The sequence below is a fragment of the Talpa occidentalis genome, unplaced genomic scaffold, assembly GCF_014898055.3.
Source record: "Talpa occidentalis isolate TD23 unplaced genomic scaffold, MPIMG_talOcc4v2.1 talOcc4.15, whole genome shotgun sequence".
In the NCBI taxonomy this organism is placed as follows: domain Eukaryota; kingdom Metazoa; phylum Chordata; class Mammalia; order Eulipotyphla; family Talpidae; genus Talpa; species Talpa occidentalis.
The window spans coordinates 81,872,609-81,944,319 of NW_023601543.1; the positions used below are offsets into that span (position 1 = coordinate 81,872,609).

Sequence of the window (71,711 nt, forward strand, 5' to 3'; positions counted from 1 at the left end):
CACTAGTAGGAACCCTCCATCGATGCTGTTATTTCTGTCCCTGAAAGGAAGCTTGTGTGTAATGAGCCCCAGCAGGAAGGTCCATAAGGTTGGAAGACTTAAAGGCTGGGAAGCAAACTGCCCTAGTGAGTTTCCCACACAAGGATGGTCCTCTCACCAGGAGACCCTCCCTCTGAAGTCCAAGGCCTTCAGTTCCCACTGCTACATGAGAGATAGGGTGCTCCCTGCCCCTTCCAACTTTTCCATGAGTATATGGAACAACTGTGGAGCAGCATCTCTAAAACTATAAAACTCTTAGAAGAGTTTTATAAATCATGAGTTTTATAAATCATGACTGTGCACTGGGCAATGAGTTCTTAGACATGACACCAAGATCACAAGCAAGAAAGGAAAAACAGATGCATTGGACTCCAAACTGTAAAACTTTTGTGAATTAAAAGATACTTATCAATAAAGTTAAAAAAAAAAAAACACCTACAGAATGGGGGAAAATATTTTCAAATCATTTCCCTGCTAAGAGGTTAATGTCCAGAATATATAAAAAATTCCTATAACTCAATCAGAAAAAGACAAACAACCCAATTGAAAGTGTGCAAAGGGGGCCTCCCCAGGTGGCGCAGTGGTTGAGCGCTGGGCTGCAAAGCTGCCCGCAGCCTCTGCAGCACCGGTTTGATCCCCGGCTGCTGGCGAGGGTCCCACATGGCACGCAGACCTCTCCTGCCACGCCCGCTGCTCCCCTCAGCAGTGTATTTCGTCCCTCTGCCTGTTCTGTTCCCCGCTCTGGCTCTGGTGAATTGTCTCATCCTCCCGCGCTTCTGACTATACCCAGTGCTTGTATAAATAAATAAATAAATCTTTAAAAAAAAAAAAAGTGTGCAAAGGACTTGAACAGACCTTTCTCCAAAGATAGAGAAATGGCCAGCAAGCAGATGAGAAGATGCTCAGCATTAGTCATTAGGGGGATGCAAAAGTAAAACCATTACAAGGTACCATTTCAAACTCTTAGGAAGTCTATTAAAAAAAGAAGCAGGGCCTCCCAGGTGGCACAGCGGTTGAGCGCTGTGTTGTGAAGCTGCCCGCAGCCTCTGCAGCGCCGGTTCGATCCCTGGCCGCCGTCGAGGGTCCCACATGGTGCGCAGACCTCTCCTGCCGCCCGCTGCTCCCCTCAGCAGTGTACTTTGGTCCTTCTGCCTGTTCTGTTCCCCGCTCTGGCTCTGGTGAATTCTCTCACCCTCCCGCGCTTCTGAATGTACCCAGTGCTTGTATAAATAAATAAATAAATCTTTTTAATAAATAAATAAATAAGGAAGCAAACACAAAACCCAGAAAACAAGTGTTGGGAAAGCTATGGAGGCATTAGAACCCTCATGCATTGCTGGTGGGAATGTACAAATGGTGCAGCTGCTGTGGAAAGCAGTTTGGCATTTTCTTAGAAGGTTAAACATAGAATTACCATATGGCCCAGCAATTCCACTCTGAGGAACACACCCAAAAGAATGAAAAACAGGTGTTCAAACAAACACCTGTCCGCAAATGCTCATCGCAATGCTATTCACAACAGTCACAACAGTCAAAGGGGGGAAAAGGCCAGGTTACCATCAACCAATGAAGGGGTAAGTACAATGTAGTATCATCCATGGACTGGAATATTTTTCCGCTACAAAGGAAGGAAATTCTGATTCAGTGACTACACGGATGAACTTCGGCTTTGCTATGCTAAGTGAAAGTAGTCAGACCAAAAAAGGCCACATGGTGTATGATTCCATTCATATGAAACATCCAGAACAAGTGAGTTCATAGAAGCAGAAGGGAGATTAGTGACTGCCAGGGGCTGAGTGAGAGGTGAATGGGGAGTGACAGCTAAATGGGTACAGGGCATCCTTCGGGTGATGAAAAAGTCTGGAACTAGACAGTAATGATGGTTGCACCACAAAGTGAATGTACTTGATACCAACAAACTGTGCCCTTGAAAATGGTTAAAAGGTGTGTTATAAATATCTTATCACAAGAGACAAAAGAAATAACAACAAAAAAGGGCCTCCCCGGTGGCGCAGCGGTTGAGCGCTGGGTTGCGAAGCTGCCCGCAGCCTCTGCAGCGCCGGTTCGATCCCCGGCCGCCGTCGAGGGTCCCACATGGCGCGCAGACCTCTCCTGCCGTCTGCTGCTCCCCTCAGCAGTGTACTTCGTCTGTCTGCCTGTTCTGCTCTCTCCTCTGGCTCTGGTGAATTCTCTCACCCTCCTGCGCTTCTGACTGTACCCAGTGCTTGTATAAATAAATAAATAAAATCTTTGGAAAACAACAGCAACAAAAACAACCTTAGTTTAAAAAAAAAAAAAGAAATAACAACAAAAAAGAAGGAAGTCATTAAACAAGGTGACCACTCAGAGCCTATCTGTCCATCTCGTGCAGGAAGAGACCAAGACCCTGCCAAATACCTTGCAGAAATCCCCGTATCCCATTTGTCCTACATCGCTTTGATCGACCAGCCTCACGTCATTAGTGAAGGTACAAGTAAAAAGGCATTGAATGACTGATGTGATCTTTGTGATCCCATCCTCTGAGTTTCTACAGCTCACTAAGTTCCTGGGTGGGTGTTCGCCAATCACTCTTTGAACTTTGTGATCAATGATCTGGGGTAACGAGCATAAGAGACTGTTCTTTTTGGTCCTGCCTCCTTCAGAATGAGGACACCGTGTCCCCACGGCCTTCCATCCCACTGGCTCTTGGCCTACTTTTCAACCATGGGAATTTAGGGTCTTATCTGTAAGTTTCCTTAGCTGGTCTGGCATATCCACCCGCGCTCAAACGCCTGCACTTATAGCAAACGCACGCTGTATCTTTTGTCCCTGGTTTTTCTTCTCCTTCTCCTTTTTTGCTCTCACCTCTTACCACTGTCCTCTTTACTCACTTTTTCCAGCTGTGGTAGTCTTCCAGCTCCTTACATCAAAGATGCCATGCTTCCTTGCAACAAACTTCAGATCGGGCACTCTTTACTCTGCCCGGAAAGCTTATTCTGCAGATTCTACTGGTCCGTGCCTTCACTTTCTTCAGATCTGTGCTCAAATATCACTTTGCCAGGGAGGCCTTCCCCGGCCACTCTCTGAAAGAGCAAGCTCTGCGGCCCCTACTGGCATCTGTCTCGTGCTATTCATCGCCTCCTGACCCAGTTACTTATCTGCTTACTCTATGTCTCCCGCTGCCACTGCCTTTCCCTCACCTTTTGGCACTTCTCACTCACTGACATATTTATGCGGTTATTTTGGGGTTGTCTGGCTCCCCTGGGCTATCATGGGTGCTCAGTACCATTTATGTGATTAATCATAATTGGGCTTCAATCTCCCCTGACCCAGTGAATTAACCAAAGTTCCTGAGTGTTCTCGATAGGCCGGGCACTAGGTTAAGTCTCTGGGACACAGAAAATGAGGAAATGCGGCCCCTGCTTGTCAGGAGCCTCTGGGTTAGCAGGAGTGGACAGACAACAGCAGGTCACGGGAAAGGCCAGATCTGGGAGATGTCAAGAAGGCCTCCCTGAAGAGGTGAAAGGGCTGAGATTTTCTGAAGGCTGAAACAGGTTTCCACAAGTGTTCAATGTCACTGAGGAGAGGGGAACACAGCTCATTCAAGGAACTTGATGATTGGGCGCCGGAGCCTTGATGCAGCGGAAAGAAAGGCCACACTCATCCTCACTTCATTACTTGTTTGTGGCTTAACTGCCCCTCCACTCTTCCCTCACTTCTTACTGAGGCTTATGGCCACCAGGCAGAGTTTGACACCTGCAGACGACGGAGTGTGCAGTGAAGAAGACAGGAAGGGGGAAAGCGAGGCCGGGAGCCCAGCAGCTGTGCTGTTTATACAAAGCCCTTATTATTCCTGTTTGCAGATGACCGCAGGATTTAAGAAAGCTGCCAAGTCAGATTAAAATCAATCAAGAATGTAGAATATGGGTCTTAGGTTCAACACACAAAACTACCGGCCAGGGAGTCGTTACTACACAAAAGCTTCCCTGTTCAGCATAGGTTGGAACAGGGCAGTGTTCAGGGAAAGACTGGTTAACCAGCCCAGCACGTAATTGAGTCTGTTCTTTTCTCTGTTCTACTAATGATTCATTAAGCAGAGTGTACCGCTCACTGTGATACAGACTCATGGCTTCAAATCAAACAGAGGAGGCCAATTTCTGCAAAGTACGGGACGGAAACAATCAGTGCCCTGGGTTTGGTTAGGCTACACAGGCAGGAACGCTGCAATTGCTTTTCTCTGGGCAAAGCATTTTGGGAAAACTGCAGCTTCAGACCTAGGCAGGAAATTGATAGTAAAAAAAAAAGTCTAGGCTAATGATAAACTCACGCCTTAGAATTGGTTACAATCATACCACTTTTTTTCTTAAAGATTCATTTTTATTTATTTATGCATACAAGAACTGGGGTGCAGACCAGAGGTGCAGGGGTGTGAGAGGATTCACCAGAGACAGAGTGGGGAGCAGAACAGGTGGACTGACAGAAGTACACTGCTGAGGGGAGCAGTGGGCGAGACTGGAGAGGTCTGTTGCGCCATGTGGGTCAGCTCCCTGGCTGGGGATCAAACCCATGCTGCGGTGGCAGGCAATAGTTTGATAGTACTGAGACCTTAGCCCCTGCACCACCACCTTTTTTAAACAAAGCTATAAGTAATTATGACGTTAAGCCATTTTAGTTTAGGATCATGCAGTAGTGTAATGAATAGATTAGGGAACAAAACAACCAGTACTAAATATTTTAAATATAAAAATTACGGTGTTAAGAAACTAACTTTGATCTGTTCATTAAAGGAGAGCCGAGAATTGCTGGAAAGTTACTGTATGAGGAATTAATCATAATATTCACACTCCATTGTACACCTGCTATATACTAGGCATTAGGCATCTTGGCATTTTGCTTCATTTCATCTTTAAAATAACCTTCAGAAAGATAAACTATTCACCTCACTTAATAGGTAAGGAAACTGAGGTGCTGTGAGATTCAACAAGCTAAGCTAAGCAGCAGAGTTAAAGTGTAAAGCCTGGGTCTGCCTCACTGGGAGGCACGTTGTTATATATGGTGCCCTTAAAAGCTCTTTTCAGGTAAACACCAAGCACCTTCCAAAACAGACGATGAGAATGAGGTGATTTTCACTTAAATTTTCAATGATGGAGGGCCTCCCCGGTGGCGCAGCGGTTGAGCGCTGGGTTGTGAAGCTGCCAGCAGCTTCTGCAGCGCAAGTTCGGCTGCTCCCTGGCCACCAGAGGAGGGTCCCACATGGCGCGCAGACCTCTCCTGCCGCCCACTGCTCCCCTCAGCAGTGTACTTCGGTCCTTCTGCCTGGTCTGCTCCCTGCTCTGGCTCTGGTGAATTCTCTCACCCTCCCGCACTTCTGACTGTACCCAGTGCTTGTATAAATAAATAAATCTTTAAAAAAAAATTTTCAATGATGGAAGTCACAGTAAGGAAGCACAGTGGGTTAAGCAGTTGTAAAAACACATGCATCTCCATTCTTAAATTACCACAAATATCCACAAGAAAAAGAAAACAGTTAAAGGACAGGAATTTATTTAAAAGGAGAGAAATCTCAATTCAATAAATCATGAATATATATGAGGTATAAAAGAAGACAGCATCTTCACAAGAAACACAGAGAAACTTCCAGAAAGGTCTCTTTCTGAGTTCTTCTGCATTATGCATGATGGGGGAAATTCTAGACACTACCTTTCTATCCCATATTTGCCTAACTATTCTAGACATCTGACACAAAACTCATGAAACACTTTATTTCTGTTTAAGGTGAGGAGCAACAACTCCAGCCTCTTCCCTCCCCACATCACACACACACATACACACAAATCCCAAAACAACTTGAAGTGGCTTTTCAGGATCTCTGAATTGAAAGGAGGCTTGAGATCTGAGTGTGCAGCCTTCATGTAGCAGAGGGGACCCCTCCACCATGTCACTTGTTTGAACATTTCCAACAACTGGGAGCTCACCCACTTTAATTCCAGGTTCCTAACTACTAGCAGCACTTGTCCATATTTTATGTGAAATCTACTACTCTAACTTTTGTCCATTGATCTTTGGTGTCTTCTTGGAGCAAAACAGAATTTTTGCCTTACATGCCATCTCTTTAAATGCTGTACAAGACCCATCCTTTTGCCCTAAACATTTTATTCCCTGAGCTAACTGTCCTTACTCATTTCAACTGTTGCTCACACGTCATGATTTATAACACTGTGTGACACGACTCCTCTGAAGGAGTTGAAGTTGGTCTACGTCCCTTGTGAAATATGTTTCCCAGAACTGAACATAATAAATCAGAATATGGTAAGATTGATTATCAAAAGCACAGGATAGTCAGAATACACTATTTCCATCTAAACAGCTCAAGATTTCTTTGGGGCTTTTTCTTTGTTTTGTAGCTTTGTCATGCTCTTGGCTCTTACTGGCTTCAAGCCACTAAAATCCCCAAGTTTTTTCCCCCTATATGCTGAGGGAGGTTTGGAGTAGAAAGTTTAGGGTGGAGGAGTCACTAAACCAGAAACTGGAGGTGGGGATAGAAATGATAAACATAGTTGTTAAAACAGCTATAGAAATGAAAAAAATCCAGACTGCTGTAGAGAAAGCAGACTGGTGTAGAAAGTATCCAAGGAGAAGACCAGAGGTGGGGGTTTGGAGGCAGAAGGCCATGAGAGGGAATCACCGGTCCTTACAAATCAACCCAATCACACCCTAAAAATGATTAATTTAACAATAGATAACAATTCCACAAAGAAATGAACCCCTCCTCCAAAGAAGAACACTTACCAGTACAAATTCTGCCCTGGCAAAATACAGCTCTTTCTGCCTGCCTGTGTCTATGCAAGCATCTTCTCTCTTCCTTTAATAAATCTAACTTTTTTTAAAAGATTTATTTATTTTTATACAAGAACTGGGGTACAGGCCACAGGTGTGGGGGGTGAAAGGATTCACCAGAGACAGAGTGGGGAACAGAAAAGGCAGACTGACTGAAATACACTGCTGAGAGGAGCAGCGGGTGAGACAGGAGAGGTCTGCTGCGCCACGTGGGAATCAACCTGTCAGGCCGGGGATGGAACCTGTTGTGCAGAGGCTGCGGACAGCTTCACAGCGCTGCGCTCAACCCGCTGCACCACCGGAGAGGCCCCAAATCTAACTTTTTTGGATATAAGCAAACACTTCTGTCTCTTTGGCAAACTCGCCATGTGCCACTGAAAGGGGAGCTCTGCTGAAACTTTTCTCAGAGGTCACCCAAGGGCCCTCTCACTGGACCCAACATCTCACCAGAACAACATCAATGTTGCTACTTAACAAGTTTTCCCCATTCTTAACTTTGGTTCCAAGGACAGAACACCAAAACTTGTCCCATTTAAATTTCATTTAAATAGAGATGACCATTTATGTATTTATCTACACATTTGCCCTGGTCTATTCCAAAAGATGCTAAGTGACACATCATCCCCAGGCCAATATCAGTTGGGAAACTATTTTGTCATCTGATTTATTTACACCCACTTCCAGCTTCTTTTTCTCCATGTATTGATAGCCAAGCCCACTCAGTCAGCATCCAGGTTACTTAAAAAAGGACAATGAGTCAGCTCTCCTCCCCACCTGTGACTATGCAGGTACCTCTCTTTTTTTATCCTTTTCCTAATAAACCTGTCTCTTTTTTTTTCACTTTGAAAGCTTTAATATATTTCTTTTTTTCAAGAAATAGTGCCTGTATATTTTTATATTTTTAATTTTATTTTATATATTTTATATATTTTATATCATTTTTATACATTTTAATTTTTATTTTATATACATTTATATATATTTTACATCATTTTTCATTTTTGCACAATGTATGCATTTTCATCTTGGTTATAGTCCCCATACAATTCCCACCTCCCTTGTTTTCATCCTACTCCTTTCTCCACTCCCCCCCGTCCCCCCCCCACAGTGTGTCCCTGGTTTATAGTTGCTTGCTGATTTTGATTTTTACTTTATTATAATCAGTCTTTTTCCTGGTCCCTTATTTAGGTTTTCTAAATTCCTGCTATGAGTGAGACCATCCAGTATTTTTCTTTTTCTTTCTGGCTTATTTCGCTGAGTATGATCCCTTCCAGCTCCATCCATGTTGCTGCAAATTGCATGAGTTTATCTTTTGTGATTGCTGAGTAATATTTCATTGTATATATATGTACCACATCTTCTTTTTTTTTTTTTTTTTTTTTTTTAACAGTTTATTTTTTTTTTTTTAAAGATTTATTTATTTATTTATACAAGCACTGGGTACAGTCAGAAGCGTGGGAGGGTGAGAGAATTCACCAGAGCCAGAGCGGGGAGCAGAGCAGGCAGAAGGACCAAAGTACACTGCTGAGGGGAGCAGCAGGTGGCAGGAGAGGTCTGCGCGCCATGTGGGACCCTCCTCCGGTGGCCAGAGAGCAGCCGGGGATTGAACCGGCGCTGCAGAGGCTGCGGGCAGCTTCACAACCCAGCGCTCAACCGCTGCGCCACCAGGGAGGCCCTGTACCACATCTTCTTGATCCAGTCATCTATTTTGGGGCATTTGAGTTGTTTCCATAGCTTCCCTATTGTAAATAGTGGGCAGAAGAGCTAAAAAGAAACTTCTCCAAAGAGGAAATGCAAATGGCCAACAGGCATATGAAAAAATGCTCAACATCAGTTGCAATCAGGGAAGTGCAAATCAAAACTACAGTGAGATACCATCTTACACTAGCTACAACAAACTTGGCAAGGATGTGGAGAAAAAGGAACTCTCCTGCACGGCTGGTGGGAGTGCAAACTGGTCCAACCACTATGGATAGCAGTGTAGAGATTCCTTAATCTGCTAAAGATGGCGCTCTCACATGATCCAGCAATTCCACTCCTAGGTATTTACACAAAGGACACGGAAACATTAATTCAAAAGGGCACCTGCATCCCCTATGTTTAAACCTGTCTTTTTAAAATGTAAAAAAAAAAAAAACGAGGGGGGAGGGAACTATCCTGTTCAATACAGGCCCTGGACAAAATTTGCCAGATTTCACAAAGATAGATCTATTAATCAGCATTCATGGAATAGAATGATTATGCTGCTAAATTATCTTATTATCCTTTCCATAGGAATACCAAGAAGGTATACCAATACCATGGTATACCATAGGTATACCATGAAGGAATACCATGAAAAATGCCTGGCAGAGGCTTTTTTTTTTTTTTTTTTTACTTTGCATCCCTGCCTGCTGGCCCAGGGGCTAAGTCACTATCAAGCTATGGCCAGTCACTGCAGCATGAGTTCAACCCCCAGCCGGGGAGCTGACCCACATGGCGCAGCAGACCTCTCCTGTCTTGTCCACTGCTCCCCTCAGCAGTGTATTTCAGTAGATCTGCCTGTTCTGCTCCCTACTCTGTCTCTGGTGAATCCTCTCACTCCTATACCCCAGCTCTTGTATGCATAAATAAAATAAATCTTTAAAAAAAAGAAAAATGCCTGGCAGAAATACAGACACTATGTCCACAGGATTCCTTTGATCTACTCGTGTAATAAACATATCACATAAGAAACCATGGTCTGTCTGTCATACTGTCTTTTCTTAGTAAATTCAGCTGGTCTCTTTAAGGATCACCTCTTCTCTGAGTTCACATACCACCCACTTCAATTCCTAATGGGGAATTGATATTGCAATCCCCATTAATATTCCCAACACCTTCCTTCTCCCCATTTTTGAAAAGTAGGATATTTGCCTGTCTCCTGTTTTCTGGAAAGCACTTCTATTCCCCATAGACAGCAGATGATATTTTAAGGAAATCTCCTGAAACTTGCTTTCCTATTCTCAGACATGATTTATCCAAACCTGAAGACAGGCATTTTTTTTTTTAACTTTGCATCCTTGGAAAGAGAACAGTGGTGGTGGGAAGGGAAGAGTTCCCAGAAGAATGGAGTACTGGAAAAACAAAAGGGATTCTACTCCAGCAGGGCACCTTCAAATTCCGAAACCCTTCAGCAAGCCTCAGACACTCCAGATGGTCTTTCCTGCAGCAGTGTTATGGGTCTGTGCTGTTCTTGTGGTTTGAGCCTTTGGTTGCAATCTCTCTTCCTGGGTCTTCAGTGTGTCTTTTACAATCTGAGCTCCTCAGAGACGCTCAGCGCCTCTCACCAGCACCTTCCGTGTCTTGGATTTCCTCCTCCACTGTTGTTAACAAGAGGCACTAGTCCTTTCACACAAGCAACAGTCCCTTATGCTTATTTGTGATTTGCTGTTCCCTGGAGGGAGACCTAGTTGCTCAGTTTTACTGCTTTTAGTAGGCCCTGATCCCCATTTTCAGTTTCTGCTCCTGTAACATGGTTGAAAATTAGCCAAAGACCAGAGAAGATGAAGCCATCCCGGGCTTCTGAGGTCAATAGGCGAGGAAATAAATTATTCCATTTTCAGGATGAAAACTAAATCCTTGCATTAACCTTCCTAATTGCTTGCTTACCTTGTTTTTATACTTTCTAAATGAATAGGAACAAAGCTACTTGCTGCTGTTCTCATTAACACTAATGATCAATAAGTAGAAAAAATTTTTTGCTGATTCTTATATTTTGTTCAACATTATGTATGCTTAATTTAGAGCTTATTAGGGCATTGCCAGTTTTGCTCATTATCTCCTCTACAAGATGAATGTGTTTCTTAGGCAAGTAGTTAATGTGAAGCAACAATGACTGAGTCAGTTTTTATAATTAAGCAAGGCTTTCAGTTATAGTTCCTGCTGGGGGTAGGGAGGGAAGAAACAAGGATTCGTACGTAATATTGACTTATTTTAGATACTCCCAAGAAAGAGAGGTACTTACGACAATTTCAGCACTGAATGCTAATGATCATGCCTGACTTGGTGTCCAAGGGAAATGTCTGCCTTGTATCCACCCTGAAGCTCTTTTGAGGTTCTTCCCACCTATTAAAATCATGCTCTGAAATGAAATCCTGATAATTGCTGCAACATGAATGAATCTTGGAAACACTATGCGAAGTGGAGGAAGGCAGATACAAAGGAACACATATTGTGTGCTTCCGTTTATATGGAATAGCCAAAACAGGCAAATCCAAGATAAAAAACATATAAGTGGTTGCCAGGGATGGAGAGGCAGGGGTTGGGGGGCGGAGAGAGAGGAGAATGGGGAGACTGGGTGGTGATAGCTAAGGGATGTGGGGTTTCTTCTTTGGAGGAACAAAAATGTCCTGAAATAGATCGTGGTGATGACTGCACAACTCTGAATACACTGAAAGCATCCTATTGCACACTTGAAATGGATGACTTGTGTGGCATGTGCATTATACCTCAATAAAGATGTTCTATAAAAATATCACACACCACTCCTCACATACCATCATATAATGCTCTCCACATTTCTTTGGCATCTTTAGCAACTGGAGCGCTGTCACCTTTTCCCGCGGGTCCCTACCATCCCAAACAACTGTGACATCTATACAGATGGCCTGCTCTTCAATGCCAAGTGAACCCCTTCCTTGGTCTTCTCTTCACCAGTGACCTTCACCTCTTGGCCACCGATTCTGCCCTTATTTGGTGCACACCCCCCCCCCCACAACGCCCCCACAACCTCCCCCTCCTCCACCTCTGAAAGAATGTATTCACGGGGCTCTCATAGCACAGCTCCCAATACTTGGCCTGTCTCCTTCAGTTGCTCACTCAGTTGGAGTCTTCCTGGAGTCTTCCTATTCTTCGACCCCATCACATTCTCTCTTTGTCTTCTATCAGCATCTATAAACCTCTCTCCCTGCCCTGAAACTCCCCACTTCCATTGTCACTGCTTTCCTTGATGGGCTTGATACCACGCCTCGCCACTTCGGTCTCTCGTCCTGGTAGCTCAACTGTCTGACAAATTGCAAACCTCCCTCAGTGCAACTAGTTATAAAATGACCCAGTCATTTTATGAATTCTCCATCATACTCTCAGTGCCCTCAGTTATCCTTTCATATCATTCCAGAAGCTTCTCTGCAGTTCTCCAAGGTCTCTAGTAGAAACCTACTTCACACTTCTCAACCTATCTCCACCTCCACCTCCCTCTTCACTCCCAGCAGCTAATACAACCTCCTTCGCTAGGTCAGAGAGGAAGAAAGCATCTTTGCCACCACCAAACTTGCTTCTTCCTCTCCTACCATTCAGTTGCTCTGAGCAAAATGGAAGAAATGCCCCTTCTCTTTCCTGCTTCAGCATCAAAGGCCTGTAAAAATCTACCCATGGCTGCGAAATTCTCTTTTTGTCTGCAAAAACCAACAATGAACTTACCCGGCCCAGAATGGTTGCAAACATCTGTAGAAAGGAGTATTTACTCCCTTCTCCCCTATCTTAAGTGTCTCCTCTCTACCAACTCCTACCCATCAGTATGTCACTCCCTCCTCAAGAACAGCATCTAACTTGACACCACATCCCCCTCTCCAGCTACCTTTCTCCTCCACTGGAAGTACAAAGGTACTGAAGCTGTCTTCGCTATTCCCGTCCCACTTTCTCCCCCATGTGCTGCAATGAACATTTCTATACAACACTTCACTCACTCAAAGGCTTTTTTGAATCCAGTGGGCCCTTTCTGTTCCATCTTGAATTCTCAGCTACATTTGACTCACTTGGCAACTTTCTCCTTCTCATCTCTTCCTTGAGCTTCATGACTCTACATACTTCTGGATCCTCTCATGCTCTTGACCAGTTCTTCTCAGTCTTCTTTTGAGGCTTTCCCCCTGCCTGGCCCCTAAAAGTCAGTATTTTTGAGTTGTGTCCTGGGTATTCGTGTAAGTGATTAATGTGTAACAAATGAATGCAAACTTAAGCATTTAAAACAACATGCATTTATTATTCTTCAGCTGGTATGGCTCAAGAGTCCAGTCTTAGGTTAGCTGGGTTCTCTGCTAGGGTCTCGCCAGGTTTTGGCTGGGGCTGTGTTCTCATCTGGAGCACATGCTCTTCCAAGCTCATTCAACTTGTCAAAATCAGTTCCTTGTGGTTGCGGGACAGAGGTCCCTGGTTTTTGTTGGCTATCAGCTAAGTTCATTCTCACCTCTCAGAGGCTACCCACAGCCCTTCCACACAGCCCCCTCCAGCTCAGCAGTGAATATTCCCTTCTCATTGAATCCTTTTTTTATGCTTCAAGTCTGATTTTCTCTACAAGCTAGAGAAAACTCTCTTTTTTAGAGTGCCACGTAATTAAGTCCACTTGGATAATATATTTGAAGGTAAACTGATTAGTAACCTTAATTATATCTGGAAGTTGCCTTTGGCCAGGTAACCTAACATAAGCAGAGTAACACCAGGTGGCAAATATCACAGGAACCATGTTATCATTCTGTCTTCCCAAGTACATTTTTAAAAAATTACTATTGTATACATTCTTCTGGAGTGATCTCATCCTCCTACTCAGCTTTATTTACCAGCTCTATGCTGATGACTCACAAATCTCTAGCTTCAGCCCTATCCTCACTCCTGAGCTGCAGGCTTGTATCAACAACACCCGCTGCCCATTTGGAGGCCCCGCAGAGATCTGATTTTGGAGATTGAAAAAAATGAGTTAATTTCTCCACCAATCTACCTTCTTCCTGGGTTTCCTCTCTCAGAGAATCATGCCCCAATGTCATCCTTCACTTTATACCCACTCCCATGGCCCCCACTTCAAAGCAACATACATCAATCAGTCTTACCACCTAAACGCCTTCCAGTCTATCTTCTTTATGACCTGTTCAGGCTACCTTAACCTCTCAAGTGAATTATTCAACACCTTCCCAGTTTGTCTTCAGGCCACCAGTCTTCACCTCTGTCATGGGCATTCTGGACCTGCCTGCTCAACACCCAGTCCAACTTCTTTCATTGTACCTTCCAAAAAACCATATCCCTCAGTTAGGTTTCTAGTTGTGATGCAGGTTCCAATAATCAGTTGCACTCATGAATAATTTGGAAGGAGGAAGTGGCATATCATGAAGAAGGGGCCTTGCCTCTGTTATTTCTGTGGACACATGCGGTCTACATCCTGGCCACATAGTAAAAGGAGGCAGGGCCCACACATCCACTTTGCTGGTAGCAGCTTCCTGATTTCTTGATCGCCATAGATGAGGCACAGTCCTGAAACCAGCACTGATGAAGACAGCTCCTTAATATTCCACTTCACTGATCATGTCAGACACAGCAGCTTCCTGGCAATCAAGTTCTGCCATGCTACTCTGGAAGGTTTTTCTGGAAACTTAGCTTAGATTTTTGCTCTTCCAATCATTTTTTGATAACTTCTGTTTGTAGCAGAATGGTTTATTTTATTTACAACTAAACTCCAACTATAATCTATCCTGCAATTAACCATATTTCATTCAGAGTGATCTTTCTGAAATTCAAACTCAAATCCAGTAATGGCACGGCCCAGGCTTAAAATCCTTCAATATCCCTCAGTGTCGTTATATAAAGTTCAAATGTTTTTAATCTTGGTTGATTAATCTGGTTCTCCTATCTCTGCAGACTCATCTGCAGAGATGTACACTCTGCTAAGACTGTCACAGACTCCTCTCTTTGTCTTTATGCTGGCTATTCTCTGTGCATACAACAATTTCACCCTGTCTTCTCTTGGCTAACTGCCCCCTCTTTTTCCAATCTTGGCCTAAAGGTGTGTCCTCCAGGAAACCTTCTCTGACACACCAGCCATCACTACCACCAACGCTCTGGGTTAGGCACTTTCTTATGCGTCCCCACAGCACCCTGGCCTTTATCCTTTGAAACATTTACTCCACTGTAATGGGGGTAGTGATTGTCAACTATATGCTCCCCCACAGCCCCCATATAACACATAAACCTGGTGGAAGGTTTTCATGTCTACATTGTTGTGTTTTATCCACGGTACCCAGTGATTGCCTAGCCCTCACTTAGAGATACACGTTTAATAAAGTAGTAAAGAAATTGAGGCTTTTAAAGCAGGGGACCTAATCTCTATTGGATTTGTTTTAGAAAAAACACGCAGGTGGCCATGTGCAAAAGGCACTGTGATGGCACCAGCTGCCTGGAAGGGGCTGAGATAGAAAGTCCCGTTTCTTGGCCTGACCTAGTGCCCTATTTGTGGGGATGGAAAGCAGAGGCTACTTCACAGGTAGGGGGAAGGAGGCAAAAAAAAAAAAAACCCAAAACCTAACACTCAAGAAATAATGAGACAGGGGCCTACTGAATCTTGCATTCCAATTCCATTAGTATGTTTTTTGAGTGTCCACTCTATGCAAAACATTGTATTAAGGTTCTGTGATACAGAGATTAGCAAGGGTTTCAGTGGACTAGTGAAAACACAAATACTTTACTACCAGGTAGAGAGATAAGAGGAAGAACTGAAGAATTTATGTCTTGAGAGGCCGTGTATGGGTTGGGGGGTGTTTCAGTTTGTTTTTTTGCCTAAAGCTAACGGGCTAGTAAGTTATGGACATTAGACAGTGTACTGGGGTGCAAGAAACTGTCTGGAGACAGAACATGGGGGTTTTAGTTCTTCATCTGCCACTAACTAGGCCGTCTGATCTTGAACAATTTGTTTTACTTCCCTGGGGCTTAATTTCCTCATTTGTAAAATGAAGTTTTTAAGTGAAACGACCTTTAAAACTCTGTTGCCTTATATATTTGTTAATGTTTAAAATGTGTGCAGTAGTTCTAAAAAATTTTCGAATCATCCAATAGAAATGTATTTCAAATAATGCTTTTGGGTACATGTTTTAGTATTTAGAAGACAAGGGCATAACCTGGACAAATAAGCTATAAACTTTAGTTTCTTGATTCTAAGTGACTGAGGATAACATTATCTGCTTTCGACAACTAGGGGCAGTTCATTGGAATGTGCCTCCCTTCCCTCAACTCTTTCAGCCTTACGATTTTTAACATTTTGCCTATGAATGACCTGGTACAAATGTAAAGGAAAACCTCAAATAAATCCATCTTTTTTGCCCCTTTCGTAGAGGAGTCGTTTTAAATTCTGTGCGAAGAAAACTGTTTGAGAATTTTCTTTAAATGTCAATGAAAAGGAAACATATGAAGGAGCATAAAAAAAGGGTTTAGAAAAAGAGCTATCCACTTGCAAATTTACCTCCTTTCCCCATCACTACAGCTTGGTCTCTTTGTAACCAAGCCTGCTACAGCTTGCAAGAACGGCCTGCCGCTAGCAGTTGTAACAGGTGAACCTAGAAAAATCAGTGGCTTAATCCAAAGTGACTTCTCATTCAATGAAAGCACAATTGGTGGTAGGGATGGTGACGGCAGTAGTGGCCTGTGCCCACCTGTCCCACGTGCCCTTCAGGAGCCCAGGCTCCGAGACTCAGGCAGCTTCAAAGCCTGAGTTCCAAGCTCACCCTTGGTGTCACCATCCAGGGGGCAAAAGCCTTCAATTAGAGGAGGGAAGGATGGATGAGGCTTTCCTGAGGGGAGGCCTTTCTGAGCCTGACCTGGTATCACCTCCATCCACACTGCATCAGCTGGAGCTCAGCCCCCTGTGCACACTGACAGGTGGGGAATAGAAGTGGGGCAGGGTCTCTCTGCATGCCAAGAAGAGAAAGGCCAGATTCTGATTACCACATAGTGGTTTTTGCTTCTTCCAGGGATACTCATTCTGTCTGGCTGTTGCCTCCCAACTCTCTCCTTCCTACCTCACATCTGTAATTGCTGACAAACTATTTCAGAGGTGATTCCTACTTCCCATGAGTAGCTGGAAAGTATTTTTAGAGTAGTGCTATTCATAAAGTAAGCATCTGATTTTCATGGTGAGACCCTCAGGCTTCTCCAAGTGCTCTAATTTCTAACTTAGACTACGGCAGTACAGCAGTTTGCACGAGGCATATGATGATCATATGACACTCTGGGTTACGTGTTTAGACTTAATTTCAGGTTCATATAAGTAGGAATATTACCTCCTAATGTTATCAGACTCAATGAGGTCGCAATGAAGAAAAAAACCTCTCAGATCTCCAGTTTCCTTTGGATCATTTGTCTAGGAAAATGGCATCAGAATTGCTGGTTCTGGCAACTTTCCAGTTACATATCACAGCTTTTTTTGGGTATACAGCAGGGTTCTCAAAGTGTGGTCCAGGGACCAGCAGCATCAACTTTATTAGAAACAATTTGCAGGCCTCACCTCAGGCCAGCCCTATTGAATCAGAAACTCTAGGGATGGGGCTCAGCAATCTGTGTTTTCACAAGGCCTCTAGAGAACATCCTAGAAGCACTGGTCTAGTTGAGTTAAATTACTGCTGAAACATTTCAAGGACCAGGTCAAAAGGATATTCTCTGAAATCATTTTGTTGAAAACATATCGACTCTCTCTTATATTGCTGTGAGTTAAGAGTGCTATAGAAAACTCATAGAATGAAAAGATTGCTAAAAGCCCTTGGAGGTCATTAGGGCAAAGAGTTTCTAAAGGTGTCAGTCAACAGGGATCTAAGGTTCCGTGAAGCCCCCGTAGGGGGTTCCTAAAAGAAAATGTCTTCATATGTTTGATTGGTGACTGCTCCTCTGACAACCCAGGGATTGTTTCTAAAACACTCTGAATTCTGTGTCAGGAGTCTTAAGTCAAAGTCAAAGTCATCTTTTTTTTTTTGAAAAAAAAAAAAAAAAAAGACTTATTTATTTGTGCATAGAAGAACTGGGGTGTAGGCCAGAGCTGTGGGGCAGGGGGTGGGGGAGGGTGAGAGGATTCACCAGAGACAGAGTGGGGGGCAGAACAGCCAGATCTTCTGAAATACACTGCTGAGGGGAGCAGTGGGCGAGACAGGAGAGGTCCGCTGCGCCATGTGGGTAGCTCGCTGGCCGGGGATTGAGCTCAGGCCACTGAACTCTGGCCACAGTGGTGATAATGTGATAGCTCTGAGACTTAACCCCTACGCCACCAGGGAGGCCCCCAAAGTCAAAGTCATCTAAACCATTTGTGTCACCATTACTTTCCAGGGAGTAGATGCATAATAAACATGCGTGTTAAATGAATGAATGGGTAGAATAGTCATCTCATGGAGTCAGGTTCACATTGAAAAAAAGACTCATTTGGATCGTTTATCCTGGTTACCATTAAAGATGACTGATTGCTTTGTGTGCGGCCAGACTTTTCAGGAGTTAAGGATTTTACCTCCCAAATATTAAAAATAATACTTCTACCTTCTCTAAGGGAGGGTGAGGGGAAGCTTACGGAAGACAGTGTGTGTTCCGTTTCTTGAAATGTCTATAACAGATCTCAGTTACTGCATGTTAACCTTTTCCATGACAAAGTCAAGGCTTCTCACCTTCAGCGCTGACATTTAGTGCTAGATAATTCTTTGTGGTGGCAGCTGTCTTGTACTTTGCAGCAGCATCACCAATCTCCCCGCCCCCCAGTGACAACCAAAATGTCTCCAGGCACTGTCAAGTATCCCCTGAGGGGTAGAAAATTACCTAGGTGGAGAATCACAGTTCTAACCTAATATTAAAAGAAGAATAATTTTCCTTTTTATTCAAAGCTACAGAAACAGGCTTCAAGAAAGAGCATATGTTCCTCAATTCTCTTCAGTTCATTGTTGAGGACTTTGGCAGTGACAGCTCTATCTATTTGAAATGACTCGGTTCACAAATCCTCATTATTTTAGACCAGTTTTCTCCTTGGAATAACTTTATCCTTGGAGGTACAAATTCACATACTCTAAGCATCTTTTTTACACTTACCGTGCTCTCCTACATTGACTCAGCACTGAATTTCGTTACAAGGCATTTTTACTTACTAATTTTCGAAATAAGACCTATGCTTGTTAAAGGAACTCTGCACGAATATAGCGTTAGTACTAACAAAAGGATTTTAATCTACTTCATTAAGATATTTACCTAGGTAAAAGTTGCACTAAAATAAAATGTACTAGTAGCCCTTTTTACATCCCATCTCAAGTGTCTGCCCCTGAAAAGAAAGCCGTCATTGCTTCTAGAATTTACTTTCTGGTATCCAAAGAATAATATTTATTGATTTATATTAGCTGTTTTCTTACTGTTAACTCATTCAGCATTATTTTAACATTCCCTCCCTTCTGCTCTTCCATATTCTCAATATAAATATACATATATATGTTTATATATCATTTCTACTTCAGTCACCAGTATTTAGTGATGAGCAGACTTCCTTGTTGCCATCCTTTGCTAATGTCCCCTTCTTGTCCCGTGGGCGTGTGCTTTAAACATTCCTTTCTTTTTCATTTACCGATGTTTTGAGAGGGAAAGGAAATGAAAGGATATTGCCAGCACGCATTTAACAGAAAACTAAAACTATTTTTGAACACTGTTAAAGATTACATAAAAATATAAGATTACATAGAAATATCTCAGAACTTCATTACTAGAAGGTGAAACCCCTACATCACCCTCACATCTTGCATTTAGCATAAACGAAAGCTAGGAACTTTGTTCTAGTATTTAAGAAATATATACCTTCCTTTCAGTTGGAGCTGCCATCTTCCAGTAATTCATCAAAATGGCCAATACAACATCAGGGCACCTGCTATGTGCTCGCTAGGCCTTTTAGAAAACATGCAGGCGTTCCTTTGGGCACACATATGCGAATCTACAAGAAAGGGGATATTGTAGTCATCCAGGGGACCAGCACTGCTCGAAAGGGGATGCCCCACACATTACCATGACACAACAGCATGCTGTTGGCATTGTTGTAAACAGAGAGGAGCAAGATTCTTGCCAAGAGAATTCATGTTCGCATTGGGTGTATGAAGCACTTGAATTGCTGAGAGAACATCTTGAAACATGTGAAAGAAAATGATCGGACAACAGGGGCAGCCAAAAAGAAAGGCACTTGGGTTAGCCTGCTCCACCAGAGCAGCACGCTTTGTGAGAACCTAGGGAAAAGAGCCAGAGCTGCTGGAACCCGTTCCCTATGAATTCATGGCATGAGAGGTGCAGAGAGAAAAAAGGCCTCTGAGTGTTAAAAAAAAAAAAAAAGTATAAAATCTAAGTTTTAATTTTTCATAGAAAAATTCTTTGTGCCTGTATTACGAAGAAATCAGAACAGCCAGATAATAAAAGGAGAGGATTAAAAAAGAAAAAAAGATACCCTATTAATAAGACAGATGAAGAATAAAGAAGATACTAGGTGAGAAGAAACATGCATATAACATGTATATAACAAAGCCCATAATTTGGAAATCGTGGGAATCAAAGTCAAGCAGTTAATTACTAACAAAGACAGCTCCCTTTGTCTTTCACCATGAACTCACAATTAGCACTTAATACTGAGACTGGGGAATAAACCATCTATAATCTACTGGAAAAAGACCATCTGCTTCTATAAATTTTGTTCTTATACACTTGCCAAAAGAAGAGAACATATTAACAAAATAATGGGCCCTGCACTGTTAATTGCTAGGTTGTTTGCAGTTGTGCTGTTGCTATTCGAATTTAATAAGCCATTCCTTCTGCTAAATTAATAAGCGGCCAAGATTATGTAATAGCTGCTTTCAGCTGCTAATTATTTTTCCCATAATTCCTTTCCCTCCCTACCCCCCACCCCCACCTTTTTTGGCTAGGCGCACCCAGAGCCTGCCAATATGTCATCAGTCTTCCATCCTCATTTTCAGAACCACACACCAACATTAGGAGCACGACCGATGAGTTTAAACTTAGAGGTGATTACCTTAGGAACCTTGAAAATATGTTTTGTACGGAAAACGAGAAAAGCAGCATTTGGAAACAGAGGATGAGTTTTCATTGCATAGTATTAGATCTATCTTTCACTGGCTAATGTGTGTAGTAAGAAAGCAATGGGACATTAACATGTGCCTTTGGGGCATGATTGGTGAGGGAGCCCAGAGAAATTTGTGGGGGTGGAGGCTTGAGCTCTGCAGAAAGCCAGTTCTGTGCTGTGTCCACCACCTATTTAATATTCCAGTATACATTAATCATGCATATTAGCAGGAAACTCTCCGAGCACCATAGTGCTGAAAAGGGAAGGTATTACACATTTTTATTTTGCCAGGTTAAGGGGATTTTTAAAGATGTCCCCAAATCCCTATTATATACTAGTTTAGCTTTGTAGGTATTTTAACACAAAGAATACAATTCCTAATAAAGGATCGCTTTAGACTGATTAAATTTAGGTTTATGGAAAAACTTAGCATTTCTTTTTCACTTTGGGCCATTAAAATAATCTGGCGATTACGGGAACCTCTGCCACAGCTCAACAGAAGCAATGTACTAGTTTTTCTAAGAACGCAGGTGATGGGGTAATGAATAGCATTCGACATGAGAAACCCGTGGCTCTTCAAGCAAGGTCACTTAATCCCGTGGGGCTCCCCTTTTCTCATCTGTAAATGATAAGTCGGACAACATGACCCATTCATGCTGTCATTCCCCCCAAATATGAACGTGCCAGGGGCTAGGCTCAACTCTATGGCTTTTAACAAATCTATCGTTTCATAGTCCTTAGCGGTCAACTCACATTTATTAGATGTGTCATCCACCAGGCAGCGAACTAGGTGGGGATGCAAAATGAATACAGTTCAAGACGTGAACTGGGCTAGTGGGCACATGGGTGAAAGAAGGATCCGGTCTTACGGGGTTGGAGGGTGAGGCTTCAGCGGCGCTGTGGCATTTGAGAGCAAGAGCCCGGCAGGCAAAGCAAGTCGTCGGCACGACTAAACCGGACCCCGGGAGGCGGGGGGCAGGGGGCACTTCGTGTGAAGAAGTGGGCTTTCGAAGGTGAGGGGCTGTGAGGGCTTTTCGGCAGAGCGGACAGTCCACGAGCAGGTCCGCCGCACTGAGGATGGGCGACGCCAACCCGGGGAAGAGACACCGGCACGGGCCGGGGCAAAAAGAGTGTAGGCTGCCGCAGTGCGAAGGCAAGGAGGGGCAGGATTCCGGGCAGCTGAGGGGGTGGGGGGTGGGGGCGGGCCGAGCAATTGCCCAGGGGACCCTGAAGGCGAGCCCCTAGCTCCACGGAAGCGCTGGCTGGTTTGCTCCAGCGGGGCCACCAGTGCTCGCGCCCCTCACCGTCGCCGCCGGCCGTCACAACTCCCCGGCCCGTCCCCGGGGGCACGCAGAGCTCCCGGAGCCCGAACTGGCTCTGGGCGGTCCACGCCTTCCGGGCACGCCCCGCGGAAGCCTGCCCTCGCGCCCCCGAGGAGCCGGACAACCGCCCCGCGCGCCTCCGGGAGCCTGGCGCCGGACTGCGCCAGCGCGCCGGGCCGGGCCGCAGCCGCTTCCGGGTCACGTGGCCCGACTTCCGGTTCGCACCCCGCCCCCCCGCGGAGCGGCGGCCAATCGGCTTCCTGGGACTGCGCGGTCACCGGCGCGGCCTCCGGGTCCGTTGACGACGGCCGAGCGGCTTCCCGCGCGTCGCCCCGCCCGCCCTGCGCCCGCCGCAGCCCCGGCTCCGCCCTCGCCGGCCCCCGGGGCGGGGTCTGTCGCTTCGCCCTCCCCTCGCCGCCTCAGCTTCGGCTCAGCCAGCCGGCTCCCTCCCCGCGGCAACACGGCTGCTCTGCCCGAGCTCGGCGACAGGGGCTTCCCCGCCGCCGCCGCCGCCCCGGCCAAGCCCCGCCGCGCCCGCGGCCCGCGGCCGCCGTAAGTCCCGGGGGGGCCGCCGAGGCGCCGGGGACGCGGAGCCGGGAGCGGGTGGGACGCGCCCCCCGACGACCCCACCCCGCGCGCGGCCGGCCGGCCCCTGGGGCGCCGCGCCCCGCAACTCACTTCTCTCCGCGTCCGCGCCCCTCTCGCCACTCCGCGCGGCGCCCCGGGCGGCGGGGACCCCGCGGCACCTGTGGGGCGGGGATCGCCCTAAGTTTGGCGGGGCGGAGGGGGGCGAGGACCCGGGGCGCCCCCGGCGCGGCGGCAGCGCCCATTGTCTGCCGGCTCCCGGCCTGTCACCCCGGCCGGGTTCGAGCGGCGGGCGAGTGCGGCCCCGCGGGGCGGCGGGGCGGCGGGGACGGCGGGACCGAGGAACCGAGGAACGCTGGCCCCCAGCCCGCGCCGCGGCCGAGCCATTGTTTTTAATACCCATCTCGAGGAATCGAGGTGCCCGGGGATTTGCGGCAAAAGCGGAGCTTCGGTGTCTGACGAGAGGGCAGGGGGAATTGTCCGCCTCGCGAGCCGGTGTCGTCCCGCGTTTGCACAGAATTCGTTTTCAAGAGAGTCGATTCTTGCTTTCTTGGTTCGTCCTGTAAAGTGTGTGTGTTGGGGGGCGGGGGGCCCCCAGGACCCCGCTCCCGACCGCCTGGAGCGCAAACGCCTCTCGAGAGCCAGCCCTCACCCTCCCTGGTGTGTGAGATCCCGGAATGCGGGCTGTTCTTTGCCGACTTGGGGTCGCGGCTCCGCGTTCAACGGCGTCGGGTGCTGCCTTCGCGAGCTCTCCCCTCCGAACGCCGCTCCCTCGCCAGCACTGGTCTGCGAGGCTCTTGGACATCACCGAACAGTGTTCGTTTATCTTGTGCCAGTGAAGCGTTTTCAGTGAGGCGTAATAGGGCAATTAATTTTAACTTGAATGAAGTTACATGGCCGCATCCTAAATTTCCAACTCTTGTTGATGTCGTTTTCGATAATTGCAAGAAGCGACAATAATTCCTTAGCGAAATTTAGGGCCCGTTCTATTCTAAATTGGCTGTGTAAATTCCTCCACCCCTATTCAAATCCAAGATGGTGTGGTGAATATTAAGAATCAGTCAGGAATCTTGCTTGCAATAAGACTACTAAACAAACTTAAGATAGTTCACAGGAAAAAATTGCCTGAATTCTACCTTTAAATTATCCTTCTCAAAGCCATGCTTATCTGTTCGCAGTTGAGAAGACCAGTTGAATTGCATGCAAGCAGCTTTCCCTAAAAATTAAACACGTAGACTGGCCAACAGAGTTGCACGTTCCAAATAAATATATACTAAATAGTTTAAATATAAAATACACTAGAATTCAGCATCCACCCCATCTAGTTGCTGTGTTTTTATTGTTTTAAATGAAGTATTTTGCATAATGTCTCTGTGTGTAACTTATTTTGCCTTTTAAAAACTGTATATTCTCTTTTAAAATACCACATTTAACTCACCTTATTGTGTGTATGTTTATGTTGAAATTTTAAAAAGTGAGAAGAGATACTTAAAATTCCGACTTTTATTAAGAAAACTGCATTTTTGCTATTGGTATAGTATTTTTACCTCTTATGCTTTAAGTATGTAAGCAGAAACTGAAGAAAGCATCCCACATGGTACCAGTCTGTTATCAGGTAATTCAGCCTGGAACTAGAATAGTCTGGAGTTGAAAAATAGTAATCTGTGTCTTAACAACTCTTCGTGAACCACTGATGTCAACAATTCTCTTTTCGTCCATACACATTCGTGTAACACAAGTGGACTATATAGTTAAATTGCAAGAATTATCTTTTTTCTCCAAAATTTTCACTCCAAATTATTACTTGCTTTTCTTCCCTAGACCCCTACACTCTCTTCTCCAAACTTTAGTGAAATTAGGTTGGGTAAGGAGATTTGTATCTAGTGGGAAGACCTTTCTACCAGAATTTCCTGCTATTTTAACTGGCATATGGATATTGATGACTACTAATCCCTGTTCTGCACCTGCCCTCCAAAGTTTCTCTATGAACTGTGTCACCTCAGCTTAACTTTGTTGAATCAAAGTATGGCTTGTAATCTTGATCCTGTTGGTTCCATTTGTCTTAACAGATGCAGTTTATGTTGCTTTTTAGTCGTCAAGGAAAGCTTCGACTCCAGAAATGGTATGTCCCGCTGTCAGACAAAGAGAAGAAAAAGATCACAAGAGAACTCGTTCAAACCGTTTTGGCCCGGAAACCTAAAATGTGCAGCTTTCTTGAGTGGCGAGATTTGAAGATTGTTTACAAAAGGTATAATTTTTATTTATCAGAAAGATAAAATAGTAAAATCAAATCTTAGGTCATTTGTAATGTAAAAATTGCAGATTTTTGAGAGATGCATTTATAAATAATGATTAATAAAGATTTAGATGAATCAGGTTTAAACTAACGCTTTGCATTTTTAAAATAACTGCTATTTTGATCGATTACCCAGATTAAAGTGATAGAAGTCAAGGAAATATTTTAAAAATTAATTATACAATCAAAGACAATTATGCTTAATCATCTTTTAAGGAATATTTGATAAATTCATTTGTTTGCAGGGGAATGTAGGATCAGTATTTCAAATTGTGTAATTCTCTGAATTTAGACCAGCATTTCTCCAGCAAATCTGTAATGACTGATATTTGACATGCCTTTCATCTTACTATTAGAATCTTAGTCACTTATAAACACCTTGGATACATGGACCATTTCAGTCAGATGGATGTTTAAAACTGTATAGACAGGATTTGTTCCTTAGTACTGTGTTTATTAATTTGAAGTATACTTGTTGCTGTAGTAGAGGTGTGATTAGATCTGAGAATTTTGCCAAGAACAGATTTTTTTAATTTTGATGTTGCAAAATGGTTCAGGTTGGCTTTGAACACTAAACTCTTTTTTTAATGCTATCCATCTTTATTAATATCTAAAACTTTTAATATCTAAAAATAAATTTCTCAAGATTGTTCTAATCAGGTTAAACGAAAAATAGTTACATTTTCCTTGCCCATTTATGTTCCTTTACTAATCCGCTACTGAATTTAAGAGCATTTCTGCATATAAAAAGTCCTTTTCTGGTGGATATGCAGGGAACTAACTATGTGGGCTGCAAGATGGGTTAAAGAGAAATCCTTTATTCTGCTCCAACTATGGATGGAGCTTTTTGTGAAGGAGATAGAAGAGGAGTAATGGATATTACTTCAATACTATAGACTCCTTTCTACATTAAAACGATTTGGTCATCTTTGGGTGATTCTTGTATCCAGTGTTTGGTTTAGTACTTGTTGAGAAAAATCATACCATTTTAGGAGCTAGAAGGTATCTTAGAATAATCTAGTCAGGTGATTTAAAAAAACAAACAAACAAACTTGTTGCCCAAGGATCGAACCTTAAATGAAATGAGTGGAATAGGAGAAACTTTTGGGAAATCAGAAATGGAATCCTGTATCCCTGCTGGCTTGGCCCCTATGCCCTGCATTGGAGATGGCGCCTGAATTTGTAAACCACTGTTGATCAAACTTCAATTTTATGACAGATGGGAATTTGGGAGAAGTGACTTGTCTAAGGTCATCTGCAATAGCTAGAGACTGACACCCAGACTGGGGTTCAAACCCTTGATGTGAAGTCAGAGATTTCTTAAACTGATTGGGGGGAAAAAAAAAAAAGGAACAACAGATTTGCATTTCTTTAAAGTTGTCTTGGGAGAATGGGTGGGGGAAGAGGGCTGGGACTGACCCCTGAAGGATCTGTTAGGAGAGCCTGAGGTCCTGAACACTGCTGTGGCCTCAGCAAGTGGGAAGGCAGTCTTTACCTAAGTTCGTTTTAGAAGACTGGATGACTGCTGGCGGTGGGGAGAGCAGGGAAAGAATGGGGTGATTTCACATTTCTGTTCAGCTGACGGAGTAAACTGTAACCCAGTAGGAAGGTTGACTTTGAGATGCTTATGCCTCTTCCATTTGGGGATCCCTAGTTTTCTTGGGGTGGGCTTAGACATGGAAGTTGGGGGAAAGTAGGCATAAAGTGTTCCATTGTTAGATCACCAACATTGGAGCAGCAGGCAAGGGGGAATGGAGTAACTATAGTATAGACACAGGAATGTCGGGGAAGGGGTGTTTCGAGAATAAGATCACTGCTACCAAGTGTCACATAAAATTCAGTTAAATTGAAAAAAGAATCGATTACATTAAAATCTAATCTATTAAGACTATTATCAGATTTAATCTAGTAGATTAAAATCTGCAAACAGTGAGCACTTCTTAAAATGCCCTTTGTCTGAACATTTTTGGTGAGATAGTAAAGACAGAACTTGCAAAGAAATAGGATGAAGTGTGACAGGTGGAGACATTTAAACAGCAAGTGTAGACTATTTGGGGGAGCTTTGCTATGAAGGACCAAAGAGGAGGTAACCACCCGTAGACATAGGAAGTCAGGGGCTCAGTGAAAAAAAGGTGTGCGACTTAAGCTTATTTCTAGATAGGGAAAGGAGTCCCCCGTGTGGAGGAGGAAAATACCAGCAAGGGAATCAATCCTTCGAATCAAGATTCCTGCAGCTGAAGGAAAAGGCCTGTTAAACTGAAGGAAATAGCGCTGGTCAGTGTTCCTGCTCCCGCATTCAGGCATTCATCCAGCCCACTCGTGGTGGGCCGCCACTGTTCTTTTAAAGGCTGTAAGAGGGTAATCTGACTTGACTCTGATCCTCACATCAAGTTCCTGCAAATAAAAGGTGGACTTCAAAGAAAAAGCAAAAACCAACACTTTATTGAAATATAATTCAAACATACAGGTTAGAATTATTAAAGTTTTTCTACAGCCCACCCACCCCCCCCAATTTCAAATTGCAAACCTCATCTAGCATAGCACTCTAGGACATACTTTTTGCTGACGTAAACAGACTCGTTTTCCCTTGGCCAGCTGGAAGAGAAGACATTTTAGCTTCTGAGAAATTCGAAACTAACACTTTTGCTGTTCACGTCAGCAAGTGATCTTTATGTCTTCCTTCCCCAAGTTGTCTCATCCACATTCCTCATTGGAGCATTTTCCACAACAGTTCTCCTCTTGGGAAGGGCGAGTGGGACTGGGGACGGGCAGGATAGCTGGGAAAATAGACGGACAATCTGGAGACCTGACTTCTGTTCCTTTTGTGCCGCTAGCTGGTGTTATGACTTTGAAGAAGTCGTTTTGCTTTTGTTTCCTCATCTCCGAAATGAATGCTCTTTGCAGATCCCTTCAAGACAGAATAGTGTGTGTTGTTTTCATTCCTGTTTCATGCAGCATTTTAGGAAGAGCCACTGGATTACAGTCTTAAAATTAATTAAAAAATACATCTCCAAATTGGTAACTTGAGAATTTGTCAAAGACTACTATATTGATTTTCTTTACTAAGAATTTTTAATGACATACCAGTGGGTATGGAGAACAGTTTAGTTACAGTCACCCACGGTCAGCTGCTATTTAGCTGACTGCAAAGAAGTCATGTGTTTTGAATATAAGAATAGGCACTTTCAGATGTTCTCAGTAGCAGTAATTAGAGTAATCCTTAATCCACTCTGCTAAAAATAACCAAACATACCTTTCTTCTTACTAGTCTGTTATTAATTTTACTTCAGATTTAGACTACAAATATGCACTAAGAGAACAAAATGAGCTCATTATTGAATTTTTAAAAACCGTTTGGTTCTAAAAATAGGGAGTGCACTTCAGGTTCTCTTGGTGATCTTTTACTAAATCAGTATAACAATTTCTTTTTCTCTCTTCGGAGCTCTTAAAATATTGCTTTGACAATGTTTTAAGTTTTGCCAGGAGCAGGATACCTGATTCAATACAGTCCCTGGCTCTAGCCCTTAATATAACCCTTGGTCTCTGGAGTCCCATGGCTGGCCCTGGGCAGGTTCCCCAGTGAAGGCTGGGTCTCCGGGAAATGCAAGGAATGGCCACGTCTCCCCGAAAGGGTTGCTCTGAGGATCACAGGGGCAACAAGAGAAAGCCTCAGCTAGCATCGCGTGCCTCCTTCACGGTGAGGCCTGGGTGGATGTCTTACCTACTGTTCATTATGCTTGTGATTTTCTTTCCTAAGCTTTCTGGTCAGAGGTGCCTTCTAATCCTGATAAGTATATGTTCATCCGCAGCCAAGAGTTCATTAGCTGGGTGCTTCTTTGTCCCTGCTGAGTGAAAGCAAACACTAAGATACCGTTGCAGGTTTTGGTTTTGATTTTTAAATACTGGTTGGTGCTTAGACACTTGATACTTAAATTAATATTTCTGAATGCTTTGCACAATTTAGGACCTTTAGCTGTTATTTAAGTGCTGTACATTTGTGAGTAAAGAGGCAGTGTGAGAAGCAGTAACATTGAAGAAATCTTGAACATAAAGAGGAAAAGGAACTTTAGCCTAACCTGTTATTAAATTCTATGTAATGTTTTATTTAGCACTTGTCTTGTATCAGGTTTCTATCTACTACTTTTAATGTCTGTTCCTTTAGCCTTTAGTTTTTTTCCTTCAGGGAATCTTACGTGTCATTTGTATCACTCCCCCCATTCAAACTTCTCTACAGGGAGCATGGGTTAGGGATGGCGGAAAGTTGGCCTCTCCATTGCCTTTTAAACAGAACAGTGTTGTAATGAGAGATGACGCGACGACGGTGGCGGTGGCGTCTCTGTATCCTTCATGATGGTAAAGGAACGATTTGAACATGTCCTCTGTGAGACTGTAGGAGTCCCACCATGTTAAATGGTTTACTGAGCGTAGGAGTTGGGTGGAATGGATGTGGCAGGGGTGTGTGGGGGGGTGTCAGTGCAGTGGGTATGGGCGTGTGTGTGTCAGTGCAGTGGGTATGGGCGTGTGTGTGTCAGTGCGGTGGGTATGGGCGTGTGTGTCAGTGCAGTAGGTATGGGCGTGGGGGCAAGGTCAGATCAGAGTTTTCCAGTTTTCCTCCTTTCTTGTCCCAGAGCTGCCTCCCTGCAGACCCTGTATTCTTGGACCTTTTTTTTTTTTTTTTTTTACTTTTTAATTTCTTAAAAAAAATTTTAACCTACAATCAACGACGAGCCACTGGATTACAAAAAAATCCAGTAAGCTGAAAAAATGTTTCTGATAATGAAATTAAGTGTTACACAGATACTAGTTGTTCTCATACGGAAGAGCAGGCACTCATTGACTCCCAAAGCTGGAATCAGGTGTGTTTGTGTCTTTCACAAACAGTAGTAGTGAAAGCAGTAGTCGCCCGTGTGTTTCCTCAGTCACTTCAGTGCTCCCCAGTGGAAACCGCAGTCTCTACTGAGATTTGTTTAGAATGTCTTAGATTTTTATTTTTTTTTCCCAAAACCCTTAAATGTACTTAAACCATTTGGAAATACTCTTTTTTAATTCTCCTCCAACAACTTAGTCATCTTTTGTAACCGCGGGGCTGTGTGTTAGTAAGTTCTGGTTTCTTTGGGTTAAGGATAACCTAGTCCCCGCGTCCGGCGTCCTCACTGGAGCGCAGTGTGAGTTTTCCAGCATTAGACCTTGTTCAGAGGTAGCAACGTTCAGTTCAACAGGCAGACCTTGAAAATCTGAGGTCAAGTCTCAGTTTCCTCTGTTCTTTCACTAACTTCTATAATAACTTGGCGCTATTGCTCTTTTCTTGCCCCCCACTCTCCAATCCTAAAAACCTCCTTTTTGAAAACAAGTACTTTAGAACCCAAGACAGTAGTTACCCTGGGGGATGGGAGGCTGTAACCTGGAGAGGTTAGGAGAGGGCCTTTGGGGACTCAGGAATATCTTTTTTTTTTTTTTTGGTGCTGCTCCCTGGGTGAGCTCACTTTGAAAACTCATGGACTTGTACATTTATGGCTTGTATTCTCTGTGAGTATATTATACTTCAGTGAGACTCTAAAACACTGACATCACATTAACAGTATATTCAATAAGTATGTCAACTGGAGAATTTATTTTCCCTGTTGTTTGGATTAATCATGCAGTGTATTTTGTTAGTAAACTTCACAACTTAGGTCAGCCGTGTTTTAGATTATTCATACTCCTTTAGATGGTGTGATGGGTTTTTATTTTTGCTTGTGTATGCTTTTGAAAATTTCCCTTCTATGCATTTATTACTTTTGTACTCTAGAAGAAACACAGTCTGTACTGTTGTAAAAGGAAAAATACTGTGCAAGCATAGTGTCTTTCACAATAGGATATGAAAATGTATTCAGAAAACATGATTATAGAGTAAAATGTTTTCACATCCATTTTTTTGTTACAGATATGCTAGCCTGTATTTTTGCTGTGCTATTGAGGACCAGGACAATGAGCTAATTACCTTGGAAATAATTCATCGTTACGTGGAATTACTTGACAAGTACTTTGGCAGTGTGAGTAGTAGTATTTTTATGAAATGGAATGCCATAGTATTTTTTTAATCTTTTCTATAACAGGTTTATTATTTGATTGTCTTGGGAATTCTATTTGAAAATAACTTTGGGAAAGGAATAACTGTTTCTTGTCAGTGTGCCTAGTCAGTTAATAGCCAGGATTGCTTGACCTACTCATTTAATTATGGTGGTAAGAGTGGGGTTTAAAGTAGTGTAATAGAAAGGAGAGTGACTGCGAACATTAATAGTCTGGAAGTGCTTAGTATAGGTTTAGATTGGGTTAACAGTTATAATTACATTGCTCAGAACATATGGATTTAAGAAGATAAGTTTTTATGAGTAGAAAATTAAGTTGACCATGTTGGGAACTTGCAGAGTCAGATATTACTTAGCATTGTGTTTTCAATGCCTACTTGTGTTTGAGATTTGAAAATTAAGCTGACTAAATCTAGGATGCTTAGTTAGCAAGGTTGCCATTTTTAGAACAAATTAAGATTGATTTGCTCTAGTCAGATTTTATTTACTACCTGATAGTGGCCTATTTTGCTTCCTCGATTTTAACTACTACATCTAGATGTCTTGTTTATTTCTGCTTTTCAGGTGTGTGAGCTTGATATCATCTTTAATTTTGAGAAGGCTTATTTTATTTTGGATGAGTTTCTTTTGGGAGGAGAAGTTCAGGAAACATCCAAGAAAAATGTGCTTAAAGCCATTGAGCAGGCCGATCTCCTGCAGGAGGTAAGCTAGTTGGTGTTCTCTTGACTAGACACTAGCATGGTTCACTCTTGATGGGGCGGTCTCAGTCATCTTGCCTTATTCTTACCCGTGTCACCGATTACTCTGTAGCATGCTTGGCATGTAGTGTCCACGTGCAGTGGGCTGATTGGAATAAGTGTCAGTCATGTCAACTCAGTGATCTCTGGATGGATGGTTCACTTGGAGATGGTCTGTCACTAAGACCTCATATTGACAGCCCAATTTTGGACCCCCAAAACACTTAAGAGTCTAAACTCAGAGAGGGCAGACTACTTTAAGAAGGGAAAAGATTCATCCAAAGTCAGGGTGATTTGAGAACTATCCATCTGTTGTTCTGAATTACTTAATCCCTGTGCTTATTAGTGAGGAGAATCAGGAGTTGACTGTGAGATTGTGGCATTTTTATTCCAAATTCATTCATATTTTCACCTCATGTCCAGTAAGTGTAAATGTAGCCAAGCAAATGATAGTGATATAATTTTAGAACCTTCTAGTTTTATGTTAGTCAAACTAACTGCAAAGTATTTGTACTTCTCTTTGCTCTTCTTAAATAACAAACCTTGTTCTGTCAAATGACAACATTCTTGTCTTTGTCACCAGGTCCAATGTCACCAGAACCATTAACAACCCCCCTCCCTTTCTAATCTCCATAGTTGTTCTGGGTTAACTGTATACTTGATGCTTCTGTACTTTCGATTTCTGAAGTTTAAAATTTCATAGGTAAGGCTACCTTTTTCTAAAAACTTAATGACACCTTAATTCAGGTACCAAATGGAGTTATGTTTTAGCAGTATAACTGGTTTTTATCAAACAGGACATTTATAACATGAGGGAGAAGGGCCCATAAATACAGTGTATTTTCATTAAGGCAGTTGTCTTTTTTTTAAATTATTAAAGGAGGCTTTAAATTCAGTTTTGTTAGCATTTTTGTTATAATGGAAATGTGAACTAAGAAGAGTAAATACCCTTTTCTCTGGTATAACTTTAACGGCTGGCCTCTGTAGGGAGAGGAGGGAGCAGTCCCTCTCAGCAGTCCCTCGGCATCAGTAACTGACTGCCTGGGTTAGTTGTGGGGATTGCTGGACGTTGGGGTGGCTTCATCTGGAATACGCATATATTAAATGCATATATTAAATATATTTCATGATCTGGAGCTACCAAACAGTGGGTCAGGAGCCTGCAAAAGCAAAGTCTTTTTGACAGCCCTGATGCCACCCGCGGTTCGGTGGTGAGCTGAGCGTAGCCCCTTTTCCACGTGTGCATTTGCTACACTTTATTATTAAACATGAAACATGTCACTGGGGAGTTTTGTTTTTTTTTTTAACATCACATAGGCTGGCCACAACTTCATGGTCTACTGTTGTAAAATTGGTTTTAAAGCTACCACCTCCTTTTGCTGTTGACTAATCAAACTTTTCTGAAAATTACATAAAGCCTAGGATCAGGAATTGGGGTTTTTTCCTTTGTCCCTTCCCCTGATCACTGTATTCTGCTCTGTCACAAACTAATAGTTTCTCCAAGTTCTTCATTATTTCCTGGTTAGTTACATTTGTTTTTAAACATTTCTAAAGTTATGGAAGTTCGACTTTTAATAGTTTTTTCTGGGGAGTTCTGTTTAGGGCACTGATAGCTCCTTGTGCCTGGAATGTTTTTTCAGCTCTACTTGGAAATTGCTGTATGGCAGTTTTGCTGCATTTATCTTACAGCATGTATTGAATATTTTAGTATACTCATGGATTAAAAAGTTATTTCAGGTCCATATTTATTTGTGAGTATGTATCTCCCTTGTTGGAGTATCTTAGTAGGAAGCAAGGTCTGCCTTTTTGAAGTAATACTTTTCTTTAATTGGGGAAGTATAAATGGGGAGAGAAGCATAAGATGTCTGTGATCCCATGTAAAATTCTCCTTACCCCACCTCACCCTAGTTTAAAAAAAGTTGACTATGGTTAATTACCATTCTTATCTTTAGAAGAGCACTTTGGCCCTGCTTGTTGTTTGTGACTGACGACTAACATTGTTTTGTACATAAATCAAAATGATTAGTACCTTAAGACGTCTTTTATTCAGTGGTCTGGGCGGACCATTTTTTTTCATTCAGATCTTGAGGCAGAAGGTGGTTGGCCCATTCTGAATCTAGAATGAATTATAACACATTGCAGGTTAAGGCCTTTATGAAACCAAGCTAAATAAAGTCTGTATTTTCTAAAATATATTCATTTATTTGTTAGCACATGATTTATGTTCACATAAATATTTTAATATTATGTTTATAAAAGATGGAGTAAGAGGAGAAAAAGCATTCCACAAACTGCTAGTATTTGTCTGGACACCACAGTAGCAAAAATGAACTATGATGATAGCTAATGCTTATTGACTGATTAAATGTGAGGCATCCTGTGCTAATCCTCAAAGTCCTGAGAAAGGGTCCAGGAGAGCCTTTTATTACCAGATGAAGTAGAGATTCAGTGAGGGTCCAGCGACTGGTCTTGAAGCTTGTCTCACAAAATTAGTAATTGGCAAAACCAGGATTCCAAACTCAGATCTGCCAAACTCCAGAGCTGTGTGAAACCTTAACTGCTGTGCTCTGTTCCTCCCTGTTCATGTATTGTCTTATGTATTTAAACATTCTGTTTTATATACCAACTTCTATCTTCTCAGTAACCAGTAAATTCATAGTTCTCCTGTATTGGACAGAGTAGATTTCCTAAGACAGATGCCATCTTTTACTCTGCAGACTGGGAATTTTCATTGTCCAAATTACCAGTGACTGGAATTTTAAAATTGGATATATCAATAATACTTTCAAATCGTTTGTTGGATTTGTCATAAACACTTGGATCTGTAGTAGCGTTTGTCTTATAATTTGGGGTATATTATGGACTTAATCTAAGTCATGAAATGATTTTGCTTCCAAGATTGTAAATATAACTGGACATACCTCTCTAAACACAGCCTTACATTTTTAGAAATTCCAACTATTTGATTATTTACCTTTTAGGTTTTCATGGGTTGTGTTTTTCTACGTGGTGTAAAGTCTTTTCTTGAATTATTTCTAAGCATCAAAGATGACTAAATTTATAATGAAAAAAATGTTGACTTAAAGATATGCAAACCACAAAATGACTTTGATTTCACTTCTTTTAAATTGTAAAATGTATATGTCTATCCTTGAGTGTTTTTCTTCAGAAAAACTTTTTAAATTTTCCATTTTATCCATTGTGTGTAAACATCAGGTAGTTCGCACAGAGACATCTTTCATTTTATAGGCAAATGGCAGTCAGTGGATGAAGTAGGTTTTCTATTAGCATATTACAGACAGTACTGAGAACATAACATAAACCTGTATTAGAAAAAAATGCTAAAATATCAGACATTACGGTTAAATATTTTTTACTTAGCTTAATTACTTGGTTTTGACGTTTGTAGACACCTATGTTTATTCCTTTTGGTATTTGGTTGTGTAAATCCATAATTAGATTTGGGGGCAAAGCCCAGAAAAATTTGTCCATTACCTAATTTTTAATATTTGACTGTTGGCATTTAAAACAGGTTTTCTTAACCTGCCACTGGTACTTGATTCTGAAATTATTAAAGTGCAATATGCTGAGATTACTAAATTGACATTTTTTCCAATACTTCGAACATTCCCCTCCATCAATTAAATACTTTAAGCTAGATTCTTGGGGAAGGGGGCTCAGTTGGATTTTATAAATGTACATATATAATGACAAAGGAAATACAGGGTGCATTTGCTTTGTACAATCAGGCACTTACAGTTTTTCTCTGCTCCTTAATTTTTATAGAGCCAGAATGAAGAATGGGGAGGTTTGTCTGAGGATATCTTATGATAAAGCTCAGTCTAAGGCTTTAGTCCCTTTGAACCCCAACTTATTTATTGGTAACTACTAAATTTACCGTTTTTGTGGCATGGATAAAGTGGGATGTTATGTAAAGACTGTTGCACGTGAGATGATTTCAAGTCCTTGCTTGATTTGTGAAGATCAAATAGTTCAATACTGGGCGTTGGGCTTTAACCTTCAGCAGCAGATGCATGATGGCGTGGATCAGTGCTTGGAGATGTGTCAGCCTTTCTTTTTATACTAACAGCATCATTTTGAAATTTGTGGGGGATTTCCTTTTGAGCTTTGTTTGCTGTTGGTATTGTTTCTCACTAAAGTCATCTGAGAAATGAAAAGTAAGTGAGGTACCAAAAGCAAGCATTATACTCACGAATTTGCTTCTACTTTGAGATGATCTACTTTATTACTAGATTTACTGGATTTACAGTTGTTAATCTCCCCCATCTGGAAAGGGGTGCTCTACGGAGAATTAGCTCTGCTAAAATTGATTTGTTTTAGTGCTGGGGCTGCATGATAATATCTTAGCACTTTGCAACATCTACGTGGGAGTAATAATTAGTAAATCTATTGGACTGCATAAAAATGGAAAGGTAAGAATCTTAGGAGAAAAGGAGATTTAGAAAAATGAATCTTTAACTTAAAATTATTTTAAATAAGCATACCTTTGAAATACTTAATAACATGCTTTTTAGTAAGTTTTAACAAGCTATTGCTGTTAAGAATATTTGGGCTTACTAGTCAAACTCAAGAGTATCTTACACGTTGTTTTAAAACAATATTTATCAGCAGAAGTCATTTTGATATAAATCCTCTTAGGATTTGCTTTAATAAGACAAACTCCTGTAATACTTTGTATTTTTGTACACTGTAATTTGTAATTACCACTGTTGATGTTAAAACCTTTATAGCCTAAATCTTTTTCTTTTAAATTGGTTAAAAGATAAGGCTGTAATCTTATATGCCAGCATATTTTCATTTTTTTTAAGGAAAACTTGATTGGGGTCTGCTGGGCCAAATTCTGGATAAGTGAGGTTTGTTTATATTAATGTTTGAAATGGAAACTACAGACGGCAAATATAGAACAAATCTACCTTTTACTTCGTATTTATTAATCAGTTTGACCAATGTCCTTGGTCACTGGTTTTCAGGTTATAACAGTCATTTTGCTAAATGTTTGTTTTTGAGCTCTTTTTATTTGACAGCTTTTCAGAATTTTGAGGGTTTCTTCCCATGCTCTTTGATTTCAACACGTTTTGAGCCAGCTCTTGCTACACTGGACTATTTAATAATGAAAAGTTGGGATAAATTAGAATATTCAGTAACTGTAAATTGATATTCAACAATATTTGACTAGAATTCATAGTAATAAATACTTTTTAATATCACAATAGTTACATCTATAAACCAAAAGTTATTTTTTATTAATTTTTGTTTTGTATTCTCACATTTTCTATCCTATTCTTTTTTTCACCTCTGATCCTGAACTACCGAATTGGTTGCATGGGTGCTAGGATCAGGGCCTGCAAAGAGCAAGTTCCTAGCTGTTGCTGGTGTTTTTTTTTTTTTCCTCCTTTAAAAATTGCTTTCTGAAAATTTTCAGGGTTTGAGTTCTCTTTTCCCCTATTGACACTTTTATTTTGTTTCCTCTGTTGCCTCTTTTTATTAAATAAAAATTCCCATTACAGAAAAATTAGCAAACCCAGGTAAGCACACTAGAACATTACTCTTAGCCACTAATCAACTGCAAATTAGATTAACTCTGGTTCTCAGCTGGGGTGCTAGTAGAGCAGTCGTGCCTCCTTGGGCAACATTGTGCAATGCTTGGACATGTTTTTGATTGACACACTGGTAATGGGTGTGCTACTGGCACCTAAAGATGGGGGACTCTGATAAATAGCCTGGAGTGCTCAAGACAGCCCTCCCAGAGCAAGGAGCTATTTGGCCTCAAGTGTCAGTCGTGCCCAGGTTGAGCATCCCTGGTTTAATTTTGCACCTGGAGACTGCCGCCTCTTTTCAGTGGAATAGGTACTCCAGAGTGAACGTGACTGGCTGAAAGTGAGCTGAAGGTGGAAAGAAAAAAAATCCTAATTGTAAAGGAAGGACAGCTGTGCTTAAGAACATGTAAATGACTGTAAGAATCACTTCTTTCACCAGTTACCTTACAGGACTTGGGAGACAGTCTCTGCTTGACTTTAACTCACAGCAAAAAACTTGTGGGCTGTCACTGTGTAATTTAATTTCCTTAACAGCAACCAAAATCCATTAATGTCTATTAAAGTAATTGAATTTTTACCTGGAAACAGAATTGCGTATACACCCTGCAGGCAGTCAAAACACTTTTGAATTTTCTGCTGACTTTCCCATCCCCCTTAGAGATTTGGTAATTTCTTAAAGGACTAGCTTGAATGACCAGAATTTGCCATATTTAGATTTTTTTGTTATTCTCTTGTACCCTCTTAAAGAATTTACTTAGTAAAGATATTTAGCATTTGAATATTTGAAATTCAGTGACTCCGAGAAATCTTTCATGTTTGGAAAACCCTGATTAAATTTAGGGCATTTCAAGTGCTCCATGTAGATCAGGCAAATACAGTTTAGTTACCTTAGAATAGGCGTCGCGGCAGGAAGGGTGGAGCAGGTTTTCTATGATCCTCTGCAGATGGGTGAAGGGGAGAGTCCTGGGGTGCTCGGTGCCCTTTTCAGGCTTTTACTGAACATGGCAGGCAGGGGGCGGGGGCAGAAGGCTGGCAGCCTCCTAGCCCCCAGTGAATCTTCACTCTTTCTGGGCTCTCCAGCGTTCTCTGGCTTGTTCCCCCTCTGGTGGTTCCGTTTCCTCCGGCGTCTGGCCTTATATGCCCAGTCTCTTGGCTCAGGTGCGTCCACCTATGCATGCCCACACCCTACTCCAGGTGTCCGCCATCAGGCATGCATTTCATCTAATGGCAGGAGGGCGGAAAAGCCTACAATAGGCTATAAAACTATTTCCTTACAGACTAAACATATTTGCTAAGTAAACATATTCTTAGTATTTCATCACTAACAGGTTTTAGAGGCGGGTTTGCAAGATGTAGTTATCCCCATCATTTTAAAGACACATATAAGAAAAACAGATCAACAGCAGAACAGAAAAAGACAGCAGTTGATATGAATAATTTACAGATGGAAGAAATAAAACAAATTAAGGGAATGGAAATTAAAATATCAATCAGATCTTTTTGTTTGTTCTTGGCAAAGATGAGAAACGCTGTTGTTTGCTGCTCATGAGCTCTTAAACTTGTATTCCATTTTGGAGGATTAGTTTGGTGGCATCTGTTAATAGTTAATATACACACCGTTTGACCCATCAGTTATACTTCAAGGAATTTTATCCAACAGAGATACAAATACACCAAGACACAGTAATGTAAAATATTGAGCCATTGAACTTCCCCAAATGTCTATCAATGGGAAATAAATTAAGAGAATTTCAGTACAACCATACACGAAACCATTATCTGGCTGTAAAGGAAGTGAGATAGATTTCTATGTAATGATATATGAAATGAGAAAAGATCTAGGAGCAGGACATCGACATAACCAGTATTAGCTTTGGAAAAGTCAGCTCTCCTCCCCTTTTCTAGAAGTGTGAAAGAAGCCTGCAATTAGTATGTGTAGCGGCAGGACGACATGATCCCAGCAGACGGGGTAAGGAGGAGAGAGTCCTGGAGCCCTCGGTGGCTTTTCAGGCTCTTATTGGGATTTACCAGGTACACAGCAGGCTGGGGGGCTGGGGGGGGGCCGGGAGGCTGGCAGGCCTCCCAGCCCCCAACAAGTCTTCACTCTGTCTGGGCTCTCTGGCCTTCTCTGGTGGTCTCTGCTTCTCTGCTCTCTTGTGGTTGTGGTTGTGGTTCTGCTTCTGCTTCTCCTGCTTCTCTTCTCGTGGCTCGTCTCTCTCTGGTAGTACTGCTCGTGGTTCTGCTTCTGCTGGCGTCCCCATGACGCTGCCCTTATAAGCGCGGTATGAGCCCAGGTGAATCCCATCTACATAGGCCCACACCCCACTCCAGGGGCCCGCCATCAGGCATGCACTCAGGACCGCAGGGTTCCGTCATCCAGCCTAATGGCGGGAGGGCAGAAAAGCCTGACATTTTACCTACCCTGCAGTATGATAGATTTTTTTTAATGAAAAACACGGTGTGAAAGAAAAAGTATACATTGTGTTGCTCCAGAAGGTAAAACTAGAGTAAAAATAAGGTTGTAGCATGTAAAGTGAAGCAGTCGTGTGCTCTTGGCCATTTTAGACACTAACCAGCTGGAGCGACCATATTACTCTTGCCGTTCCCTGCTAAGTTAGCGGGAGACACAAGCACTGTACTCTCCTGGTGCCTCCGCTTGCTCATGAAATAGGACTGACACCAAGAGTCCCGTCATTTGAAAGGTGCCCTGTTAAGTGCTTTCAGTTTTTCTCTTTTCATTCATTATTAAATGTAGATCTGAATGAATTTGGATACTGTCCAGCTCTTCAGTCTTTAACAGATAGAATAGGGTTCCACAGTGGCTACAGAGTTCAGTGAGGGACAGTAAAAAGAACTGTTGTATTCTAGAACACAAAAGAGAAAGGGCACTACTCTGTAGTACGAGGAACAAGTGAAGTCCATTTATAAGAAAAGCTGGAGTGGAGCAATAACTTCAAATTATACTTACATTTATTTTTCATTGAATGTAGATTATTTTCTCTTACCGCATTGGGTATTAGAAAGAGAAAATCAGGAGATGAGATTTTTAATTTTGGATCCAATATTTTAAATTTACTTAAGTACCTCTTGTCTCCACAAGACTTAAGCCTTCAGATCATTGCTAGCTTAACCGTTTTCGTTACATTTTCCCAGCTCATTTCACTTGAGTCATCAGCCTGGTGTGATGAATATCTGGGGGTTTTTAAGGTAGTTGTGTTTGTCTTTTCTTCGGAAGGAGGTGGTTTTGAAGACAGGTGCAACTTCATTTCTCGCTGCTGTATTTGTCATTCTTCGCTTCCCACTACATCAAGTCCTTTGTGTAGGGGATTAAGAAAAATATCACTCTTCTCGGGAGGAAAGTTGAATGTACGTGCTAATGCAGAGATTATGAAACACAGGATAGAATAAAGGGGGAGGTATACTGGGAGGGAGAATGGGAATGGAGTCAAAAGCATTGGGCTTGGGCAGTCCTTTGTTATGAGAAGATGATCGAGATAAAGCAGTAGGTTTTTTTTTCCTTATGAGTTAAAAAAATAAGGGAAATTGAGAAAGTTTTGTTTTTTTAAGATTTACTTATTTATGCATACAAGAGCTGGGGTACAGGCCAGAGGTGCAGGGGGTGAGAGGATTCACCAGAGACAGAGCAGGGAACAGAACCGGCAGACTCACTGAAATACACTGCTGAGGGGAGCAGCGGGCGAGACAGGAGAGGTCTGCTGCGCCATGTGGGTTGCTCCCTCGCCAGCTGGGGATCGAACTGGTGCTGGAGTGGCAGATATCTTCATAGGTTGCGTCTTAACCCTTGTGCCACAGGGAGGCCCAAAGTTATTTTCTTGACCTTGAGAAACTACTGGGGCCTGAGGAGAATGGGAAGAAGTAGGAAACTTGATAAAAATGATCAGGGTTTCACATAGACTTAATGACGAGCCAATGGATGATGAGCAGAAGGATTGTCTGGGGTTGGAGGCCCAGTTCAGATTGAAAGTAGTAATGTGTGATCTACTTACCAAAAAAAAAGAAGTCTAAAGAATCTATACTAAAGGCATCTTGTGACTTGTATTTGTGTAATATGACAGGATTAAAATTTTGTTCTCACTATTTTCGTTCTGGTCTTGTCTTCCACATAATTGAAATCACTGGCATTTTAGCATATGAAGAAACTTGGTGTACTGGGTAGTAACGATAGTAGCTCTGGTTCTGCCCAGGGCCCTGTATGTGTTACTACAGACTTTACTCTCCCCCAGTCTTAATTAAGGTAATTTTCCATGACTCATAAGATGTATTGGTGACAAGAGGATATATTTAATACAGTAGAATATTTTCTTTGTATATGAGAAAAATAAGTTGCTTATGGTCATCTATATCATTTAGATAAAAATCAACCTTAAATCTTAAGAGGTCATTAAGGCATTTATTTATAGCAGAACTTTTTCATACCTTAGCAATAGAAACTGGGAAATTACTTTAAATGTGCTGCAGCAATTTTAAATGGTACAAAAATATAGATCTGTGCATTTTAGGGTTTCTTTTCTCCTTAAAGGATGTTTCTCCAGTGAAGAGGGTTTTCTCCCCATGAATAGTATTCTTTACACTAACTGGATGCTTATTTCTTGTTTTAAGTTCAGCAATAAGGATCATTGGTATAAAGAATAGTTTTGCTTATCATCAGCCCTTTCCTTTCCTGGAGGTGTAGTACAAGGTCAGAAATGCCTGGGCAGGCTCATGTGAATGGTTTGTATCAAGTTGTTTGTTGTCTTTCATAAGAAGTCTCCTCTGGGGAAGAATCACCCCTTTTGGGTAACTGCCTTGCTCTTTTCTTTTAATGGGGATAAGCTTTCAATGGTTGGTTATACAGTGTGATATAAGACTGAGAAAACTAAAAGGTTAAAAAGTAGAATGTAAGGCTCAAAGAACTGGTATTACTTAGGTGGAAGGTTTTTTGATAGACTTAAACTTTTCTTGTTCTCTCTCCAGAAAACAGAAACTATCTGTCACAGCAAGAGTTTCATTGGGTGTAAGAAAGCATACTAGAATACGTGCTGGAGTACTCACATGCATCACAATGTAGTAGGATTTATATGTTTGGTTTATAAGTCTAAGTTTGTCAAGTTTGTTTTTTATATTTTAGCATTACCTGTAAAGTCTTATTACATTAAATCCCAAGGGATGGTCCCAATTATCTCATTTAGCTGATATTTTCATAGGGAATTTTGCTCTGATAATGATCCATCATTGGGGATTGTAATTTATTTATTTTTTTTTACACAAGAGAATATTAAAATAGATTCATTGACAAAAATGCTTAATTAAATACTGTGAAACACTAATGCCATTGATACAGAAATAGAATTCCCATATGAAAATAAGAGCTACCATCAGAAAGTGAAGCATTTGGGCATTTATTATTAATAATATTTTAACTTGCTTCCTTTCACTATAATCTATTTGAGTGGGGGGAAAAGGGCAATTATTTCTTTAAATTGTTTAGGAATTATCTGAGGATTAAAATTGAACAGGCTTTTTTTTTTCTTGGTACTTTTGTACTTAATGGTTACATAAGTATAAGGGAACTGTTACATATTTTATTAGAAGTTTACATGACTTTGTAGCCTGACATTTCAAAGTGCCAAGGTGAATAAATATTAAAATGAGGGTATTTTAAAAGCATTCAACTAAACAGTTTAAATTTTTTTTTAAATTTTTTTGAGTCCCAAGCCTTCTGGCAGGGGCGTAAGCCCTTAGAGAGTGTGAAGGGCCCTGGCCCTCTTCTCAAGAAAGTCTGTCCATTATTTCACTCATACTTTCAGGAGGTTCTTGGAGTCCCTAGAAATCCGTCTCTGGACACCCACGGTCAGCTTAAAACCTCAGGTTACCTTCTTGATGTGAGAAACACTTTTGTAGAGCCATTAAACAACTATTTTTTGGAGAGTTCTTTAAAATCTATCTTGAACTTTTCTTAAAAAGTAATAAATAACCCTTAGTCTCAAAGGCATAATCTTTGGGATTTTTTTAGGCTAAGTAAACTCTTGAAACTTTTACCTAATGGGTGACTGCTTTTCCATCTTTTCTTGGGGAAGATTTTCCTTCAGGATCTCTGAAAAAGAGTATATGTCACCTTAGAAGGTGATGGGTTTTATTCAGGGATTAATCCCTTTACTTTGTCTAACAAAAACCTGACGAATTTAAACACTGGTGAGAGGGAACTTGAGCTTTCAGTTAAGTCAGTAACCATCAGATGACTTCACTGAAAACCTTCTCAGTGCGTGATTAGTAAGCACATTGCTTTAGGATTCTGTAGCTGTGGGTCCTCATTTAGTGGTCATTATATACAGTAAAATCATAAAAGATGAAGCTGAACTCCTGGGCACTGTCTAGAAGTTAAATATTCATTCATGAACCAAAGAATAAAAACAGACAACTTGAGTTTCAGTTTTCTTTACTGTCAACTAAAGATTCTAGAAGTCTGATTGTGAGTCCACATGCTGTGTGTAAGAATATATGCATTTCTCTCGCAGCCACGTCATGAATATTTTAATGTGCCTGTGTACTAAGTGACTGCTCATCGTGTATGCCGCATTTCACAGAGGAACTAGAAAGCTGATATGCTTATGAAAGAAAATATCCTCAGCTTGGTGACTCATATTATCTCGTATAATAATAGAACATTTTAGAACCAATACCTTTACAACTGTATTTTTGTCCTTGCTCGCACGTCTTTCTTGGGTTTTATTTTCATTCTATATGTGTTCTTGATGTAGCTTATTCCTGCTCACAACTGATTGAATTTCTTCTTGAAAAAATATGACCCTTGAATGTTTAGAGTAATTTTATCTTAAGCCACATACATGTCACCATTTTTGAACCACCTGTGATTAATCCTCCAAGAGGAAAAACCTAGTAATCTTTCAAATGTTTACCAAAGAAGATAAAGTGAAACACTAGATTGAAATACACAGTGCCATGATACACAGTGTGCTTTGGTCTGAAAATGTTGAAAGAAATGAAACTATATTTATGTGATTATATTACACCGTCTATATGAACGAATGAGCTAATGTGTTCTAATGTATCACATAAAAGTATATTTGGAAATAATACAAGAAAGTAAAAATCTGTATTAGTATATAATATTGAAAGTAAAGCACAGGTTTTAAGAAATGTGTAATGCCACATTCATGGAATCACCTTTGTGCTAGCTAGAACAATCAGTCCCTTCAGGAATCATCAGAAAACTGTCCAAAGTCTCTGATGCAGTGTCATCAGTTCCGTGGAAAGTAAACCCCCTTCAAAGCATTAATTTTGGGTTTACTTATATAGTTAAAATTTAAATACCTATTTTTAGTAGTTCTTGTTTTATAATATATTAAGCCTTCATTTAAATACTTATTAAATTGTTAACTGTAGTTTTATATTTCTAAATATTAAAACCACTACTGTTGATCATTATTGTGTATACTCTTAATAAAACATGCAACATATTTTATTATAAAAGGAAAAGTACCAAATAACTAATATTTATATCTAAAGAGTTTGAAGCCTAAGTTTAGTAAGTTATCAAACAATAAATTCAAAAGATGCTCACATTGGTTTGCCACTGAAAGACCTATTGACGACGCACACTGGACAGGTATGCAGGTCCGTTATTTCCATTCTTACCATGCTCAGGGACTGCGTTCATTTAAAGCACCAGGATGGCCTACCAAATACAAAATTTAGAATCACACGTAGAAAGCGCTGGGAAACACTGGCCTTTCATTTCCATTTTTTCCCACTGCCCTGCAATGTTACTCATCTGGTTTTGACGCTGCATAAATATGCATTGTCTCATGCCTGTTTGCTTTGGATGCTGTGTGCTGTAACAAGATGTTGCTTCTTTTGTTATCTGTATACAGCTGCTTGCTTTAAATATTCTGAAAGAGCTATCCTTGCATGTCTAAAATAAAAGTATTGCATGTACTTTGTCTCATGTGAATGACTTTTTTTCTTCTCCATCCCTGTTGATAATATATTTTATATTTTAGTTTTTCCAGGTAATCTTTAAAACTCATGGTACAAAAACATAACAATTCATGAGCTTGACCATTTTTAAGTGCCTGACTCAGTAGTGTTAAGTACATTCGCATTGTTGTGCAACCATCTCCAGAAGTTTTCCATCTTACAAAACTCAAACTCTGTACCCATGAAACAACTGTCCGTTCCCCTCCCCCAGCCCTTGATAACTAACAACCATTCTACTTTCACTGTCCACGAATTTGACTTACCTTAGACAGTAGTTTTTCTGGGTAATTTTGAGCTGCACTTTTAAGGGGAACATGTGAAGATTACATTTTCTAGTATAAACACTTGATAAAATCTAATGTACTATTTATACATATCTCAAAGGAATAAAATGTGTAAATGGCTCTTTGAAACTAGGCCTTTAGAAAGGATATTTTAAATAATGCATATTCGATAAGCAACATGATTCTCTTGAAGAAATGCTATATGAGATTGCAAACAGTGGACACATGGGGGAAATCCGACCAGCTCCAGGGAAGAGAATGGGGGGGCATTTTGCATGGGTAAGCTAAGGATGTTCCCTGGATAGAATTCACTGCCGGTGTCCTTTAATAAATACATTAAAGGTGGTATAACTTTCTGAAAACATTAAATAGAAATGATTAATTTTTTTTCCTTTAATGTGTTTGTGATCCAGATGACATTATTTCAGTGTATTCAATGTTTAAGACTAAACATAAATAAGGTTGACTTATATCATTTGGGGGACTATTGCATCATTTCCATTAGACTCTTTTAAAACATTCATCAATGAAAACTCCCAGAAATGCGGGTAGGAGGGCGTCAGAACCTCGTGTTTGCGTCACTCGGCCGCCACAGCCATCACCTCGGTGCTTGTTACTGCACTGACGTCATGGGCTTCCCTCATTTTTCCCTCAGTGTTTTAGGCCAAGCCCTAGCTATCCTACCATCTTATCTTTAATACTTGAATACATGCAGCCACAGGAGATAAGTACCACACCCCCAAAATTAACGATAATTCCTAATAGCTTATTCCTGGTTCCATTTTCCCGAGTTGTCCAAAAAATACATTTTTATCATCTCTTAGAAACGGATTATCAAGCAAGACTCACTTGGTATCCAGTAGTTGTCCCTTAAGTCTCTTAATCTGGAACAACTCTGGCTTTATGCCCTCCTGCCCTTTTTTTTTAACTGAGACACGTGTGCTATAGAATTTCCTCCATTCTGTATTTGGCTGATTGTAATCTTGTGGTGGTGATTAATGTTTTTTATCTTCCATATAGGTTTCGGTCTGTAGCCCCATTAGATGGAGGTTCATGGGGGGTGGGGGGGGACAAGAAACTTCATGAATTAGGCTGCCTGTAAGAAACAGCTTTTTTCACCGAAACTAATTTCCCATTCTTCATGAGTATACAGACAATACTAAAATGTCATCCCATGAACTCTGTCTATAGAGTCAGTGTCTAGTACTGCATCTAGTACTAACTGCTAAATACCTTCATCTAGATTGTGATTGTATAACAATATCAACTAACATTTTTGAGCACTTTTTATATAAGTCAGGCACTGAGGCTAATCTCAATCTCAACATAGGAAGGTAAGTACTATGATTCTTGTTTTCCAAATAAAGAAACAGACCATGGAGTTTAATTTACTTCAAGTTACTTCATGTAGTACCTTACATACAATTAATCTAATGTTGTCTGGATCGATGGTTTAATGTGTTCTTTCTTTTTCTTGTTTTGTGCTGTACCACAATTAGGATGCAAAAGTAAGTTGTTATTGGATACTAAAAATGAACAGTAATTCTTAATATTTTTAGTTCAGTTACTCTTAATTTTCTGAAAAATGCATTTTTTAATAATCATTTTGTTCGAACCAGATTCCAAACAAGTTTCCATTCCATCATCATTTCCCTCCATTCATAAGTAATATGCCTTTTAACTACAAAGTTGTTGGGTAACACCGGAAATTTGAGCTTTATTTTGTGATAAGCAAAGCAGCCACTCTAAAATTTTTAAACATTTTCCTTGATATGCCTGCTTTGTCTTCCTTCACATTTAAAAAGAATTGGCGTTTACACAGGACAAAAATGCTCTTTCATTCCAGAGCATTCTTACATTTCCTCCACCGTGGCTGTTGGTTGTCCCGGGGAAGTGGAGGAAAGCCCCGGGAGGAAGATATCTCTCTAAGTCCATGTGCCACACAAACCAAAAATAAAGCACGGAAAACAAAATTAAGTGAAGAATTGGGACAACATAGGGTTCCCTTGCTTTTTATTTGGGGGAGGTTTTGAATTTTAGCGGAGATAACTTTGCTGTAGACAATTCGGGTCTGCAGTAGCTTGGCAGCTTTTTGTGTTACAGCACAGGTGCCCAGCACGTGGGTCGGTAATCTGTGAGGTACTTAATGCATGCTGAAAACACCCTTCTGTGGTCTCTGATGTTTGGGGGCACAAAACCCTAAATAACCACCAGCTCCGTAGTGGAATGCACCCCTTGCTTCTCTGAAACTTGCACTTCCCTTGTGTCAATATCACATTCTCAAGCCTCGCGGGATCTGCTTACCAGAGTCTCACGTTTTCCTCCACAGGAAGCTGAAACCCCACGTAGTGTTCTTGAAGAAATTGGACTGACATAACTCCTCCCTTGTTGATGACTTCCTGTGGCATTTCACACTGTAGATGGTCACTGCCTTCATGTCCATGTTAGCTAATGGTGTAAGATGGCGTCTTGTCAGTATTACTGTTTTGCTAAGCTGCTTCATTCAGGCCTACACAAAAATTTTTTTTAAAGGGAATTTTGATTAGTTAAGTGATAACTTAAGGGACTTCAGTCTGAATTAGAATGATACAGAAAAAGATACCCTTTTTGGATACTTTTAAAGTTTACAGGTTTGCTTCTCTTAATCTGACCAATGTATCTATGAAAATGACACAACCTGGTAATACACACTTAACGAAATCACTGTCTTTGGCAAAGGAAACCGTTAAATTCTAATGTGAAACTTGGTTTTATAAAACCAAAGACTCGTTACTTCATTCTATGTGAGAATAAAGGGAGTTGACATGTCACATACATCAAATGAATAAAATTTAACTGTTAAAACTTACCAAAAAATCATACCAAAGACACTTATTGGAAACTACACACCTTAAAACAAAGGAAATACACAAATGACTAAATTGGAATGATGCTGTTCTACACTACAAATGATTTCTTAGCCATTCTGAACCTGGGATGACGAACAGAGAGCAACTATTTCATAGTAGAGAGCTCATTGTTTTTAAGACCAAGGCACACTTGACACCTGGGAAAGTTTTCTGTGGTCACAATCATTGACTCACTCACCTGGACTGTTTTGGGTGTCCCAAAATAAGGAGGAAATTGTGATTTTTTTTTTTTTTTCAGGAATCCTTCATAACAGCCTCTTATGGAAAATGTGTTACTCTTCACAAAGTGTTGAAGTCATTGTTTAAAGCACGGATACTCCTTCTGGGGTACCGGTTACAGACAGTCATATTTATTTTGCTCCCCTGTTGCTTCCCTCCACTTAGAAGTGCTACAAACTGGAGGGCAGCTTCCTTCCCTTCCGCGGCACTGCCTGGTTAGAAAGGTCTTAGAAAGATAGAGACAGACACCGCCTGTCAGAAAAGTGAGCTGAGCGAGGCAAAAGGGTATCAGCAGGCTTCTCTATTTTTTAAAGCTATACAGTTGTTCCGGTGTCACTTTTTTACACCTGCGTTGTAAACGTCTTCACAGTTTACACCTTCATTTGTGTTTGCTGGGCTCGATTAAGCTTTGTTGTGATTGTGACCAATATTCAGGCCACGTGCACTGTCTTACCACATCGCCAATGAGTGTAATAAATGTTCCACATACACCACTGTAGTGTGTTTTTAATCCATCTCTTCCCAAAAGTTTGTCAAACTGGAGAGCTGCCCAAGGAAGAATTTTTCATTTTTTTCAGTAAAATGTTGAAAACTCACCTCCATTTGTGGTGGTTGTTAAAAGCACACACAAGATAAATGGCAGAGGATTTAAGGGGAGTATCCATGTACTTCTTCAAGCTCATTAAAAAATAATGTGGATTCCATGCTACTGAGAGCTTATCTACACATTTATTTTCAATCAATAAATGCCGCTTTTAAAACCTCGACGCACTTGGCTTTTCTGCTTTGTCAATTTCAGCAGGTGATCAAAGGCGTATCAGATCAAGCGGAGGCCCCCACCATCCCCAAGAGCCATTGGTGCCACACGGGCAGGCCAGGCTGATTTGCAAACTACTGCCAGACAGGCAGCAAATCACAGCTTCCGTGTGGCGAAGGCTCGCACCCATTAACCACAGACAGGAAGTGTTGCCTGCCAACACTAGGACATTTGAGAAGGAAGAAACAACTACCACCGAGTTGCTGGTTGGCTAGAGAAAATACATACTTGTGAGACAGGGAGGGCCCCGGGGCAAGGACAGGGCAGGACAGGACTCAAGAACAAAAACTTTGCAGAATTTTGCCGTTCAATTTTCTGTTCCCACGTGCCGGTAAGCAAGAGCTTAAAATCCTGCTGATTCTAGGCCCAGACACCCACTGCCACAGTGTTCCTCGCACAGCGTTTTCACTGATGTCCCAGCCTGGGCATCCCAAGCTCTTGCCAAGCTGGCTGCGATGGGGAAAAAAAGGGGGTCGCAGACCTTGAGACCAGGCCCCTTCGACGTGGAGCTGCAGGCACACACCCTCCGTGAGGTGCTCACCTTGGAGACCGGCACGAGGCCTGCACGACCCCCCGAGCTGAATGAAGGGTGCCCAGTAGCAACAATAAATGGGCATTAGACAGGTCCACGCTCCGTGGTCTCTCAGCCACTCAAGTTTAATTCCTGTCCTCGAAGCCCAGCCCTAAAGCCTGTGTAGCCCTCCCGCCCAGGCACCTTGGGGAGTCTCTCATGCCAGAAAGCTCTCCCCAGGGCTCTTTCCTTGCTCTCCCTCATCAATAAAGATTGACTCTGCCTCACCGGTGTCTGGAGTCCCCTTTTCACTCCTGACCAGAGGTCTCCAGAGCCCTTCCCCAGCCTGATCCCTTCAGGGGGAGCAGTGGGCAGTGGCACGCTCCTGGCTAGTCCGACCCCCCGTGTTGGGGTGGTTGGGACCTGGCTGGGGCTGAGGGCCCGCTCCCGGTCCGGTGACAGTCCAGCTCAGCCATGAGCCAGTCCATGGTCTAAAAAACCACTCCTTCCATCCCGCCATGCCGCCGCCATGCCTTTTCCCTGGGAAAAGGCACCACCGCTTCATAATTATCTTGAGGACAAGCTGGTGCTTATCTTTTTTTGTTCCCCCATGAAGTATTAAGGCTATTCAGTTTGAATACCACATTTAATTGTGTATATCTTGGCTGTGTTTAGTAAGTACTGGAGAATATTGAATTTAGTTGTAATTATCTAACATTAGTGAATCCAATAGATAATTAGAGAAAAACTTCAGTCATTTTTAGGGCAAAGCAGGCAAAGTCTGGAACAAATTGATTTTTAAAGTAAAATGTATTCTGGACCATATACTTAGTGGATTAAAGGACTCTCATTCTCAACACACAGAACTGGTAAACTCCAACCTTGAAAGTTCCTGTTTCGTTTCTGTTAACCTGTGTTCTGTGCATCCTTAAGTCCTTATTTCCAAATCTCAAATTGCCAAATGCCACATACTCTGAAATTCAAGATGCCCAGTATGTCAATGGAAAGGTTACGAGGAAAATGAAAAAATGCGTAAGGAAGCAAGAGCATCTTTTGATGATCTAAAATCTAAGGACACTGTCTTCCCTTAAGCTTTCTTACAGTAGGTTCTCTGACCACCCGTCTGATTTTTTTTAAAGAATTATTTATTTATGCATACAAGAGCTGGGGTACAAGCCAGAGACGCAGGGGGTGAGAGGATTCACCAGAGACAGGACAGGGAACAGAACAGGCAGATGGACCGAAGCACACTGCTGAGGGGAGCAGCGGCCCAGTCAGGAGAGGTCTGCTGCGCCATGTGGGGTGCTCCCTGGCCAGCCGGGGGATGGAACTGGTGCTGCAGAGGCTGCGGACAGCTTCATTGGTTGTGTCTTAACCCCTTGCACCACCGGGGAGGCCCCTCTTCTGATTTTTTAACCAGAATTGCTGTAACACCAGGCATCTAGCAAGGACCCTAATTTTCCTGAAAATGACAGTAAGTTTCACCTGTATATAAAGATCTTGTCAACACACTATAAAAACCACAAACACCCTAATGGAAAATCCCCAGCTGAAGAGGGGCCGCGGATATGGGGTAGGAAGGGAGCGCTTTAAAACCGAGAAAGTGAATTTTTAGGGAAAGCAGTTTAGCTAGTGCATGTAGAAAAAGTCTAATCGGTGATTGGCAAGCATGAACCAAATTTAATGGCTGTTATCTACAGAGAAAAGTGTTTGGCTTAGCCAGTACATACGAAACAAACAGTTAAACACAGCACTTACCAAGTTAGCAAAGTCTAAGTGGGTGTGGGAACTCAGCAAAATCTGTTGATGGAGTAAATTTTTTGTAGTCTTTCTGGAGGACAATTTGGAAATACCTTAGCATTTATCTCCCAATGTAATTTATCCTATGGAAATGATCAGAAATGTGTTAAAGTAGTTAAGGAAATAGACCGCAGGATTGTTTATAGCACAGGATTCTTTAATCGTGTAAAATTTAAAATAAAAATCCAACAATAGGGATCGGGCTGAATAAACAGATGCGCACGAGGCAGAAAGTAACATGAAGAATAGGGTTTGATGAATTACGACAATGTTTCATATGGGAGAAAAGAGCACATTCAACGCAGCTATAAATGATCTTTGTGTAAAAAAAAAAAATTCATGATCACAAAGAGGAAAAAGCTACAGCAATACTCCAGTGTTAGCTGGTTATCGTTAAGGGTCAGGGTAACAGGTACATTTCATGTTATTTACACATTTTAGGATTCCTCCACCAAACATACTGATCACCAGGTAAGAAAAGTATTTGGAACAGGGTTCTCGGCCAGCTTCTTTAGCTCACCTGAGCTCGCGATCGTCTATCCCAGTATGCAGCAGCCGTAATAAATAAGATACAAGCTCTTACGAATAAAAGCGGTTTATTTGGACTTGGGGCTGTGACTCGTTCTGTCTCTACTGGCTGAGCGCCTCCTGCCGCGGCTCCGGGACCTGGAGGAGCTGCGGCTGGGGCTGCGGCTGCGGCTGGGCCTGGGGCTGGGCCTGCGGCGGCTGCGGCTGCGGCTGTCCCGGCTCTGGCTGCGGCGCGCCCGGCTGCGGTCCCTTTTCCTGCCCCGACTTCGCGAGCTGTGCCTTTCGCGGCTGCGGGACGCGTGCTTGCGGGACTTCTTCCCCCCGTGGCTGCCCTCCTCCTCTTCTGGGCCTCCCCGTTCCTCTTGTAGGCGTGCGCCGGGCTGGCGCTCCTCCTGCGGCGCGGCCGCGCGTAGTAGTCGTCGTGGTGGCCCGGCCGCTCCCGCCGGTCCCGGTCCGAGCTCTTGCCGAAGGAGGAGGACGGCCGGTCCGGGGACAGGTAAATGTCCCTGTTCGCTTCCCAGAACTCGTTGTTGGGGTTTCTGAAGACGTGGAGGAAGTTGCAGTGCTTTCCTCGCGGGCACTGCTGGATCTCAAAGAGACCTGCGGAGACAGGGGGAGAGAGATGGGCGGCGGCCCTGCCACAGAGCTGCCTCCTCCGCCTGCGTGTCACTGAGAAACACTAACGCGAACGGATGTCACAGCTCGGGGCCCAGACTTTCCCGTCGTCAAACATTCTTGAACAAACGGCGCTGGGAAAGGCACGATTCGGAACTCTCGGTTAACCAGAAGCCCCCCCCCCGCCCCCCACCGCGCGAGGAGCTGAAGGCAGCGGAACACTGGTGCCTGTGCTCGCCGATGATCAGTGTCCACCCCACTCAAAACTGGAGTCCCTGTGGGTGTCCTGGCGGCTGGACAGAACCACTCTTAAAAGAGAACCTGTTATCTGTGCAAGATCCTGTATCTTCTTTACATTTCAAGAAGAGGATGGTAAATATTGGCCTATTGCTTTAAATTTACCAAGTGTTTTCAATACGGAAGATTCTTGTTAAAGGTGAAATCTGTTTGAATGACTTTGAGATCCTTTTAGGGTTCTCAACTTTCTTTTTTTAAGTAGTATCTCCCCCAAGGAAGCAAAACAGCTAGAAGTGAAATACCTCCGTACCACACCCTCTATACAAAGAGTAAATGGAAATACACCAGAGTCCTCAACAGAAGGGATGAAACATACAAGTAAATCCTGGTGACACTGGGGTAACCAATGCAGAAAGACGAGATAAACTGAACTCATCAAAGTTAGTGGGGGAAAATATTTGCAAATCATATCCTTGACAACGGGCTTATCTGTAGATTAGATCAAGAACTCTTACAACTCAGCATTAAAAGGAAAAATAATCTAATAACTTTACAAAATAGGATAGATTTTTCAAGAAGCTTAAGCAGGTGAGTGTAAAGCAAAGGGCGGGCGGGAAAAGCAGACAGCTTCATCTGTCTGCGCCTGGGGTCCTGCACCAAGAAATGGTGTGGCTGAGGCTGTCTGAGAGTCACAGAACAGCGAGGCCTTCCACAGTGCTGGCCACTCACAGGACTGACCCACCTGCTGACCCAGATTGACGTGCAACTAAATGCAGCGCATGTTATGGGTCACGGTTTAGGTGGCAAAGATGACAGATGACTCTAGGAGTAAAGATGGGGGGAGGGCAGTTGGGGGGATGTAGCTCAAGTGACGGGAACCAAAGAGGAGAAAATACCCCTGAGGTATTCTTCAATGAGGAAGAGGTAGCTTCCCGGTGGCTTCTCAGGCTTCTCACAGAGCTACATAGGGCCCGAGGATGAGAAGTCGGGAATTCTAGGCCCCACTCTGTCACCTCATTGATGAAATGACCCACAGGTCTGTCGCAGATCTAGGACGCGCTGTCCTTATCCGAGGACCTCTGCTCACCGGCGTGAGGCCAAAGCCTACCCCCAGAAAGAGCATGTTTTCCTTAAGAATGCGCTTCACACGACAGTGGACAGAGGGGGCGAGCGTTGTGTTGTATTTTACCACAAATTGCCATTTTCCATCGGGTCACGGGACAGAATTCACACTGAAGCTGCCGCCCAGCATACCATCGGCCGTTAAACAGGGAGAGGGCTGCTTGACATTCTTCTTCCCTTTAAACCACAAAATAAAGAATGCACTTTACAGCACCTCTCGAAAACGGACATTCAGCCTACTGGCAATTAACTCTTTTATTAGTTTATTGTAGGACACTGCAATATTGTAGCCACACTGTGTGTGGCTTCAGCGCCACCTAGCCGGTCCTCATGAAGCATTCGTGCCCCCGCGGCTCACAAGGTGTGCACGCACCTTTTTGACTACCCCCTACGCCTTCTGACACGTGGGCACTGGCTTCAGTCAAAGCTTCTGAAACCAAAAGGCTGGACCATCAAACATGCCAACTTGCTTTCCATTATCAGAGCCGGCGCCCGACGCCTCAGCCAGGGCGGCCAGGCCTCCCCTGCCGTGGCTGCGGAAGGGAGGCCCAGACAAGCAGCAAGACTCCGCAAAAGCAGACTAACGTTACCTGGGGCTTGCATTTCTGCCTCTTTCAATTTGTACTTTTCTACTCTCTGTTCTAGTTACCTCTCTTCGGTTTGTATTTTAATTATTAGAATTATGTAAGTAGGGGCCTCCCTGGTGGCGCTGGGGTTAAAGTCTCAGCACAATCAAGCTACTACCCCCAGCCATTGCAAAATGAGTTCAATCCCCGGCCAGGAAGCTACCCACATGGCGCAGCAGACCTCTCCTGTCTCGCCCGCTGCTCCCCTCAGCAGTGGATTTCAGTAGATCTGCCTGTTCTGCTCCCTACTCTGTCTCTGGTGAATCCTCACCCCCCACACCTCTAACTTACACCCCAGTTCTTATGTGCAAAAATAAATTTAAAAATCTTTTAAAAAATTAAAATAAAATGATATAAGTAAAAAACCAAACAAGCCTACATTGTAAGACACTCCCAATTATGTCAGCATACAAAGATGAAACAGGTATTCTTTTGAAATCCCTTCTATACTTCTCTGTCGACTTGCTCTTAGTATTGGCATTGTTTAAAATGTCATGCCTATGAAAGCGACATAGCCAGTGGGAAAAAACCCAGACTTTAACACGACCACCACATTCCTCTAACAAACGTGAGGACATTTATGTTCAGAATACTTACGATTGATACTGAACATACACATTGCCCCTCAGGTGAGGTTCCAAGTTGCAGCTGACCTAAGGAGCAATGAAGAATTCCATCATTACAAAAAAAAAAAAAAGGTAAAGCATCCCTGTGGTCCAACACACTTTGTTCGCACCGACAGTACCAAAAGCAGTTATCCATCCACTCTCCCACCTACTTAAGGCAGACTTCAGCAGACAGCCACCTCCGAGGCCCCCATTATCCGGTCTCTGCTGACCCACATTCACTTGTTCTCACAGACATGAAATGACTCACATGTGCATAGAAATAGAGAGAGGAAATCAGCCCATTCATACACCACTCAGATGGAACACTAACACTCTCTGGGTTTGCGTGAGCGTGTCGAAATACAGAAAACACTAAACAGCGGCTGATGTAAAAGGAGGAAGTCCTTCCATCCCGTTCTTTTCCCCCTTCCATCACACAGATGAGCCTTCCCGTGCCTCCTTTGCTTCCCAAATGTAAACACCCACCCACATATACCTATCTCCACAGACAAATACCCACAGCTGTACAAACACAGACACAGAGTGCACACTCAGATGGGATGTGCATTTCATAAAATTTATGCAGATATGATATACACATACAAATAAATGTGCCTGCTAGTCACATATGGGTATACACATATTTCTGCACACATATACAAAGCAATGTGTATGTCTTGTTAAACAATAGCAATAGGATATAGTACTGTCTGTACATTTTTTAATTTTATATATTTTATTTCAACCTTTTGAAGATATAATCACAAACTTAATGGCTCATTTTAATTACTATGCAATGGATAGAGCAATTTATCAAATTATTTATGCACTACTTTAATGATGACTATCCAAGGTGCTGCCAATTTTTTACCACCAAACAGAGCTGTGGACAGGATTCTTGAACATATGTCTGCGGGTACAGATTTCTCTTTTGGGGACAGTCAGAAGTAGCTGGGCAATTTATAAGTTACATGTAGCTTCCACTTCACCAGGTATTGACAAACTGCCCTCTGAAGTAGTCTTACTAATTTACACATCCTTGCCCGCTCTGGGTATTAATAGAAGTTATCATTTTTACTTGCTAGGTGTGAATAACATCTCATTTGAATACACACTGTTCTTATGATTAGTTAGACTGAATATTTGATCATTTGTCTTCAAAAATGACAAATCTGATTTCTCATTATATTATGTCATTACATAATGGTATAAAAAAAGGTCTGCAAATCTCCATGCTAATATCACTTTATTTCCAAAACGAGTCTGTATTTTACAAATCTGTTTCAGAGTATTACTGGGACATCCCCCAAAGAGGCCGGGTCAGCACTGAGCTTGGAATACTCTCCTGAGAAGGGAGGCTAGAAGGCTGCCCAAGGGACCTTAGGAATCATTTCATCCCGTGGTTCCCAAGGAGCCATTACTCATTTTCCCCAGGCTGAATTCGATGTTCTGGAAATTTTCTTACTAAAACAGCTCTGCATGTCTAATTGCTAATGTGATCAACATGCGCTTGGCTGACAATTCTAAACAAAAGACAAAACCACGCCATGGTTAGTGATGCGGCCTGTTGCTGGGGCTGTGGGATTTCCGCTAGCCAGTCTGAAGCATTGACAGCAGCTCCACCACTAACTTCGACATGGTCTAAGGGCCCACGATGGAAACCATCAATGTAGTCCAGTTCCCCCACTTCGGGGATGAGGAAAATGTATGGAGAGATCAAGTGAGATGCTCAGGGCACAGGGCAGTCAAGCTACAGGCCCCTGGGCGCTCCTGTGATGAAGCACCTGCCCCAGAGCCTTGCCTGAGCGTGCCAAGAGGAGTGCCAGGATGGCAAGGCACACGCAGCAGCCACAAAGGTAAAGGGGACAGAGGAATCGGAAAAGGATTCTTTCAAATCTTGAAGCTGGCGGAGGGAAGGACAGCCTGGAATCCCACAAGTTCTGCTGGGTAGCAGAGGCCATGCTCCCTGGCTCTTCCAGGGCTGCCCTGTCATTTCCAGCTAGCAGGAAAAAAACACAGCTTTATTCCTTTCTTTTTCCAAATCTGGAGTCATAAAGGCTTTCAGGTTCGGGTCAGATGGCATCTCAGATGAGGCAGGAGGCCTCAGGTAGGCCCCAACGACTGGGGCCTGGAGAAGCCATCATGACCTCTGCTCTACTCTTGCCTTCAGCACCACGTTACAAGAATTCTGTGCCATCTGAATGCCAGATGGCCAGATCACCAACCATGACTTCGGGAATGCTATGTTCGGTACTGAAAGCATTCAGTGAACAAAAACAATGTAAACCAAAAAAAAAAGGGGCCTCAAGATTATGTGCTTGGATAGCTCCAGGACAAAGACCGTGGCCTGTGGGTGGCAGTTACAAGCAGGCACCATCCACGCAACACCACAACAAACTCGGTAAGTGGGTGACACCATCCACTGCTGGCTAGCTGAGGCCCACTACAAAGGCAGGAGGGGGTGCATTCGCCGCCACATGCCGCCCCTAAGGGGATGCTGGCACGGCCCGCTGCAGAGGAGCGTCTGCAGAGAATTCATGGCGGGACCAGAGCTGGGCCCTAAAGGCACTGAATAAATGAAAGCTCCTTTCCACTCAGGATCCTGGCATGCGGCAGACAGCACGCCAGTACTGTGCCATCACACACATGCCCACCCAGGCAATGCCTGTGCCCTAGCTCTCTCGTCCGAGCGGCGACTTGAGTGCTCCTCCAGGCACATTGTGTACGCCCACCTTGAACTGGATCACTTTCCCCACGTTCTTGAATTCGGGGAGCACATCCTCATAGAAGTCCAGGAACTGCTGGTAGGTTTCCTCTTCGCTGTACTCCAGGCTGGCATCGGGGTCGTAGTCGTCCCTTCTGCACTGCTCCATGCCAAACGTAGTAAACATGCTTTTAATAAGAAGGGTGGGGCTCGAGGCGGGGAAGTTGTGTTTCCGTGAACACCTGCACAGCAAAGAAACCATTGGATTCAGCGCCTGCTGCTTAGACATGACCCAAGAAAACTGGGCTTTCAGCTGGGAATAATGACTCAAGCAACTGCCTGTTTTGACTTGATTGTTAAGATAACAACTCAGACATCAGATTTCAACACTTAAAACTTTCTAAGACTTATCAATATAAATAAGCGGGCTCTCGTGAAAATGTAAAGTGAGAACTATTTCCAAGTTCATAGGCCATTCAGTTGCCTTTATTTTTTTTTTAAGATGTATTTACTTTTGCATACAAGAACTGGGGTACAGGCCAGAGGTGGGGGAGGGGGTGAGAGGATTCACCAGAGACAGAGCGGGGAACAGAACAGGCAGACTGACTGAAATACACTGCTGAGGGGAGCAGGGGGCGAGCCAGGAGAGGTCTGCCTTGCCATGTGGGTTGCTCCCTGGCCGGCAGGGGATTGAACTCGTGCTACAGTGGCTGCAGACAGTTTCATAGGATGCGTGTTAACCCCTTGTGCCACCAGGGAGGCCCTCAGTTGCCTTCAGATGAAGGTCAGGAAGCCGTCTCCATGCTGAAGAACGGGGGAAGGCCCACGGCTGACAGACTGGGGTCAGGCGCACTCGGCAGGAAGGTGAGACCCACGCGGTCCTGCTCTCCGTCACCTGGGCTCGCTCAGTGCCCAGAGAGCAGGGTGACCGACGAGTCCCGTCATGATCAACGTCCACGCCCTCTGTGTACAGGCGTCACAGCTCTCCTGCCACGTTTCCACTCTCTCCTCTCATTATCACATTCACAACTGTCGCGACACTGCCCGACAGACCCTCCACTTCGCGAAGACGGAAGCCGAGGCGTAGAGAAGACAAGCCCCCAAGCCACAGGCCGCTGACCCATAGTCCCCAAGATCCGCAGGAGCCGCAGTCCAGTGCCTGCTCACGACGTGGCGCAATGGTTTACGACAACAATTTCCTTGTCAGAGTTTAAACTGGACCAGGCTGTACCTGAGTAACTGCTAAAAATATTTTGCAAGAGTTTGCTTTCTTATTTACTTCCTTGACAGGGGAGGAAATGGAGTTCCAGGTTTCTAATCATCAAAATTGTCCGGTTAGGCTTCTAGCTACAAATTTGACTTAGACAAAAACTTTAAGGCAGGACAATAACAATACAGAGCCACAGAACTGGGGAGAAAAGCGGATGAAGAACAGGTAAGGAATGCTCATAAGCTGATCTGACCACTGTCACCATTTCCTCGAAACCACTCTCAGGGGTGGGTGTCGCTAGTCTCCAGGCCATTCCTCTGCCCGTGGAGAAGCACTGCCACGCAGCTCCTGGAACCACGTGGGCATCTCGCCTCTCACCCATGCCCGACAGCAGGAGGACCCAGAACCAGATGACTGTGAGTCTGGAAACTCAGGGAGGTGTTAGAGACACAGCATGAATGAAGACTCCCGCAGCAGGAAAACCTTAAAGGCAATTTGGTTCAACTATCTGCAGAACTGTGAATTCATATTGGGTCTCCATTGTCTTTGAAGATAATTCACTGTAATAGACTTTGAGGGCACTATGCTTAATGAAGCGAGTCAAATTAAGGACAAATACTGTCTGACCGCACTTATATGTGGACTCTTAAAAAAACAAACAACAGGAACTCCTCAGCACTATGACATTATCGCCAGCCACTGTGCCGTGAGTTGGATCCCCGGCCAGGGAGCTGACCCACATGGCACAGCAGACCTCCCCTGTCTCTCCCTCTGCTCCCCTCAGCAGTGTACTTCAGTAGATCTGCCTGTTCCGCTCCCCACTCTGTCTCTGGTGAATCCTCTCACCCCCGCTCCCCACCCCCTGCACCTCTGGCCTACATCCCAGTTTTTGTATGCATAAATAAATAGACTAAATCTTAAAAAAAAAAAGTAATGCTTTCTTAAAAAAAAAAAGCAAATAACAAAACTAAGCTCCCAAACACAGAGAACAGACTGGCGATTGCCAAGACCGCGGGTAGGGGTCAAAAAAGGGAGTCAAAAGGTACAAACTTCCAGTTGTGAACCAGTGAAGTCCTGGGGACGGGCACGGCAGGGGCACTGTAGTCCACAGCACTGCGCTGTGCGTCTGGAAGCTGCGGGTAGACATAATTTTTAAAATCTTTCTAGAGGGTTCTAATAGGCAAGCAGGGTTGAGAACCACTGTTCTTACAAAATATAAATTGGTGTGAAGGCTTAAGTTAAAAAGGAAACAAGATAGAGAAGGTTCCTATTTTCAAAGAAGGAAATGAAACTCACGAAAGGATAATTTTATGAATAAACGCGAGGGGCACAGCCAGTTTCTCATTATGTACTCATGGATTTGCCTATTCGTGTCCCTTCTGCGGGCGAACAGTGATGAAGATGCCATCAGAGTTCTGCCCCGCAGCATGCACAGCAATGATCAGATGCTGCCTCAGATGCAGTCCTTCACCATGATGAATCATTCACCCACTTGGGGGTGTTCATTCATAAACCAGCCAAATTATAAAAATCACCATGCCGGGCAACCAGTAGGTATTTAAATATTAGCTAAATGAATGAAGGCAGTGACACTAAGATTTCCACATGAATGTTTTGTTTCTAAAACATCAATCCAAAAGCGGCAGGAGCATGAGGGTCTCTGAGATTAAGGGGAGCAGTAACACAAGGAAAAAGGCCGCAAACTCAGTCACAGAGGTGACTAGGTCTGCCAGGTTTTGAAAGCCTCTTTTGTACACAAGTGTTTCCCGTTCAAAAAATAAAGCCAGGCCCACCCGGCTCTTAAAATAGATTATTTCCCCTCCAAGTTGTCCCATGGGGACTAATACAAGCACGGGAAGAAAACAAAGAGCCAAAGGTCTTCAGAAAGCTGTGGCAGGAGTGCAAAGGCAGCATGGCACTGTCAGAGAACTAGGCTGGACCCACTGAGGGGCAGCAGGGGACAGGAGAAGCAGCCAGAACACAGCAGATGCCTGACTGGGGACACCGCACACTCCAGCCTGGGAGACCTCCCCTCCCCAAAGAGAACTCAAGAACCTTGACATTTTGCCTCGTTGAATTCTGACCCAATAAGGCAAATTAGTTACCTATCTCCAAATCTGCAAGCTCCAGTTTTACTGTAGAATGGACAGTTGGCTCGATCTTTCTCCATTATTCTCAAGTCCGTGGGAGGTTCTGGGTTTTGCCACGTGGCACCATTTTCCAGCTGTTGAAAATAACCATTTTACTGGTGGTGTAAAAATCCACAAAGCTCAGTGTTTAAGATGTATTAAAATACTTCAGTCAAAAATTAAAATGGATTCATTTGAGGCCAGACACACTGAGGCTGTAAGACATAATTGCGACTTCACAAACGACTACCCTGAGACACAGCTGTATTTCTCTGTTGGTTCCCAGTCCGTGTCCACTATCGGGCATCACTACGGCTACCAGGAACGGTCACCCAGGTTTCCCTTCTGTCCGTCCATTCTGAAAAGGGTCAAAGGACTTCTTGGCAGGGAATCACCAGAGAGAAATCTAAGTTACTCTGAATCAAATTAAACCTTCCATTTGGAGGCAAGAGTGGCTGCTATTGCTTACACACTCTTTAAGGACTATAAATAAGTTCAGTCCACAGAGGTGATTCCATATCATTTGCTGTTGTTTATCAGTCAACTTTTATGGGGCTGGTTGTTGCAGAAATCACAGATTCACAAGTGATTCCAGATATTCAGATGTGATGTGAAGTAGCTTCCCATAAAATCAGTATTTACCAGAAAGAAAATGTTTTCTTTTTAACAAAATGTTAATTGGTCTCAAGTTGATTTTAATGTAAGGTTTTAGAATTACCTCATTTTCAGCTTGTTCCAGCATCTTCTGCACAGCTTCCTAGAAATGGTGCAAACACAGGACTCATGAACACCTGGAGGTCAGGTAAGTCACTGCTTTCTCTAAACTGCATTCTCTAGTTCAGAATCTCAAGTGCAGACTTGCAAAAAACCCACGCATACAAAAAAGTTCAGGTTCTGATTTGTTTCTACAGCACAGATCTTCTGGAAAACTTTCAAAGGATCTATAGATGAGAATTTTTGTTCAAGTAGGACATTTAATTGTTCACATTGCAAAACAGTCTTAGGACAGTTTCAGTAACAGCAATATTTTGTATAGCTGAACAATTATACCACATTCTAGTTTTCAGGATGAATATTCTAAAAACATGACACTTGCTGAAACATCACAAATGTTTAACAGATGCTAAAATAGGACATGGACAGTAGTAAGTGTGACTGATGAAAACTCTTAAACTTACACAAGGACTAGAAAATTCTATAATATGCCAGTAAATTTTTACCGCATTGACATTTCCAAAAGTTTTAAATTTTGTTCTGAACAGAATTCTCTTCCCTAGCCCCCCAAAGCATCACCTAGCTGCTAACTGATAACTCCCCTGGTCCCCTAAGGGTCCCCTTAAAGTGATCCAAAAGAACTTGTGTCCTCCCCACCTCCATCCACCCAAAGCCCCACCTCAGCAACTCCTGCCCACTGGCTCAGGCTGAAAACCTAGAAGTCTCCTCAATTTGTCCTCCCTGTCTATCCAGTCTACCAGCTCGAGTCTCCCCCTGACTCTGCCGCAACAGACCCCAAGTCTGCTTACTTTCCTCATCCGAACCATCCCCCCTCCTGTCCGGAACAGCAGCCCTTCTAAAGGTCACCTCATTTCCTTCCACTCCTCCTTGGTCCCCACCCCCCTTTCTTTATACAAAAGTTAGGGAGATCTGTTAAAAGCAAAGATATACATCAGGCGAATTCTCTCCCTGTTTGAAAATCCTTCTATGGCTTCCCAGTACACTTACCACAAAACCCAGACTTCTTCCTACATGAGGCCTGCCGTGATCTGACCCGGCCTCCCTCCCCAACCCCTCCTGCCCAGCTGCTCTCTCCAGGGTCTCCAGGATTCAGGCCCCTGACCTGGCAGCTCCGTACTCAGGCCTCTTCCCCCGCCAGGACCCCTTCTCCGGACATCTTTGCCCTCAGGTGTCAGCTCAAACATCGGCTCCTCAGAGAGGTCTTCCTTGACCAGGTGAGCTACACAAGTTCCTCCCGCCCATCACTGTCAGGCCACTCTGGTTTACTCCTTAGGGCACTTAGCATAACCTTGTAGCACTTAAAATGATCTTTGTTGCTGACTTATCATTCGGCTCCGCCAGCTAGAAAACCAACTCAACACGAGCTGATTGCCTTCCTCGCTGCTGTCTTCGTCCACGAGAGACACCGAGCACACAGCGGAGGCACAGGCGCAGGCCCTTCACATAAGCTTAGAGTGGGCCTCATATTACCTACTTCCCCTGAATTTTCTTTTGAAATAAACCTTTCCCCTTTTGAAAAGAAGTTGAGCTTTTGTCTGAAAGACCTGAATAGAACATTCTACTGTTAAAATGGGAATTGATTACTCATTATTAAAAAAATGACTAGCTCCAAGCAATATTCCTGCCCCCTAAAAACTGAACATGAGCTTGCCTCATCTGGAAAAAAGTGCACCCATGAAGGTGTCTAAAATCTACCCTGGAATAAACTGCCAACCTGAGGCCCAAAGACCAAAGGGCATGGAGGTGAGTGACTTCTACCCCATCAGGCCTAGGATGTAAACAAATGAATTTTCCCTCATAACTACCCAACGTTATGCTATTCAAACTTAGCAACGCTGCAGAAAATAGATATTCTGACAAAGAAAGATGAGCTATGATGACTGTGAAAGACATATGTTATTAATGAACAGCAGCAAAACATAGCAAATCTATCTTTACAAAAGCCTGGAAGAGGTGGAAGACCTACATATACCTCATAGACTTTCTAATGAGCAACTATGGGTCAGCAACAATCGCCTCTACAGGCCAAGTTAGAAGGAAGTTAAGATGTAATAACAACCAGAAACATTCTCTAATTCTTCAAGATGTGAGTTCCAGACTTCTTGCAATCTACTAGCTCTTGTTCACCTATTACAAGCACTTAAGTCTCTAACTAAATAGATGGGAATCACACAAAATATTACTCTTTAAATACGTCAACTTATAACCTCAGCAAAATACCATTTGCTCTAAAGTGCAGGGACCAGCTGCACACTTTTGTAAATGAAGTTTTGTTAGAATGGGGCCATAACCACTCATTTATATCTGATGTGTGGCTGTTCTCCAGGGGCACCGACAGAGCTGGATATTTCCCACAGAGGTCATGTGGACCACAGAGCCTAAAATATTTACTCTGTGGTCCTTTACTGAGTAAGTTTGCCAGTTCCTGGTACAAAGGGTAAAAAGGGTAAAGGGGAAGAAAAACCTTGCATTTGGATATGGGCCACTGCACAGACACAAAGAAGTGCATCAAAGGTGCAATATTGTAATTTATAGGAAATATAGACCTTCGGTCATTTACGTGACCAAAATACATCTCTCACACATACTTGCTTTTCACCCACAGTTCCAGGCTCACCACTTCCCCAAAAGCCTTGGGATTTCCTAAGTGTTGAGAGTGACATTAGCTTCTTATTATGCTAATGAGGCAAACTTTTGGGATGCACCTAAGGCAGGGAGACTGGTTGCCAGGGGAACCAATTGCTGATTAGAGGGTAGGAATTTCCGGTCCCATCCCCCCAACCTGCAGGGAGGAGAAAAGGGGGTTGACTTCATCACCAAAGGCTAATGATTTAATCATGCTGCCTATGGTAATGAAGCCTCTATAAAAACCCAGAAGGAAGGGCATGGGGAAGATTCCAAGCCAGTGAGACAAGGAGATTTGGGGAGATGGTACCTCTGGAGAAGGCATGGAAACTTTGGGAACCTTCCCCATACCTTGTCCTACACACCTCCTCCATCTGGCTGTTTCTCAGTTACATACCTTGGACTCAGTCAGTAATGTAGTGAGTAAATGGATTTTCTGAGTCCTGAGTCATTCTAGCAAATTAATCAAACATGAGGGGGAGGTCCTGAGAAACTGATTTATCATCAGTAAGAACCCCAAGTAACAGCCTGAGCTTGCAGCTGGCATATGAAGAGCAGGTCTTGGGAGATGAGCCCTTATCTGCGGAAGCTGAGGTTATGCAATCATGAAGTGAGTAACTTCTGTATTAAGCTGTGCTCTTTTCTAAGAAGTGAAATGGGAGAGCAGTAGTCAAAGAACTAGGCCCAACTGGTTATCCCCAAGATGGCAACTAAGTGCCCTGCACCTAAAAAGATGTGTGAAAAAGTGCAAAAGGAGACCCACTGCATGTGCGCTCAAGACTCCAACCTGAAGTGTGAACACACTAGTCTCCCAGATAAAAAGAACGCCCCTGCCCCCGGGCTCAGGGAGAAGGTGCTTTTGAATAGGAGCTCTCCCTTCCCATAGCTTGTCAGGCAATAAAGTTCTGGGTCTGTTAAAGCAAACCTGGTTTCTGAATTTCTGGCTTTCCATCGCCAAGCAAATGGACCCTCCCCTTAAAGGGGCTTGGGTAACACTATCTCCAGGCACAGTGTCAGAACTGAGTTGATTCTCAGACCCTGCCTGTTGAGAATTGCCTGTTGGCATGGGGAACCTCCAGACCCACAATGGAGTTGGCTGCTGGCCGCCAAAACACATAAGGAAATCTAGTGTCCACACTGACACCACAACTCTTTCTAGACAAAATGACCCGGCCCATCCTGCCAGCACCTCAGAGTTTCGTGAGAGCTGCATTTCCAAAGTGTCCATTACCAGGAAAAACCCATGGTTGCACTTGGTGCCTGGAAAAAACCAAAACCACAAGGAGCACAAACTGAAGAGCCTGGAGCCTGCGCGCACCCCCACACCCCATGCCCACTGCTCAGGAAGAGGAGGTAAGGTACAGTGGTTTGCTTATCCTCCTGGGAGGGCAGTCACCTCTCTTTCTTTCTTCTCCTGTAGCTTCTGCTCCTCCTCTTCTCTCTCTCTTCTCTGCTGTTCTTCCCATTCTTCCTTTAACTTTCTCTGGATGGGGGTGGGGGGCAGGACGGGGGTGGTAAAGAGAAGGAAAGGTAATTTCTTTTTCAGATTCACTTTTTGAAGACATTTAACACACATGGCAAATAAATGAAACACTTCAACAATATGATAACATGGATTAAGATCAATTTTCCTTCAAGTTCTAGATAGATCATAAGGAGAGTTGTTTTGGCAAAGTCATTAGTCAGTGAACTGGTTGTCTGATCACTACAGTACCTCTTGTTCTTCCTGCCGTTTCCTAGCTGCCTCTTCTTTTTCCTTCTTTATTCTGAACTCCTCTTGTGCCTTCTGCTCCCGCAGCAACCATTCCTCATGTAATTTTTGCCTATTGGTGGAATGGTGTCAACCAATGAAATAAATGGGCGTTAGCAGACCAATACAACAAAATTGCACATTTGGGAATGACTAAACTATCATGAGAGAGACTTTCCAGAAAGCAGTTAACTGGGGGTAAGAGGGCCAGAAGAGATGAGTAGCAATCTGGGAAAAACACTACATTTCAGCAACGATCTTCTAGGAGAAGAGCTGGTCCCAATCTCTTGCCCAATCTCTGGCAAGAGATTCACATCTTGACACCGACCTTTCACAGTCTGACATCTTTCCCTGCGCTTCATCACGGTGATGTTTAGGTGCCAGTAAAGTAACAAGCTTCAAAGCAATTTACTAAGAAGGGCTGATAATTGTGTAGAAGTGGCTCTCTCAAGGACTGAGAATCACTCCTTGGAAATGTAATCATTGAGAAGGATAAGGCTGTTGGTGAACAAAATGTAGTATATACAGATGCTGAGTTATAATGTTGTGCACCTGAAACTTCGGCTATCAATTAATGTTACTTCGATACAAAAAAAATTAACAACAAAAAAGAAGGATAAGGCCTCTTTGTCATAATCTCTGCAGGACAGAACTCTCACTTCCTATCTGCCAGCTAATCAACTGGCCTCGTCACATTTCCTTGGAGTAACCCTTGGTACTTTTTGCTTCTCTGACCCTACTGAGCCTCTGCACAGCCTAGACTCTCATACTCCCTTTGAAAGGCCCAAACCACCTTGGAATGGACTCAGTTTTTTCCAAGACTCTCAGGAATTATTGAATAAAAGCGATTCTCACAACTTCAACTAATGTCTGGCTGTATTTACCTTTGATATTAGGTATCTGCTAAAAGTAGTATGTAAAGTCATGCAGTATTTTCACATCCATTCATTTTCCTGCTTCTCAACAATAAAGTATTATACAGCTTGTATAGGAATAAACAAAGCTCAAAGGAACACATAGATACATGTGATTTTAAAGAAGCATCTCAAATAAGAAGCATCTCAAAGAAGCATTTCCAGTAAGATTTAACCAAATCTCCAACTCAAAAGTATTTAATACCATATATATTATCATCATAACAGAAACATATAATAAGAATAACCAGAGTTATTACAGCACCTTGGTTTGTGAACCTTCTGTTAAACACCATACTCTAATCAGCTAATTTCACCTACCCATAAGGCAGGTACTATGATAGATTTTATCTCCATATTTAAGGCAAGGAAACTGAAGCTTAGAAAGATTAAGACACTTGAACAGTGCTAGTAAGTAGCCGCGCCAGGACTGGAACACAGATGAGCCGAATCTGACTCCAAGCTCCCAATCATGACAACATTTTTGGGGTTTTTAGCATTTTGATTATTCTACCTACTGGCGTGCTTAGCTAGGTAATAGGAATTAATTACAAGAAGCAACATTTCCAATGTACATGCTAAGCAGCTACAGAATTCTATAAAGTTCTTTTCCATTTAAAAAAAAAATCTAAATTTATTTTTATTGTGGCAAAATAAACATACCATAAAATTCACCATTCATTTTAACCATTTTAAGTCTACAGTCAATAACATTAAGCACATCCACATTACTGCGTACCACCTTTTCAAAATAAATAAATAAAACTAGCCCCTGAAAAATACTAAAAGAAAAAATAGAATAGTTTCATCATCTTGGGATGGGTGAGGTCTTTCTAAGTCAGACACCAAAGCCAGATATCACGATGCGAGTTGACAATGTGAAGATCAAATTATGCTCAGTAATGCTGTAGGACTGATGACAAGAAAAACACACATCACATACATGAAAGACAAGAATTAATATCCTTAGTCAAGTAATAACATTGCTCTGTATGCTGAAAACTATAAGACACAGATGAATGAAATTGAAGAAGAGACAAATAAATACATATTCTGTGCTCATGGATTGGAAGAACTGATATTGTTAAAAGGTCCATACTACCCAAAGCAATCTACAAATTCAACACAATCTCTTATCAATATTTCAATGGCGGGCCTCCCCAGTGGCGCAGCGGTTGAGCGCTGGGTTGCAAAGCTGCCCACAGCCTCTGCAGTGCCGGTTCCATCCCGGGCTGCTCCCCGACCGGAGGAGGGTCCCACATGGCGCGCAGACCTCTCCTGCCGCCCGCTGCTCCCCTCAGCAATGTACTTCGGTCCTTCTGCCTGCTCTGCTCCCCGCTCTGGCTCTGTGTAATGTTGGTTGCTCCCTGGCTGGGGATGTGCTGCAGAGGCTGCGGACTACTTCATAGTTTGGTGCTTAACCCCTTGCGCCACAAGGGAGGCTCTCACCCTCCTCACCCTCCCGCGCTTCTGACTGTACCCAGTGCTTGTATAAATAAATAAATCTTTTAAAAAATATTTCAATGGCATTTTTTATAGAAATAGAACAAACAATCCTAAAAATTCGTATGGAACTACAAAAGTCCCTGGACAATCAAAGCAATCTTGAGAAAGAATAAAGCTGGATGCATCATGCTTCCTGATGTCAAACTATATTAGAAAGCTATAGTTATCAAAAACAGTATGGTACTGGCATTGAAACGGACACAGATCAATCAGTGGAACATAGCAGAGAGCCAGGAAATAAACCCACACACATATGGTCAATTAATTTACAACAAAGGAACCAAGAATATACAACAGGTAAAGGGCAGTCTCATCAATAAATGGTGTGGGGGGGGCCTCCCTTGTGGTGCAAGGGGTTAAGCACCAAACTATGAAGTAGTCCGCAGCCTCTGCAGCACATCCCCAGCCAGGGAGCAACCAACATGACACAGCAGACCTCTCCCGACTCTCCCACTGCTCCCCTTAGCAGTGTACTTTGGTCAATCTGCCTGTTCTGCTCCCCACTCTGTCTCTGGTGAATCCTCTCACCCCCCTGCATCTCTGGCCTGTACCCCAGCTCTTGTATAAATAAATAAATATTTTTAAGAAATAAATAAATGGTGGGAAAACTGGACAACCAGATGCAAAAGAATGAAACTAGACCACTGTCTTATACCATACACACAAACTAACACAAAAAGGATTAAAGACTTGAACTGAAGACCAGAAACCATAAAACTCCCAAACAAAAACATAGGTGGTAAGCTCCTTGACACCATTCTCAGTTGTGACTTTTTTGGATATGATTCCAAAAGCAAAGGCAATAACAGCAAAAATAAATATGAGGGGCCACATCAAACTAAAAAACTTTCAATGAAATAAAAAGGCACCCTACTTAATGAAAGAAAATACCTGCAAATCATGTCTGATAAGGGGTTAATATCCAAAATATATAAACAACACATACAACTTAATAGCCAGAGGCCAGGGAGCTGACCCACATGGCGCAGCAGACCCCTCCTGTTTTACCTGCTGCTCCCTTCAGCAGTGTATACCAGTAAATCCCCCCATTCTGCTCCCACTGTCTCTGGTAAATCCCCTCACCCCCCTCTGTACTTCTGGCCTACACCCCAGTTCTTCTACACCCTCCCCCCCAAAAAAGGGCAGTGAATCTGAATAGACATTTTCCCAAAGAAAACATCTAGGCACATCAATAGCCATAAGACATCAGGGAAATGCAAATCAAAATCACAATGATCTATCAGCTCACACCTGATTAATTATTATCAAAATGACAAGAAGTAACAAGTGCTGGCAATGCTATAGAGAAAAGGGAATACTGCGTGCTGTTGGTAGGAATGTAAGTCTGTTTTGTCACTATTGAATACAGAATGACAGTTCCTCAAAACACTAAAGATAGAACCACTATGTGATCCAGTGATTCCATTTCTGGGTATTTATCCAAAGAATATGAAAACACTAAGTCAAAAAAATATCTGCACCCCCATTGCAGATGGGGGGTCCATTGCAGCCTTATTTATAATGGCCAAGGCAAGGAAACAACCTAAGTATCCATCAGTGGATGAATGGAAAAAGAAAATGGGGTATGTGTACATGAACACAAACACACACACACACACACACACACACACACACACACAATCTAAGACTATTCAGCCATAAGAAAGAATGAAATCTTGCCATTTTTGATAACATGGGTGAATCCTGAGGGCATTGTGCTATGTGACATAAGTCAGAGAAAACAAATACTATATGATTTCGCTTATATGTGGAATCTAAAATACAACAAGCTGATAGATACAGAAACGAGGTTAGCAGTTGCCAGAGGAGGAGTGAGGCATAGGGGAAATGGGTGAAGGGGGTCAAAAGACAGTAATTTCCAGTTATAAGATAAATAAGTCTTGAGAATAGATTGCGCAGCATGGGGACTATAGATAATAATACAGTAGAGCATATCTGAAAGTTGCTAAGACACTAGACCTTACAAATCCTCATCACAAGGGAAAAATGTATAATTACATATGGGGATGGATGATAACTAGACTTGTTATGGTGATCATTTCACAATATATACAAATAATTGAATCATTTAGTTGGATACCTGAGAGTAATGTTATGTCGATGATATAACAAAAAATATCTGCATTTAAATTTTAAAAAGTTAAAAAGTAGTACTATTGCGTATACAACACATGTTATAAAACGTTTCCCAAAAAAAGATGTAAAACTTAAACAATCTACAAATCACTAATATAGAAGAACGTATTCATGGGCTCACTTCTGTAGCACATATACTAAAATGATACAAAGAAGATAAGCACGGCCCCTCGAGAAAAAGACATGCAATCTTATTTTTAATGAAGAATCACAATTCTTCATTATAGGCATTTTAAAAGTTGATAATGCTTAGTCTGAGTGCCGGCAGGGGGAGATAGCCACCTTGATCCCTGTTGGAAGGGCAGCAAACTCCAAACCAGGATGCCATTTCTACCCAGACATCTGTATTTGACATGTACTGTGCTTTAATCCCAGCAATTTAACTTCTAGACATTTTCCTAAGGAAACTATAGGGCAGCTACCAAGGATATATAAGCCTGGAT

The 71,711-nt window shown here is 42.7% G+C and overlaps 2 protein-coding genes and 1 long non-coding RNA gene across 6 annotated transcripts in view; 1 reads left to right on the forward strand and 2 right to left on the reverse strand.

The window, feature by feature from the left end:
* The first annotated feature begins 22,459 nt into the window (after positions 1–22,459).
* AP1S2 (adaptor related protein complex 1 subunit sigma 2) lies at positions 22,460–49,454 on the forward strand. 4 transcript variants are annotated; one of them, XM_037512670.2, is made up of 6 exons: positions 22,539–22,572; positions 24,675–24,853; positions 30,825–30,933; positions 31,534–31,671; positions 42,239–42,328; positions 43,780–43,816. In XM_037512670.2, exons 2-5 carry the CDS (start codon positions 24,675–24,677, stop codon positions 42,293–42,295), a joined length of 483 nt encoding a protein of 160 aa, XP_037368567.1. In that variant the 5' UTR covers positions 22,539–22,572; the 3' UTR covers positions 42,296–42,328; positions 43,780–43,816. The 4 variants fall into 4 exon arrangements, with proteins under 4 accessions (XP_037368569.1, XP_037368567.1, XP_037368568.1 ...); XM_037512672.2 differs by lacking the exon at positions 42,239–42,328 and having other exon boundaries at positions 22,460–22,572; positions 43,780–47,869; XM_037512671.2 differs by lacking the exons at positions 42,239–42,328; positions 43,780–43,816 and adding an exon at positions 47,876–49,454.
* On the reverse strand, positions 27,415–38,410 carry LOC119246312 (uncharacterized). Its single transcript, XR_005125487.2, has 4 exons — positions 38,152–38,410; positions 33,736–33,822; positions 28,623–28,746; positions 27,415–27,809 (listed from the first exon to the last, which is right to left on the reverse strand). It is a non-coding gene; the product is annotated as an uncharacterized LOC119246312 (long non-coding RNA).
* Positions 49,455–51,899: 2,445 nt separating the features above from the next.
* Positions 51,900–71,711, reverse strand: part of ZRSR2 (zinc finger CCCH-type, RNA binding motif and serine/arginine rich 2) — a 25,179-nt gene continuing 5,367 nt past the window's right edge. The window contains 9 exon segments of the mRNA XM_037512673.1: positions 51,900–52,674; positions 52,677–52,930; positions 54,372–54,481; positions 55,528–55,583; positions 58,271–58,484; positions 61,558–61,676; positions 62,300–62,338; positions 66,338–66,424; positions 66,656–66,764. Coding sequence (XP_037368570.1) covers positions 52,399–52,674; positions 52,677–52,930; positions 54,372–54,481; positions 55,528–55,583; positions 58,271–58,484; positions 61,558–61,676; positions 62,300–62,338; positions 66,338–66,424; positions 66,656–66,764 — 1,264 coding nt within the window. The 3' untranslated portion in view covers positions 51,900–52,398.

What these genes read in the sequence shown, in the direction of transcription:
- AP1S2 (XM_037512670.2), top strand. Translation starts at nt 24,675, where the DNA reads ATGCAGTTTATGTTGCTTTTTAGTCGTCAAGGAAAGCTTCGACTCCAG. An exon ending in TTGAAGATTGTTTACAAAAG is followed by an intron (nt 24,854 to 30,824) that starts GTATAATTTTTA and finishes TTTTTGTTACAG; the next exon opens with ATATGCTAGCCTGTATTTTT. An exon ending in AGGCCGATCTCCTGCAGGAG is followed by an intron (nt 31,672 to 42,238) that starts GTAAGCTAGTTG and finishes TTCTCTCTCCAG; the next exon opens with AAAACAGAAACTATCTGTCA.